The sequence below is a fragment of the Azolla caroliniana genome, unplaced genomic scaffold, assembly GCF_043228905.1.
Source record: "Azolla caroliniana isolate FFs.n. ecotype wild unplaced genomic scaffold, voAzoCaro1.0.p SCAF_20, whole genome shotgun sequence".
NCBI lineage: Eukaryota > Viridiplantae > Streptophyta > Polypodiopsida > Salviniales > Salviniaceae > Azolla > Azolla caroliniana.
In genome coordinates, this window is record NW_028230455.1 from 12,373,549 (window position 1) to 12,445,416 (window position 71,868).

The 71,868-nt window shown below is 39.8% G+C and overlaps 4 protein-coding genes across 6 annotated transcripts; 1 reads left to right on the top strand and 3 right to left on the bottom strand.

Annotated features, from left to right (window-relative positions):
- Nucleotides 1–12,067: 12,067 nt before the first annotated feature.
- Nucleotides 12,068–19,855, top strand: LOC147851073 (homeobox-leucine zipper protein HDG2-like). 2 transcript variants are annotated; one of them, XM_087335889.1, is made up of 10 exons: nucleotides 12,068–12,557; nucleotides 13,475–13,592; nucleotides 13,875–14,060; nucleotides 14,517–14,987; nucleotides 15,151–15,252; nucleotides 15,654–15,860; nucleotides 17,495–17,699; nucleotides 18,140–18,435; nucleotides 18,526–18,621; nucleotides 19,037–19,855. In XM_087335889.1, exons 1-10 carry the CDS (start codon nucleotides 12,394–12,396, stop codon nucleotides 19,442–19,444), a joined length of 2,253 nt encoding a protein of 750 aa, XP_087192015.1. In that variant the 5' UTR covers nucleotides 12,068–12,393; the 3' UTR covers nucleotides 19,445–19,855. The 2 variants fall into 2 exon arrangements, with proteins under 2 accessions (XP_087192015.1, XP_087192016.1); XM_087335890.1 differs by lacking the exon at nucleotides 12,068–12,557 and having other exon boundaries at nucleotides 13,478–13,597.
- A 3,997-nt stretch (nucleotides 19,856–23,852) lies between these two features.
- LOC147851074 (zinc knuckle (CCHC-type) family protein) lies at nucleotides 23,853–30,069 on the bottom strand. Its single transcript, XM_087335894.1, has 8 exons — nucleotides 29,827–30,069; nucleotides 28,026–28,087; nucleotides 27,775–27,931; nucleotides 27,582–27,670; nucleotides 27,327–27,465; nucleotides 27,103–27,195; nucleotides 26,161–26,263; nucleotides 23,853–24,200 (listed from the first exon to the last, which is right to left on the bottom strand). The coding sequence occupies exons 1-8, from the start codon at nucleotides 29,971–29,973 to the stop codon at nucleotides 23,947–23,949; spliced, it is 1,044 nt and encodes a 347-aa protein (XP_087192020.1). The 5' UTR covers nucleotides 29,974–30,069; the 3' UTR covers nucleotides 23,853–23,946.
- Nucleotides 30,070–31,656: 1,587 nt separating this feature from the next.
- On the bottom strand, nucleotides 31,657–37,698 carry LOC147851075 (CBL-interacting protein kinase 8-like). Of its 2 annotated transcripts, XM_087335892.1 has the most exons (14): nucleotides 37,429–37,687; nucleotides 35,728–35,790; nucleotides 35,552–35,623; nucleotides 35,188–35,295; nucleotides 34,998–35,078; nucleotides 34,830–34,883; nucleotides 34,329–34,454; nucleotides 34,142–34,231; nucleotides 33,415–33,537; nucleotides 33,198–33,317; nucleotides 32,998–33,114; nucleotides 32,402–32,458; nucleotides 32,245–32,319; nucleotides 31,657–32,048 (listed from the first exon to the last, which is right to left on the bottom strand). In XM_087335892.1, the coding sequence occupies exons 1-14, from the start codon at nucleotides 37,585–37,587 to the stop codon at nucleotides 31,968–31,970; spliced, it is 1,326 nt and encodes a 441-aa protein (XP_087192018.1). In that variant the 5' UTR covers nucleotides 37,588–37,687; the 3' UTR covers nucleotides 31,657–31,967. The 2 variants fall into 2 exon arrangements, with proteins under 2 accessions (XP_087192018.1, XP_087192017.1); XM_087335891.1 differs by having other exon boundaries at nucleotides 34,830–35,078; nucleotides 37,429–37,698.
- Nucleotides 37,699–45,631: 7,933 nt separating this feature from the next.
- On the bottom strand, nucleotides 45,632–51,351 carry LOC147851076 (uncharacterized). The gene is made up of 7 exons (XM_087335605.1): nucleotides 49,771–51,351; nucleotides 48,303–48,368; nucleotides 48,054–48,198; nucleotides 47,657–47,875; nucleotides 47,080–47,278; nucleotides 46,387–46,585; nucleotides 45,632–46,063 (listed from the first exon to the last, which is right to left on the bottom strand). The coding sequence occupies exons 1-7, from the start codon at nucleotides 50,922–50,924 to the stop codon at nucleotides 45,946–45,948; spliced, it is 2,100 nt and encodes a 699-aa protein (XP_087191731.1). The 5' UTR covers nucleotides 50,925–51,351; the 3' UTR covers nucleotides 45,632–45,945.
- Nucleotides 51,352–71,868: the final 20,517 nt, after the last annotated feature.

Below are 71,868 nucleotides of genomic sequence, written 5' to 3' on the forward strand. Positions count from 1 at the left end.
AACTGCGAAACCGCGGCTTAATGGTTTAATCGGTTTGGTTCAGTTCAAGTTCTGTTTTTTTTAACGGTTCAGTTTGGTTTCAACATCTAGAAACCACAGTTTAAACGGTTTAACAGTCTTTCTTTATTGTTAAAATAAAAATTTTGTTTTTAAACAATCTTTTCATTTTCATGCCTTATTCTCACATTTTAGGAAAATCTTTAAAATTTTGAATATTTAAATAATGAAATATTTAAAATTTTGACCTAAGCTGAAAACCGAAACCGAACCACGAAACCGTGGTTTTGCTGGTTTAATGGCTTGACAGTTTGAAAAAATTTAATGGTTTGGTTTAACAGTTTCGTGGTTCGGTTCAGGTTTCAAACATTTTTAACGGTTCGGTTTTGGCCCTCTCGAACTGAACCGAACCGTTGCCATTTTATGATCACTAGAGTTTTAGTTGAAAGGATTTAGTAACAAATAAAAGGTATTTACATGTATGGCACAAGGTTCAAATGTCATATGGTGATGCATGGTAAAGTAGAAAAAAGAAAATAAATGGATGAATCAAGGTAAAATAAATAAGCATAAGGGGGGTGATTCGTGAAACTATATAAACATAATATTTTTGAGAATTAGGGGGTTAGAATTTTCTTGCGAGCTTTCACTTTTGAATGGGATATGAATGAGCCATGCGCCCAAATCCCCGTTTAAGTTCAACTGTTAATAAAATCATTGATTTTCATCTTATTAATTTCGTGTATCGTGTATTGTGCATTTTGTGCTTTGTGCTTTGTGCTTTGTCTTTCTTTCTCAACTCTAGGATAGAAGCTTGGCACGTATACACTATGATAACATAAGTGATATATAACCTTCATCGTCATTTTCGGGTCATGAAAAGCATTACTCATACTTGATGCAAAGTATTGGTGTCAATTTTTTGTTGCATCTCCTCCCAAAGCCACAAATTGGCCACTTTGCGAGTATTTTTTTAAAACAATAGTTCTTCCATATCATATGTATTTGCGCGAGAACTAAGATGATGTCCTTTATGTTGCCGAAGAAGATGTTGTAGGCTTGCCCAACAATACTCTTGCATGTACATTTGCGTATTATTTTCTTAATTATGTTACTTATAAGAAGATTTAGGAACAAACAACTTTATGTTCAAATTGAAGATGTTTTGCATTGTGTATAGCTTTTTGCGTGAGATATTTCTTATGCCTTGATACTTAAACCAAGATTCAAAATAGAGTCATACCAGTTGTGTTTTGACATGCTCTGCATGTTTTGAGCTTATAGGTTTGGGTTGAGTCACCTATGACTTAACAATAGCTCAAGTCCCAAGCCTGAACAGTTTAGAATGGCTTAGACTAAACCAACGTCCAAATATTCTTGAAATAAGCACCCAAATTCCTATTATTAGAGCCTTCTAGATGCTTCACATTAGACACAAGGTTGTCCCCTATCAATTCTATAATAAGACTAGGCCTAAATATAATCAATCTTACACCTAATTCATACTACTAAATAGATGAAGGTCATATAAAAAACTCAAACGTGTTCACATAAATAGTGAGCTCAAAAAAATATGGCAAATAAGTAGTCCATTTAGTTTGATTCTTAAAGGTCACAATGTAGCTTAATCTTGTTAGTTGTTCCTTTTCTCAAACAATTTGCAATAAGACAATATATGCCTTCTTTGTAATTCCGTGCATCTCATGCTATGCAATTTCAATCTAGCTCCAATTGTAGGATTGAATCCATACATTGACATGAATAGATTATAGTTTGTTCAAATTGTTTACTGCCATACAATTTGTAACTAGCACTAATCATACTACCAATATTTATAATTATTACTAGATAATAATTATCATCATGATTAGTGCATCCCAAGCATTGAATGAATTATGTAGGATTAATCTTGGGAAATGATCACTTAATGTATATTCTATTGGAGTTTGAGTGAGTTGTTCAAAGGCCTTGATCTCACACAAATGATCAACTGGATAGCTCATTAGAGTAATTGAAATGAGCTACCATGTGAAACAATTGGTTGGGCAATATACTTAAGAGTAATTGAAATGGACTAATAATCAGAAACAACTTATGCATTTAACTAAAATGATTTAAATGGAATCATTACTAGGGAAATGTAAATCAAGCATTTGATGGGAGTAATTAAAAGTGATTAATTGCAAGAAACAATCAATGGGATAGATACTATAGTTAAAGATTTACGAGTAATACGCACATGAAACACAAAATCTTATTGTTCAATAAAGCAACCAAGAAGGATTATCACTTGAAAAAGTAATATTGAATTTGATGCTTAATTCTATAATGCATGTACATTTATTCCCTTAATGTGGAGTGATGGACGAACATGGTATTAGAGCATCATTTTCATCATCCCCATGTGCTAAAAATGTCATGTACAATTATATATGTGTGTGTGTTTTATGGTCATTTACCTTCTATGAAGATCTAATGCCAATATTGTTACAACGACAAAACTTGAACATTACCTATTAATAAAATTGTACTATTTATTAGTGAATGCTTGAACATTGAGAATCACTCATAAAATCCATGCCTACCATGTGCAAATGTTTCCATAAGTCATTGTTGACCTCTAATCGCAATTTGATAAAATCTCTCCCACCCCTTTAATATGACAACCATATTAGTATCATACCTATATGGTCACTAACTATCGTTATTTTCGCACACATATTAGAAAAGGAAAAAGGTGATCCCATACTACTTAGGGGAACTTGTAGGTGTTGTCCAACAATCTAGTTCAAACTATCATAACGCAAATAAAATACCAAAGGATTATGAGCAATATAGCATGAAATACTCCAAAAGCATCAAGAGACTATAGTTGAGACATTATATACATTATGACATCAAGAGTGCACGATGTTCTTGTAGAGCAAACTTGGCAAGCAATGAGGTTCGAACTTGGTCATCTTGTTGACAGCACATAGTACATTGTAGATACTGATCGAGAACTTTATTTATTTGTTTTGTTTATTCATCATTTAGTGATGAAACATCAATGAGAGCTTGATCGAGGTTTAGAGAACTTGAAACAAACTTTTGCATTAAAAATGTGTGACAAGTTATGTGTGTTGATCAACAACAATATCATCCGTGAAGATTATCCATATTATGAGTATTGTATCTATTTTTTTCTCTCTTGAGATGGCCTTGGAGAAAGGGATAAAACCAATCCACGATAACCAATGCCAAGATCAACCCCAATGATCAATAGGATATTCGTGATGAAGTTTTAAAATCAAGACCCATGATCAAACAAGAAAATGGGGTTGTGGAGGATTGTAAGGGTGATGGTGGTGAGCTCTTAATGAGCAAGAACATGTATCACAAAATTTTATGAAATAATTGACTATCTTTGTATAGAAGTTGGAGGGTATTTGTGGCATGGGAATGACAATGCCATCATGTTTCAAGATTTGGGTTGAATTTGCCAAACCTTTAATTTCCTTGGCCAATAGCTCAAAACTTCTTGTTTTGGTGATACCTTTGATATTGGGTCTTCCATGTGGAGGATGTATGTTGTAATTTTTTTTATTTCAATGGCTTTAGAAGGGATTGAACTTGTTGGTTGTAGGTTTCATCCCCTTGTCGAAGCATGAACTCGGTCATGAGAAAGGGACTCCACTTTACATTGTTGGGGGCTCAATCAAAACAAGATATTGAAGTCATAGTTCGCTAAGAAGATAGACCAAAAATAGATATATACTAGTGAAATACAAGGGACATTGCGGTTTGTCCAAACCTAAGTGCAAGGTTGAGCCCTTGCCAATCAAAGATGTTATTCCTTGAATCTAGAAATTTATATATTGATTAATCCATCATCTTACACTGAGCAATTGATCTTTGGAGGGTCACTAGAATAGAACAAAGTGCTTGATACCATGATCAACTGCGATGGATAAGATGAGCTATGGGCAAAATTGAATGTATCTACTTCCGCAATGAAGGGTTTGGAAAATTTGGTGTTAAGGGAAACAATGCCATATTCTTATTTTTAACAACCCTCAAAGGCTTAGTATTTCCAAACGAAAATATTGGTCTCAAGCCAAATCCATGTAAGAAACATGTCCCCAAAGAACCATTTTCCTCCATATAACTTTTACACACTACTTAATTAAGATATACACATTTTGTACTTAGTAATTATCTAATTAATTGAGACACTTCATGCATTTTAATGACATAATTATATATTTAATTAATACTAACATATTTCTTAATTAATGTGGTGATTATGTTTGTTTTAATTTTAGATTAACTTAATAAGCCTTTGAGGCTTCCATGCTACTAGAGAGATAAGTGCTTTTATGTGTTGATCATGATGTGGCCTTTGACATTGAGGAGTGATGTTCCATAATCTCTAGACTAGCCCGTTGTGAAGAAGGCAACACTCCAATATGAGTTGTGTAGGCTCCTTCAAGATAACTTGATTCAATATTGTGGGAGGAGAATAATATATGGGTTTGCAATCAAAGTCTTAAAGGAACCATTGATATAAGTTTTGAATATCCAAAAGGATCAAACAGCCTTCACTGACACCAAAGTGGAGGAAAATAGTTGTATTATATGTACTCAAAATGCCCATAATATAGGCAACGGTCGTATTATGGGCCTCTTGATTACACAATCACGTCGTTCATTTCACCAATGCCTCAAATGTCTTCTAGCTCATGATGAATGACATTATTTGGGAATACATAGGTCATTTCATTGCGGTGCAATTAGACAACAATTTGAACTTATTACATAACCAAGAGGATCCTAACAAATATGTTTGCTCCATCCTCTCCAAATTTTGGAACCACAAGTTCTACACCAAACTAAAGTAATGTGAGTTTGATTAAACCATGGTGGAAGTCCTATATTATCCCATGATGGCATGAACATGGACAAGAAGCACGTTATCATTATCCAAGCTTGTGATGGCTTGACATGCATGAAGGATGTCCAATTCTTTCTAGGCTTTGCAAACTTTTTTTTTTCAATTCATTCAAGACTCTGAAGAGGGCCTTCGCTTCAACCCTTATCCTCTTGTATCCTAATTCAATCAAGCCTTTAGGCTTTCATCACTTCAGAAAATGCATCCAACTTTGACCTCGGCATTGTCCTATCTCAACCATATGGTCATGGTAACATGCACCCCGTTCAATTTTTCTCCGATATTCGTGAGTCAAGAGATCAATTATTCAGTGTAAGAAAGGCATTTGACTGTTATAACTATTGCATTCAAGGTATTTCTTCCTTACTTAAAAAAGGCCCAACATTTCGTCCAAGTTATGACAAACCACAAAACCGTAATGTATTTCATTACCACATGTAACTTGAATCGTTCTCAAACTCTTTGTTTTATCTTTAGTAAATTATGACTTTAAATATTATTGTCTCAATTCGGCTCCCAAAACAGTTATTGCAAATGTTTTTTTTATAGTTTGCAAGAGTTCACACTTCGACCAAAGGATAAGGTCTACAACAAAAAAGTTAAGTCGCTTCATAAGCTAGACGAAGTCAAAATCCTCGCAGCATACATCTTCTTGCAAGAATGTTCAATTTTTCAAAATATCATTAGGGTGACAACCTATTCCGTTGGCCAAGGAAATCATAGAAATTTTTGTGTATGTCCTAAAGTCCTCAAAACATGACAACTCGAATAAGTCAATTCAAGATTTTGACGAAATTCCATTACATTGCAATGGTTTTCCTTCCAGACATCATGATTATCCTCGATCTTGTATCATGAAAAATTGTGGATGCTAAATTTCTATCAAGTATTATGATGCATGTGTATGCTCGAAAGTTGCCCACCCTCACCCTCACAATCTTCTACAACCCCTTACAATCCTTGTCCAATCCCTACACCTTTGTTTCATCACAAACCTCTCATGTGTTAATGGACATAGGTGTCATGAAGACCTTGAGGTCGTATCACGAAACTATTGGTGACTTTAAGATTAGAAGCAAGCCAATGAATTTGCCAGATATTGTGACACATGTATCCAATGGAAATATTCCTACCATTACCCTTAAAGTTTTCTACAAACCATTGTGATTATTGTCCATTTCCATAGGCATTGATTTCTTCAAAGAACTCCCATTTGCTAACAGGCTTGATTACATGTCTCTCTCTCTCTCTCTCTCTCTCTCTCTCTCTCTCTCTCTCTAATAAACACCATAGCAAGGGGTTCACATTTTCTATCTTATGGCTTGTTTTGCATGACATGACCTATTTCTTCTTTTATCTACCAACATTGCACATCAATATCTTTATAATATCTTGTATTGGTAGTAACAACCCACAAAAGAATGTTAATTATTAATCGGCAACGGTTCGGTTTGAACCGAACTAATCCACAAAACCGCGGCTTAACGGTTTACATGGTTCGGTTCGGTTTCAACACTTAGAAACCGTGGTTTTAACGGTTTAACGGTTTTTGTTTGTTTATTTATTTAAATAAATAAATAATAAAAAAATGTTTTTAAACAATCTTTTCATTTTCGTGCCTTATTCTCACATTTTATGAAAATTTTAAAAATTTTAAACTTTTAAAAATTGACCTAAGCTGAAAACTGAAACCGAACCACGAAACTACGGTTTTACTGGTTTAATGGCTTAATGATTTGAATTATTTTTTAATGGTTTGGTTTAGGTTTCAAAATTTTAAACGGTTCGGTTTGGACCCTCTCAAACCAAACCAAACCATTGTCGATTGTTAATGTTAATACTAATCAATAATTAAAGGTTTTGTCAAAGTGGTTGCTCAAAAAATGTTCTAAAACATGACATTTTTAAGATTTAGTTGATTAAGGACTATGTGTCTACATGATTGAGCACACAAAAGTCAATGATCATTACATTTATTCCATGTTTCATGACATGTCCATGTATTAATTCTATATTTAAGCCCTCTTTCACAAATGGTATCCCCTTTCTTCACGGAGAGTGGCAATGGAAGTCTCTCCTCACCTTGTTTTACATGCATTAGAGATTGAAGAAGCTTCATCGGTTGACCAACTTTTAACCACATCCTTCATGAATTGTCTTAAACAACTTTCACACCAAGATCTTATCCATAGACCAAGGTTTTAACGTGGCTTATATTGCTTTGCTTTTGCAAGCATTAGTTGTAAATGGACAAAAGAAATAATTGGCATTATATGTTAAAGAACAATGTTGACAAATATCCTTTACGTATCATGAAGAACTTTTCATACAACAAGGAATACTATCATGCTATATTGTACAATTCAAAAAAAATGTAAAAAATACGATGGTGTAGGGACAACCATGTCTATTTTTAGACATTAAGATCGTGGATTTGAGTTTGACGCAATGATTTTGATGTCAATGTAGCGGTAAAACTTGTGCTTCCCAACATTGAAGTCATAGTTTCACTGTAAAATTGTGTGATAGTACATAACTCGTCACAACAATAACATATTGTTGCCCTTTAAAAGACAATGCTTATACATAGGCAACAAGTTTTAACAATAGCATCACCCGTTAAATGACCATTTTTATGAAAGGCGCCGAGTTATAATAACTTACATTGCTTATAAATAGTTCACCCAAATGTAACAAGTTTGAATGGGTTACAATGCTTTTAAATAGGGAACAAATGCAGTTGTGACCATTATAAGGCAATGCTTATACATAGGCAACAACTTTCAATCAATTATAGCTGGCTATATATATCTTATCAGCTTTAATAAACTATAAACATGTAAGTAGTATCAATAAGTTATATTGCTATAATCAGGCAACAAATTTTATGAGCAAAGAATAATGTCATTTTGTGAGGATGTTAAAACTTCATGATGTATACGTTGTGAAACTTTAAAATAAAAACTCTGGATTTTTGCACATGATTTTAACATTCATTGATTTATTTAATGTGATGTAAGTTGTGACTTTGTCTGCATAAAATGTGTTTATAGTTTTGTTGTCTTCCATTGGCACACTTCCCTTTCTTCTCAATGAGTTTTGCTAATAGAGCTTCCCTTTGCCTTGTTTTATAAGAGATAGACGTCCATTGAACATAGATAGAGGGTAGCCTTTGTATGTAGAGTTTTCACACATGCGTCGATCCATCTCCATTAATGTGCTCATAGGCAAACCTTATCAAGCTTATAACAAATGTCTTCGTATGTGCGTTAGCATAAAACACTAGAAAGTGGCGTGCTTCAAGCATACAAGCTTTCCTATGTTAGGGGGAGAAAAAACAATGTTTACAAATCAACAAAAAAGGGCTCTTCGCTAAAATTTTATAGACTTTATCATGTTTAGAACTTTTTGATATGGCCCAGTGGAGAGCTCTAGTGATATAAATATATATAATTATGCACACATGTGTATATCTTAGTATATATAAGTTAACATGCGAGTAAAACAATCATTATATAAATTGGGTTGCAAATCTAAAATGCGACACGAGGAGTTATCTTTTATTTCGAGATTGTTGATGGGGAGAAAATTAGCATTTTCTGTTCTTCGAAAAAACATTCAACATTCATTGTAGTGAATGCAAACTCTCTAACCACACGCCGATTAACTTAGAGTGGCCAATTATGCACGACCGGAACTTATGAAATTATGAGGTTGAACTACCTTTTTATTCACACTTACATAACTAGTGTGAAACCTTGACTTTTGTGGAGAATCGATGAAGGTAACTACAAAGTTCAAACCATGTACAATGTGTGAGGTTGAGGTTATGGTGATTTGAGAGCATACAAATATGTATTACTTGAAAGTCGTCTAGGGGAATATCCTAAAGACCACATTGAGTATTAAAACCTTTAAAAAAGTGAATTTGACAAATTACACGTTTTACATATAGTCCACACTACACGATTCCCAATATATCACCCAATGATTGAGAACTTGTCACTATAGCCAAATAACTCAATGAATAATAAGTAAACCTTCCTTATCTGAAGCCCTATAGATGAAATGCAAATAGGATCATTATGATGCTCAACATAACTCTTTTTTTGTCCGATGTACAATAAACGTATACCTTGATCGTAACGTCTTTCATATATGAAAGGCATGATCTTCATTTGTCGTAGAGGAGGAGGGGTAGAGTAGTGACAATTCGAGGGGGACCCAACAAGAAACACTATAAGAGTATCAACTCTCATGGAAGTAAGTAGAGGTTGGATTATGGAGTTGCAAGGAACCCACACTATTTTTCCAAATTCATAAAAAAAGGAAGAAGGTCATCATGTGTGGCAATTGTGAATATTAATAATTTGCAAGGCGTGTTTTTTAATACCCAATTGTTAATGTACAAATGTATATTGTATATCACACCTAAATAATGTCCATGACATATGAGTTAACGAGGTCATCCGTGCCATAAAATAAATAACAAATCGAAGAGTTATCAAATGTGGCCTTTGATTCATTTGCTCTTCCTCGTTCAAAAAGGGAAGAGTATGTTTTTCAAGTTGGGGATTAGCTGTGTCATTTAAAACTAGAAAGCCTCAAGCAAAATGATATAAGTACGACCATCCTCTTTAGCTCGTGCATGAAGTGGTTGAGCAACAACTCCTTTTTCTAAGGTGGTAAGAGTATTTGGTTTCTTTCACAAAGATCCCAAACACACACAATAAAAGTAATAAAATTTGTGCATAAAACGAGGTTTCATTATCTCGACCAATGAGACCAATAAAGGTATTACATGTCATGGGACCACTCAATAACTACATTGGCATTGCAATAAAGGTTCATAGGACCACATTCCATGAGTAAATTTGATTTCCAATAAAGATATACTACTATAACACCAACTCAATAAACACAATGTTACTTTGTAAGTTTTGCAAATACATAATAGAGAATATGTGCTCCTCTTCTTCGAGGCCATTGCTTTAGACATTGAGGAGGGATGACGACTCTTTCTTGGCTTCTTACAAATCCTTTTGTACATTGATGCAATCTCACTTTCTTTCTTTGTTTCCATTTTTCCCTCCTTTCATTCATTTGCTCATGAACATCTTCTTACTCTTCCTCACACTAACCCATGGGCCATATAAGCAAGCTAAAAACTTTTTGTAGAAGGCTCGTGAAATGTTCTCGTAGGATGTTAAAAATACTGTCCCCAAGTGTGTGATTGTATGTCCTATGGTCTTTGTCATTACATATAAGTGCAAAAGAAGTGAGAAAGATATCGTAATTCGCAAAACACACATATTTACTTACTCATCCCGAGTCACAAGTCATATTTTCTTTACGATCAGTAGAAGACGGAAAAGCGAGCAAGATGTTGGAATTTGCAAATCACTCATATTTTTGTTACTCACCCCCCAATCACGAGTTGCATTTTACTTACGACCAACAGAACGAGGAAGAAGTGAGTAAGATGTTCTAATTTGCAAAGCTCTTGTATTTTCTTACTCACTCCCCGTCACAAGTCACCTTTTACTTATGACCAACAAAACAAGGTACCCATGTACAAATGATGCAATCGTTACGATGGTCACTATGCTCCCCTGTGGCTAACATGCATGTGAGAGAGGAATACGACAGGTTTTCACCTGCCCCAATCATCCAACACATGGAATGTCTTTTTGCATGTGGTCACTTGTACATTAACAACAATACCACTATACTCATGTAAGGCATGGTGGACAACATGCTAGTCCATAGACTACCCCTTCATTCACATGGTCAAATGCTAGCCTAATCCACATTTAGTTTTTGTCGCATTCATGTGATCAACATCAACATCATGTATCGACATGCTAGGTACGTGACCATTGTCAACAATATTTCAGCACATTACTTTCCACCTTCTCTCTCTCTCTCTCTCCCTTCATGGTTGAGATTTCATGACTTTCTCTAACAGCTCTCAAATGCTACAAAAGATGTCCTTTTTAACTTTACAACAAATTTCTCACCCTCCATTTGAATCAAAAGTGAAGGGCGTTCTGCATATTCTAATTGAACCATAGCCCCTCCCCCCATACCTCAAGAACTCAAAAATACCTCAATACACCTCAAGAGTTCTCTCTCTCTCTCTCTCTCTCTCTCTCTCTCTCTCTCTCATTGATAGGACCATTACTTTGGGAATCAAGCCCATGCCCATTTTCGTTGGAGCTTGGTGCCGTGGGCTATGAGGTGGGGGGGGGGAGGGGGATCTCAAGAGAGCCATTGGAACACACCAAGGTAGAAGACACATTGGCATCATGTATAAATAGTCAGTCAGTGTGGCGTATGGCGACAACTGAAGCACAAAGCATTCAGGGGACGAATGGCACGTGGCGGATCGACATTTGGATCGGAGTTTTATCAGGGGAAAAGAATGCAGGGAAGAGGGGGGGGGGGATTGGCGCGGGACGAGGCAAGGAGTCTGTGGAGTAGGGTTTCCGGAAGGATATATGGAAACCCCAGGAGAAGGCCAAGACATGGACAAGAAGAAGAAGAAGAAGAAGAAGAGTTAATGAAGTAGGAACAGGGTGAAGTAAGCTGTTTGTGTGTGTGTGTGTGTGTGACACAGAGAGAGAGAGAGAGAGAGAGAGAGAGAGAGAGAGAGAGAGAGAGAGAGAGAGAGAGAGAGAGAGAGAGAGAGAGAGAGAGAGAGAGAGAGAGAGAGAGAGAGAGAGAGAGTGTGTGTGTGTGTGGGGTGTTCTACCATAACTCTCTTTCTTTCCTCTGTTTTTTTTCCAGTTTTTTGTTGCTCCCTTTTCAACCCACAAAAAGCCTAAATATTTATGCTGGTGATGGTGATGATGATGATGATGATGGTGATAGGGCAAGCATCTCTTGCCTTCCCCATTGCAGAGTAGGTCTTCTTTTTGTATCACTCAGAGAAAGCTTCCCTGTCATTAATGGAGCTCTGAGACAAACACCCCTGTTCCTAGTAAAAGCCATTCACAAGAAGAAGGAGCAGGAGCAGGAGAAGGAGGAGGAGGAGAAGGAGGAGGAGGAGAAGGTGAAGGTGAAGGAGAAGGAGAAGGAGGAGGAGGAGGAGGAGCAGGAGCAGGAGAAGGAGCAGGAGCAGGAGGAGTAGGAGTAGGAGTAGGAGTAGGGAGAGAAGGAGAAGGAGAAGGAGAAGGAGAATAAGCACGCTGTAGCCATAGCCATAGGACTATGGAGTCACACACCCTGCATTTCTTATTCTTACCCTCTGTTGTCTAATTTCACTACCATTCATTCTGTTGCTTTCCATGACCATGGCTTTCACTTCTGGTTTCAGGAACAGAGCATTACTCTGTTTCAGGAACAGAGCGTTCCTTCCATGAGTAAGCAACAGAAAGCAGAAGCAGAAGCAGAAGCAGAAGCAGCAGCAGAAGAGGGAGCAGAAGAAGAAGAGGAGGAGGAAGAAGCAGAAGCAGGAGACGAACATGATGAAATTAGGAAGCAGAGATCAATTAGACGAGATTGAGAGTAAGTCTCTAAGTAGTGATAATCAAGATGGAGGGTCGGCTGATGAACAAGATGGACAGAGAATTAAGGGGAAAAAGAGATATCATAGACATACTCAGCGCCAAATCCATGAAATGGAAAGGTCAGTGTTTTCTTTATCAGATCTCTCTCACATGCATAATCATCTAGTTTTTAAGAAAATTCCATGAAGACCTAATGTGTAGCTTAATACATTATTGATGACATTGTCATCACTCAATTTACAGCGTAATGAGTTAAACTTGTCTGTTAATGACATTAATGGTATAACTTACAACTTAGTGACATTTATTATGGCTTAACCCATAGTCTAATTGCCTATGGACAGGTTTTAGCTTAGCAACAGATTTATAGCCTCATGACATATTTTGTAGCATGAAAGGCTGCGCTTTGTTTCTTCATCACTAGCTTAACAACATAATGTATGGCTTCATTCCTAGCTCAGTGGCATAATTTATGGTGTAATACATAGCTTAACAAAATATTTTCTAGCTTAATGACAGAATTATTGCTCAATCTTTGGCTTAAGATAATTTTCTGCAACCTAATCCATAGCTCAATGATTAATTTATGGCTTAATGCATAATTTAAGGAAATGATTTATAGCTTAATCCATAGCAGAGTGATGTTGGTAATGGCTTAATACAGAGCTTTATGGCATAATTTACAGCATAATGAGACATAATTTGTAGCTTAATGTATAGCTTAGCAAGACATAACTCATAGGTTAATCCACAGCTTAGTTGGGCATAGTTTTTTGCTAAATCCAAAGCTTTATGACATCCATTTTGGCTTGATCTATAGCTTAATGGCATCATTTTGGCATAATCCATATCTTATTATTTCAGCATAATCTATAGCTAATGACATCATTCATGGCATTATCCATATCTTATTATTTTTGACATAATCCATAGTTTGATGACATCACTTATAACTTCAATCTAGAGCCTAATGCATCATTGCGTAGCGTAATGACATAATTTATAGCTTTAATCGATGTTTGTTTTGCTAATGTAGATTGTTCAAAGAGTGTCCTCATCCTGATGAGAAAGCAAGGCTTGAGCTCAGTAGAGATCTTAATCTGGATCCAAGGCAAGTCAAGTTCTGGTTCCAGAACAAGAGAACACAAATGAAGGTTCGGTAAAACCTCATCTCCCTGTCTGTAATATTTAAATTTGTCACCCTAATCTCTTGAATAACAACTGCTAATTATTCTATTATAGTATTAATTTAACATGCGTTTTTACCACTGGATTAGCTCATAAGAAGTTGTAGATATTCCTTGCATTTAGCTAGGTCTGACCTATGTTGCCTCCAGAAGAAGATCATATTGTTGAACATTGTATTGAAACGTGTGGGAAAGTGGTCCTTATGTATGTACCTAGCCCTTTAATCATTCCTTCATGGCTTTTATCAGGCTCAGCAAGAACGGCATGATAATTCTTATCTACGGAACGAGAATGATAAGCTCAAGGTCGAGAATTCAGCGCTCCGAGAGGCTCTCCGAAGTGTGGTTTGCTCGAATTGCGGTGGCCCTGCAAACATGCATGATTCGTCGGAGGATCATCAATTGAGATTAGAGAATGCCAAGCTCAAAGAAGAGGTCAGTCTAGATGTGAAATGGTATTTATTTTAGAGTGCATCTCTACCATAATGTGGCTACCTCAACATCTAGTTGTGTTAATGAGTATACACACAACTATGGATACATGATGTGTTCAGGCGTCAATTTAAGTTTAGAGACAGGACCTAGGGTCTTGGTTTTCTAAAAATTATCTATCATAAGGATTGTGAGTGAGATGGTAGCACGAGAAACGGTGGTTCACCAAGCTAATAGGCATATCTCTGGCTTAATTGACTCCATTAATAATGTATCAGTGTATGTTAGGTTCTACTGCTTTATAAGAATGCATACAAGTTTCTAGTGGAGTGAATGGGCCTCAGGTCCGGGGTGTTCTATTCAAAGTATAGTTACTATCCTAGACTTTTTTCATATTATGTGTTAAACTCATCATTTGGAGAGAATGTCCTTGTTACAAATTGGGATCCATTAATTCAGGTAGCAAGGTTGGCAATCTTAGCGAAAAGACCCTCAGTTTCTCCGGTGCCGACACCTTCATCATTTGTGGCACCGCCACTAAATGCATCATCTCCACCCACATCATCCACTGAGCTTGGGTTGAACAATATACAGGCGCCACCAAATCTTAGTGAGCTTGCAGTATCAGGGCCCTCTGTAGCCGAGATAGCATCAAGGCCTCTCTGTCTAACAGATGCAGAGAAGATTATGGTGGTAGAGCTCGCAGTCTCCGCAATGGAGGAGCTTGCTCAGGTTGCTCAAGCTGGCGAGCCACTCTGGGTGCCTGATCCTTCTTCAAATAACACCGAATTGCTTGATAATGAAGAGTACCTACAACAATTCCCAAGTGTGATTGGTCCCACCCCTTATGGCCTCAAGGTTGAAGCAACCCGAGAAATCGACCTTGTCATCATGGAGGCTCCCTCCCTTGTTGAAACTCTCATGGATGTGGTAAATGTTTTATTTCTTATGATTTCGCAATGGAAGCCTGATCTTTTCTTTTGCTTGATTCATTATTTGTTAACTGAGCTTTTTTGCATCAGCTCGTTTTTTGAAATGTATATCACTGGATGGGATGAAATTATGTATGGAATGAATTTTGCCATTTCCTTAGGTCCGATGGACAGAAATGTTCCCATCTATTATAGCAAAAGCTCAAACTGTGGAAGTATTGTCAACTGGAGCTGGTGATCCCTTTGATGGTGCCATGCAGCTGGTATGTATGAACATATGTTTTCAGTTACTTCGTAAATTATCAAGCAAAACACATAAATACAATGATAAATAGGGCCGAACACCAGAATACCCCTAAGTTTTCAGATATTTACCAGGATAAGTTTTTGAAAATTTACGAGGTAATCCTGGGCTAATATTAAAATTTGCACTACAGAAGGATGTTTTTGGTAATGTTGAAAACTCAAGTGTATCCTACAAGTTATGGGTATTTTGGGCATAATGACATAATCTATCCTATGATTTATTGGAAAGATGGGAGTTCAATTGTTTTCATCTGATTTCTTGCTTCAAAGAAGTTGGGAGGGGTATTTGTCAAAAATATATCACAAACAGAGGCTTAGAGAACTTCTGGTGAAAAATGTTGCTTATTATTATTGCCAGATCTATGCGGAATTACAACTGCCCTCGCCACTCGTCCCAACTCGAGAAGTCTATTTCTTACGATACTCGAAGCGGGTGGATCACCTGTGGGTGGTGGTGGATGTATCTGTGGATAGCTTACGAGGGAACCCACCCCCATCATTGCTAAGATGTCGCAAACGTCCATCAGGTTGTGTTATCGAAGAGACTAGCAATGGTTACTCCAAGGTAAATCATTATACCCTTTGGTGTATGTTATGCTTGGGTACATCTGGATTGAGTTATGTGCATGGTAGTACTGTATTTGTGCTATATAATGTCTGTAGTCTATTCATTGAGGTGTCCATTGCTGGAGTGAGCGTTTTCTTGAGATTGTACTTAATGTTTTATTAACGTCTTAATGTTTTCAAAGTCATTGGAGAGACAGCCTTTCTGCTCTCAATAGAGTATGTACTGAAACTTATTATCTTGGGTGGGAAATGGTAAGCAAATCACACTCATGATCACCATATATTGAAGAAAGAAACACACATGCACATATAATTAAATACATGAATTGGGTTGAAACAGATACAGTAAATATCTTGGAAACGAAACAGGTGTGTAAAACAGACATGCACAAACCAGTCAAATAGCTAAACTTTTCACAAAATCCCACAGATGGAAGAGTGGATTGTTGAGATGAATTAGAAAAAATAAAGCCTTTTATGCAACTGAGAATGTCTACTTAGTACTTTTGAAGCAATGAATGAATAAATATAACAAAAGAAGGAACAATAAAAAATGGAACGGGAAATTTTAGGCTTGATTTTTTTGTGTTCTTAATGTACAACTGGGAAGGAAGCTTCTAGAAAAAGAAGCAAGAAAAAACAACGGATGCATGAAATTCATCGAACCACCCATCATGTTTTCTTGACAATCTCCCACTTGAAGACTGATATCAATCTGTCTTCACACCTCTATCTATGCATCAGATCTCTCTGGTCTTGCAACTGTTGCAAGCCAACTGAAATTGAACACAACTTCAGACCACCCATCATGTTTTCTTGACAATCTCCCACTTGAAGACTGATATCAATCTGTCTTCACACCTCTATCTATGCATCAGATCTCTCTGGTCTTGCAACTGTTGCAAGCCAACTGAAATTGAACACAACTTCAGTTTGTTGATAGCTACTGTCTTTGTCAACATATCTGCTGGATTTTTGCTTCCTTGGATTTTCTCTACTGTTAACATCTCATCCATTGATTTTGTATAAATGAAAAAATAATCAATAGGTAAAATAAATATTGATTTATTTTTCTGAAAAGCAAAGAACTGTCAAGAATCATGTCATATAGATGGGACCGAAAAAAACAGACTATTATTTATTTATTAAATTACTTTATTAATCAGTGAATGGTTCAATCTTGTGACAATTAGAGTGAGGTTGAATTTAATTCAATTAATATATTCTATTTGTTTTTAAATTGTTTTCCCCAAGAAACACATACCACTCCCACACAGTTTCCCAAAATTCCCAAAATTCCCAAGATACCCTCCCTCTGATCTGCGCTAATCCTCAAAAAAGGCTTTGGCTCTGTTGCTGGGAGATAGCTTAGAGAGAGATAGAGAGTAGGGAGGGACAATATTTTATTTTTTGACAATTCTGTAGTAAAAATATGGAAAAGTTATTTTGGGGAATTCTCGCCTTGGGCATTCTCTTAAGTCCTTAGTAAAATGCATGAAGGGTATTTTTGGGGAACTACTATCACTCAGGGGTAAGGTGGGGGTTTGTTTTTAGCAGTGGCATTGTTGGTTTTATTTCCTAATGATTTTTTTAGTTCTTGATGTTATGAAAAATTTGCCCCTCATGCTTTAGGTCACATGGGTGGAGCACGTGGAGGTGGATGAGAGAGGGGTTCACCCCTCGTACCAGGTGCTTGTTAGTCGTGGTCTTGCGTTTGGTGCCCGCCGTTGGGTCGCTGCCTTGCAGCGCCAGTGTGAACGCATTGCCACACTGTTAATGCCCCTGCCCCTGCCTCCCATTGTGGCCCCCATTGCCACTGCCACTGCCATGGATGCAGGTTAGTGAAATTTTAATCTCTTTTTGTTGGGTTAGTGCAATTCTGGCCCCATTAGGTTGGGGGTTAGCAAATATTCAGGCTCATTTTGTTGTTTTAAACAATTGTTAGGGATATTTGATTTTACCAAACATACCCCTAGAATTTCATGGAATTCCCTAAGTACCCCTCATGTTTTCTGCTCAAAAAGTTCTCAATTCTCTCTTCTAAACATTGAGGGGCATGTAAAGTATTGTGAGAAAGAATTCTGAACTTCTGAAGGGGTATGTTCAGAATTTTGAGAACCACAAGGGGTATGATTTTGGAATTTCTTGGAAACAGATGGGTATTTTGGTAATTTCTAAACTGTCTTTGCTAGTTCATTTGTTCATTAGTTAAACTGTGCTTGCTCATGTGAACAATACAATTGAATGATGTATGGTTGCTTGGTTGGTTTCTGACAGTGCTCCCTAGTGCTGAGGGTCGCCGCAGCCTGTTGAAGCTTGCGGAGAGGATGACCAACAACTTCTGTGGGGGTGTGAGTGCCTCAGCCAATCATACGTGGATCACTTTATCAGGAACTGGTGCAGACACCGGGAGCATAGGTCCCACCGATGAATGCCGCGTGGTGATTCGTAAGAGTGTGGATGATCCTGGCCGCCCTCCTGGTATCGTCCTCAGTGCCGCTACCTCCCTTTGGCTACCTGTCTCTCCCTCTCGTGTTCTCCAATTCCTTAGGGATGAGCGGTACCGTACTGAGGTGATGAATGCCATTTGGTTGGTCTGGTGTAAGTGATTTTCCTTTGTCTTCCAAGTTTTTATTTTTAATTTTTCGTTTTTGTCTTCGTAGTGGGATATCCTCTCCAACATGGGTGTGGTGGAAGAGATTGTCCACGTCCCGAAAGGACAAGACTCGGGCAACTGTGTTTCATTGTTGAAAGTCAATGTGAGTACATGCTTTTCCAAATATCTACCCTAATAGTTTAATATGATTGAAATTGAAGTTATGGGGAATCAAGGACGTTTTGGTCCAAGGAATCAATGAATTCCCTAGGTCCGATGTCGAAACTATAGCCCGAAAACAGCTTACATAAGCATAACTAGCCTTTCTATATTTTAACCATGAAACCAAGGACTTGGTCTAGCCGTTTGACTGTCCATGAACTGGATCTTTGGTAGGCCTCAGACTAAGGTTATGCATATGCTCTAAATCAGTTTTTTCTCTAGATAAAAAGGAGCATGTGCAATTCAAGGGTTTTTTCATATGCTATCTCTATTTTCTTTTCTCTTATGCATCATTAGACCGTCTTATACTGACTATTTGCTGCTCAAATGGTGTATGTGCATTTTTCTCATACCAGGCCGTGAACTCAAACCAAAGCAATATGCTAATACTCCAAGATTGTTGCACCGACAAGTCTTGCTCATTGGTAATATATGCACCAGTGGATGTGGGGGCGATGGGAGCAGTGCTAAATGGAGGGGATCCTGATATAGTGTTGTTACTACCATCTGGATTTGCTATACTTCCTGATGGGAATGAGACAGCTTCCGCTCAAGTTTTCCCTATTTTCAACAACAATAAGGTGGCCAACAATGCTTCAATGACCACAGCGTCATCATCGGGTTCTCTACTCACTGTTGCTTTCCAAATATTGGTTGATCATGTTCCCACAGCCAAACTGTCCCTAGAGTCGGTTGCAACTGTCAATAACCTCATCTCTTCCACCGTTTATAGAATCAAAGGTGCTCTCTCCCTTGATAGTTGAAAGAAGAGAAAAGCAATTTATAATTTAGAAAAGGGAAAAAAGGAGTAACAGTTAACCTTGTCTTTGTAGGAAACCTTTAGCCAATCCTTTATGGTAGCACATTTGTCTGAACTACAAAGCTTCTACTAACTAACTTACACTGTAGTTAATCCTCGATTATATTGATTAGGGCACCAACACCCTTATCCTCATTCCATTACATTTTAACTTACAAAAAGACAAACGTTTTCCTCGATACTGACAAGGTGGGTATGTGTTCATTTCTTCCCTACATTTTCATGGAAAACCTGCTTATTTTATGCTACCCAAATCACCATAGCCCCCAAACCCTGGATCATTCTGTTGTAAATTGTTTATCCAAATGTGAGATCGTTTGTTTTTAACCTATACAATCAACTGTTTGTTTTTTCTTGGAAGGAGTCAATAAGGAGCCTTTGTATGTAGCACACAGCTGTGGAGTGGTAAATTGGAGAAGAGACATGTATATGCATCCTTTTGCTTCCTTGTTCTGGTTGTTATTTCAATAATTTTCCTGTGTTTGAGCGAATTATTGAATTCTATGTGGCAGCGGCTGGCTGTATCATATAAAAGATTTTGAGATTTGCAATGCTTTATTGGCGAAACATATGTAGGCCCACTGGAATGAAAACCTATTGTCATCATGGTTTCCCATTAATGAGGAGTTCTATCCCTTAACTATTCTTTATCTACTGGTTGGGATATGTTTCATTCTCAGTAGCATTGGCAAGTCCTATTAAGCTTTGGACCTTGCCCTGATCCTTGTGCTTCGATCAAGGTATGCGCGCAGGATGTATGTGGTAACTAATTTGTTGCGATTATATGGAAGTGTACCTATCCGTGAAACTTAATCTCCTAAAAACATAGAGGATAATACTCTGAAATATGGTCGAATTGCCGTAAATGCTCTTGGTTAACAGCATGCCACGAAATTGAGAGAAGCCCAAGTTTGATCCTTGCAATGGACTTGGCCTTGCCTCATAGATTGTAATTGGTCTCTTGTGGTGGACGACAAAAAGATGTCCCCCTTTCTACACTTGATTGAACAGGAAGGTCAAGGGGTTTGAATCCCGTTAGTGGTGATGGAGGATATATATGCATTTCAAAAGTCAAGGATATCCCAAACCATAGATTACAACATATTGCTCAGAATCGTTGGAGCAAAATTCTCTCATATGTTTGGGTAGTTGACTTTCGAAGATGGTTCAAAAGATGGTGTATGAAGATCTCTTAGAGCTTTCAAGTAATGTTATGCAATTTATAGTTTTTAAGGAAGGTTAATGGAACCATAAGGAAGAAGTGGGAAGATGCTTAAAAGGACGTCTTATATTGCAAACATCAACTCTGAATGTTGGGTTCAATGTAAGGCAGGAATACCTATTGATTGTATGCAACCTACCTCATTATTGACATGACTATTAACTCTCGTGGAGCCCTCACACTCCATTGCACTTGATCACATAAGCTAGGTATTGAAGTTTCATTATGACATCAAATATAAAGGCATGTAAGGTACGTGAGGAAGGGCTAGTAGAGGGTGAATATCACTTGCTTTTTACATTCTCAACAAGTTGCTCTTTGTGAAGGCTGTAATGACAAATTAAGAGGGGGTGATGCTCATTATATCTTGTTTCTTTTGTGAAAGCTTTCAATATTGTTCTAATCATTAGCTTTTACTATCCTCTCTTTTCAACTTCTAGCCTTGATTTGTATATACTAGGCTGAATTCTAGTTTCACTAACTAAATTGTTTTACCCTTGGAAGCACATGGGTGGTTTACTAGCTATATATATTACAAGAACATGCGTGCATCATGTCCCAAATTTGATGCCCATGACAATGTCACACATGAAAGCTTGCATAAATCACAAGTTTCATAATGAGGGGGGAATTAGAGATAAAAATTATACATGGAAAATATAAGTGATAAGGCAAAACTCAGAAAATACCCTCCATTTAAATTTTTTTTCCCCAATGCCCTTCGTAAAATATTGGGTACATAATTACTTGAATAGATCCAAACATAATTTGGAGAAAGTGGACAAATTAACCACATGCTTCGATTGATGGACATTTAGAGAGTTGACAAAGTAGGGGTATATTGAGGAAATAAAGAAAAATTGAAAGGTATTTCCAAGTTCACTATTAAGTGTAATATCAACTTTACCCACAACAATATCTAAAATATCAACCATCTTTCTAATGTGAATAATCTAGTTAAATGCTAATCCATCTTACTCTTTGTGTTACCAATTGTTTCTCTCTATAGGCACCACCATCTCAAGAGTCAATCAGACAACATCTCAATGTTTTAAACCATATTACTTGAAAGTGATGTAGATGAAATTTTGGTTTAAGAAGACGTATATATTAAAGGTTTTATATCATCCATAGATGCCAAATATAAACTACAAGAGCAAAGTGAAATATTATAATGTATTGTGTGTGGAATTCGTTAGTTATTCTTGATGTTTGATAAATTTCGCTAATGAATGTTGGGACTAAGTGTGCACATTGCGACCAAGAGACAAATGTTTTTGTATGGATGGATGAAGGTTGAAAATATGAGAGAAAAAGCAAACTTGATTGTGATTGAAAATGTGGCAAGGTAGAAGGCACCAATTTCATTTAGTGTTTAATGCCTTTTATAGTGTCTAATTGGCACTTTGAATTTCGTTTATGTAACAAGCTTCAAACTGGCCTTTGAAGCCTTCAATGGGTTTCAAATTGAAGCACTAGAAAACACTTGTGTCCATGGAAACATACACACATATACACAATGGGTAGTAAATTTGAAGCCCAAATGAATATCTCCCATGAAAGCTCAGCTCAGCCTTTGATTGCATATTAATTTAGTCAATCCTTATGCATTCCCTTTTTGTTGGGCAAACTTATTTTCCACAGTTGATTTTCTCATTTTGGCATTGTACACCAATCTTGATCACTTCGGATAATAGGTGTTCAACAAACTTTTTTTTTGGATTCTTTATTGCATTCAACATGGCTTGATACAATTGACTCATTGAAACAATTTGGTTGCATTATAATTTGCTAGAATCACCTAAGCTTAGCCTTTGATTGCATATTAATTTCGTCAATCCTTATGATTCCCTTTTTGGTGGGCAAACTTATTTTCCACAGTTGATTTTCTCATTTTGGCATTGTACACCAATCTTGATCACTTCGGATAATAGGTGTTCGACAAACAGGATTCTTTATTGCATTCAACATGGCTTGATACAATTGACTCATTGAAACAATTTGGTTGCATTATAATTTGCCAGAATCACCTAAGCAATGAATGTGATTAATGCAATGCTTAGTGTTCTAGCATAATTAAAACACAAAAGAATGTGCATGACATAAGTAATGCTATTCATGATATTAATTAACACACTAATAAGAATGTGCATGTCATAAGTAATGCTCTCCATGACATTAATTAAGGCTGGTCACAAACAAATCACTATGTAACTAATGTAATTAGCACAACTCACAATGCTAATTAGCCAAAGAAATTGACTAAATTTGGAACGAATGATTTTCGAAAATATGAAAATATGAATTTATGCACATAAAGTATGTCTTTGGCCTACCATTGGACTAAGAGTAAAGGTGATACTTTTGCTAATCCTAAAAAAGCTATCTCAAAATCAGTACAACCCTCACCCTTCGCAACTTGTCTACATTTGAAAAGTGAATTGGTATATACCTAGAAAACACACATGCACATCAAGTGGTAATTTTGATGTCCACACTAAAGTTTAGAAACCATGAATTATCTCCAAGGGGAGGAGCATTATCCTCACTAAACTACTTTATAATATCTCATTGTCATTCGGAATCCAAGCAACCATCTTACATGTTATGGAATGAGTTATAGCATGTTTCTCTACCAACACATACGTCATCAAACTTACCTAAAACAATCAATACAAGCAATTATATACAAGACAAAAAGGTAATGCAATAAAGCAAATTGATAGCAAAGCAAAAAACAACCTGACTTCACATGCTTATTTGAAAGGTCACACGAATCTCATTTTCATATGCAATCCGAGCAACCATCTTACATGTTATATTGATAGCAAAGCAAAAAACAACCTGACTTCACATGCTTATTTGAAAGGTCACACGAATCTCATTTTCATATGCAATCCGAGCAACCATCTTACATGTTATGGAATGAGCTATAGCATATTCATTCCCCTACCAGCAGATACTTCATCAAACTTACCTAAAACAATCAATACAAGCAATTATATACAAGACAATGGGAATTGAATAAAGCAAACTGATGGGAAAGTGAGAAAGCAATAGGAAAAAAGGGGTGTGAAAAGCAAATTGATAATGAAGTTGTAGAAAGGTGAGGGTAGTACACAGCGCAATATTCTCTTGAAAATGGTTTATACCATTAAAGAAAAGGATTTATACACATGTACAAATTATGACATCTTAATCCAAGAGTTCAATCGATCAACCATCTAGGATGATGGCCTAATGTGTGTACATGTTCTAGCATTGTGACCAATTTGTTTGCATATACTACACCGATAATCACGTCTGTTTTTCATGTTCTTCAAAGGCTGCTTTGATGAGCAACTTGTCCTATTATGCCCTGCCTGACCACAAATACCACAACGGTAACACCTCTGAGCCTTCTCTGATTCAGGTAATTTCGGGCAATAGTGCCGGCGATGACCCTTCTCCCCACACTTACTGCAGTAATAGTCAACACCTGCAAGATATTATGCAGTCACAAATATAATTACATACACAAAAAGGAAATTTTACCAATATAACACTAAATGCTTAGAAATTACTCGACATATTTTCAACAACTTCTTTAATGTGTCTCTCTCTTTCAAATTCTGGCTCTACAAACTCTTTCTCTCTTGTTGTGAGTTACTAACAATCGGCAACGGTTCGGTTAGGTTCGAGGGTGTCCAAACCGAACTGTTTAAAAAATTTGAAACCAGAAACGAACCACGAAACCATTTAAACCGAACCATTAAAATCCCAAACCGTTAAACCATTGAACCACGGTTTCGTGGTTTGGTTTCGGTTTTCAATTTAGGTCAAAATTCAATTATAAAATTATAAAATTATAGAATTTTTCATTATTTCAAAATTTAAAGATTTTTCCTAAAATGTGAGCATTAGGCTTAAAAATGAAAAGGTTGTTTATTTATTTTTTAATTTATAAAAAAATTTAAAACCATCAAACCGTTTTAACCGTTAAGCTGTTAAGCCACAGTTTCAAGGTTCGGTTCGGTTTGTTGCTGATTTTTATGAGTCACAACAAGAGAGAGAGTTTGTGACTGTTCTGTCTCTAAGACAAGAAGCGATCCCTAGGTATACATATCATTTAGATACTCTTGGTTTTTCTAATGTTTGTTTTTGAGATTTCTATCAATGCAGAAATTCTTCAGTGCCTCAAAATTGGTTTGTCGTCCCTCATGTGAATCTGAAATGAGTACAATCATCAATGACATCTGCATACAATAAGATTGGTATTTAAACTAGTGCGAGGCTGACACATGTTCTCCTTAATCTGTCGATATCTGCAATCTTGTCAATGTGTGGCCCAAAAAGTGTGGGTGAGGGTGGACAACCTTGTTTCACCCCCTACAATTTTGTTCAATGAATTTGACATTCCCATGAGCCCTTACTCTGCCTGTCATAGAGTCATCATACAATAATAGATCCCTCATTGCTTCCTTCGGCACACCAATGTCTTGTGACCTCTTCATGTGTCTTAACCTGTGGAACTGTGTCAAACACCTTACAGAAGTCCCAAAGCAGCCATAGCATTCTTTCCATGTGCAATTGTGAATATCTTATCCATAATGGTATATATCTTTCCTAAAACCTGCTTGCCATCATGGCTTGTATCCAGGCAATTCCACTGTGGGGAATATCTCGGGTATGCTGGTGCAACATAAGAATTTGTAGTATAGATGTCTTTGGGCTTTGCATATACTTTGATCTACACATATAGTGCCACTTGGTCTTTCTGTACTACCTGAACTACATACAATTCTTGCCTCTGTAGTGTAGATGTCTTTGGGCTTTGCATATACTTTGATCTACACATATAGTGCCACTTGGTCTTTCTGTACTACCTGAACTACATACAATTCTTGCCTCTGTAGTGTAGATGTCTTTGGGCTTTGCATATACTTTGATCTACACATATAGTGCCACTTGGTCTTTCTGTACCACCTGAACTACATACAATTATTGCCTGTGTATTAACTGATACACCACCAGAGCATCTAGTGCCTCCTACGGTGTGTGGTCCATTTACCTTCTTTTAGAACTGCCATATCTTGTAGCATGTATTCCCTCTTATGTGCCCACTTGAACTAGTGTTAAGACTTCTTCCATGTAGATCTTCTCATTCCTCTTGGCAAAAAACATCATTTTTCTTTCTTGTGCTAGAAATTTAAGGACCAAACTTAGTTCTCTTCTGGGTTTTTTTCCATGTATTTATGAATGGATACCCGCCTACTCCCAGTTTGTGGCATAAGCTTTTTGCATCTTCATGTGGGCTAATAAACCATCCTTCTAATCAGCAAGTTGTCCTCAGGCATTGTGTGTGTGTGTGACTCTCTCTCTCTCTCTCTCTTTGAGTTCATATATTAAACATCTGATGCTTTATTTTGACAGTCAGTTATTAACGAAGTCAAACTCACCTTTTAAACTAAGACTACGCTTGAGACGATTTACAGGATCTTGGAAATATTGGCGTAATTTCTCACTTACACTTTTCCTTGAAGCTTCTGTGCTCTTTGCTTTCTGGATATGGCAAAGTATGTGAATGTTAGATCAACACACAAGCATAGAAATAAGTTCCTTTGCAAACCTAACTCATCTTAACGTTCTTTCCAGCCTCAAGAGGCGTTTTGAACTGTTTTAACTGTTTCCAAAATGAAAATCAAGGAAATTTTCCAGGCTAGTAGAAAGAGAATTATAATGATATGAAATCTGATACCAGATTTTAACTAGTGTGATAGGGCATGGCACCATCTAATTCATTCATTTATTCAAAAATCAATACCAACGATAAGCAAATTCTATTATTGCAAATCCTTAATCGATATGATGGCAAAATTGATGACTTGGCATCACAAAAACAACAATCAAGTTCAGAAAATGAATAGTATTTAACAGATTGGTGAAATAAAGATTGGAAAATGAATAGGCAATACTGTCTTCGGTTTTAGCTAGAGGTCCTCATTTCTAGAAGGAAAATGTTCCTCAAATTTTCATTTAAAAACTAGTTTCTCTTTTTATGTCTAATATTTAACTTGAATTCCCATACAAAACGTTTTTATGGTTATATGGTCACCAACCTTCTAGGCAGTTCTTAACCTTGCTTTCATTGCTAATAAGCTTGAAAAACTCTTTATTTCAGATAATTTGATCCTATGGTCATATGACCACTTCAAGGCTTCCACATTACAGGTATCTCCTTATTGGATGTTTTTTACCCTTTGTGAATTTATGTGCTAGTAAGCTTGAAGTCTCATATTCAATACTTATATTAAACATTTAAGTTTACAGTATAGAGTCTTTAAGAATGACATTTTATTTCTAGCATAGAGTGAAAAGTAAGAACCACTAAGAAACTTAACCTTGATTGCAGCTATCCTTTTGGCATTCAGAATTGGGTCGCTATGTATTCTCCTCATTCTTCTCGTAACTGAACCTGTACGGTCATCCAATGCCTAGAAATGAAAGAAAGAAACACCATATAGCTACATTGAATATTCTGCTTGAATATTCTTCGAAGTAAAGCTACCTTGCCAACCTGGCAAATGGAGGTAAGCAATATGTTACACATTCAATGTCGTCAGACCTTGAGAGCTCGCCGTATTTTTTCACGTACGTCCAGAGAAGGTGAGGTATAAATTCGTTTGGATGTTCTCCTTGGTGGAAGTTGGATATCCATGTTATCTATTATATCATCATCTTCAATTGGAAGCATTAATGGACCACTGCAACAAATGCATTATATTCAATGTACACAGAAGGATGGAATATTCCAAATTTGATAACTGCAATCTTATTCATAAATAAAAAAACAGCAAAAAAAAAAATCACAATTAGATACCATGTCTTTTTCTCCTCCCAAAGTGTGTCATACATTGGTTGTGCTGGAGCAGCACGGTTTCCCATACATCTCAAGCACATCTTCAAACCCTGGTTCATTAGAAGTTTAAAGAAGTGACTTTTTTTTACTCTTCCAAATGGCAATCTCTTCTGAAATAACAGAAACATAATTAAAATCACAAAAAGTCGCCTACCTTTCCAGCACATTGTGCGCAAGAGAAATCGATAGTAATTTCACATTGTGGACACACTATATATCCACGACCTCGACAATCAGGGCAAGGGAGGGTCCTCAATAATTCTCCATCTTCCCCATACCAATCCCTTATGTGAGATCTTGCTATTTTTGAGCTATAAACATCCATTCCCAGTTGCCAATAGTTATCAAGCATGAAAACATTGTAAAATTCATCACACACAAAAGAACATCCGAAATAGAACTAACTTAGAAGACTCTTTGGAAGGACCTAAGATATCATCAAACAGATCTGAATCCATCAACAAATTCTGCATGTAGCAATAAATAAACATATGTAAGTATCATAATAGAGCTATATGTTTAGACTTACATTCAGATGCACATAGATCAAGTGTATTGCAAGAACAATAAATATTGCCTGGTAGAACATTATGCACTTTGCTTTAAACCAAGTTATCAATCATAGTTGGTATAACGAAATTAGGGAAAATCTTCAAAATACCCCGATTATTTCTTTATTTCCCTACATATTGCTGACATTTTGTTGATTCCTCAAGCACCATTGGTCAGCCCCAGAAAGACAGCGTATTTGAGCAATTATAGGTAGATCCTTAGTTTCGTCATCATCTGCATATTGCTTTCTAGATGTATCTGGTTGAGTAGAAAAGCATCCTATATATAAAATGGTTTTTTATATTCCATTTTTTAAGCTTGAAAAAAATGATCTCATCACAAACAAGTATTGTATATCTCATCCTTTACAGGAAACAACTTTGAGAAAAACAAGTGTGCCTGCAAAATAAAGTCTATCCTCAAAAAATCGTTCACATTTCCTATGATATTAGCCTATATTCAGAGTATTTAGCATGCCATATTATTTACCACGTCTATACTTCCATGGGGTTTGAGAATTACTGTATGGTTGGTGCACAGAAAAAACATGGTTAAGTGAGGACATCACTTCTCTCAAAATTGGCAAGCATGACCAAGATAGACCAAGTCAAAATTTCAGCCAAATGTTGTGTGTACGGCAAGAAAGTCAATTGTGGAACTAAGTACCGTAAGAGACAACCAGGTAAGGAGGAATAACTTATATGAACCTTGTCGTAATCCAATTCCCCTTCTTTATCCATGAACCGATCAGTGCTTTATTGACTTGCTGAATATCCAAGGAGGCATGTGTTTATGATCTGCTTTCTACTAAGAAGGCCTTTAGATCAACCTAATCAATCTGCTAGCGCTGTAATACTTTCTGGATAAGTTCACCGTAGCTACCCTGTTTTCATATCCACAACTTCATCCCATGTGGTTGCCATTCCCAGCTACGATATATAATTATTATCTTTGTGACATGGATCCTCAATACATTTGTGTTGATTCTATTCTCATGATATGATATTTCAGATTCGTTTACATGGGGTTGTATTCCAAATATCTGTGGCATAAAAAAATACCATTATATGTATTTCATCTCTTCGCACCTCCAAACGCTTCTCCATGCTGATGTCCACTGAATTATTATTGCCTTCTTAAAACATACTCTCACCCATATTAGTTTACATTCCCTGATGCATGTTTTATTATCAGCAACATTGTTCAAATAGAGGCAAAATTGTTCACTTGTTTTGACTACGATCTAGCTCATATACGTGCTTCATCTGCTATGCACTTAGCACTTATTTAGCTTTAACGCATGGTATTGGGAAAAAGAGAAAGAAAAATCATCTATGAAAGGTGAGCTGTGATCAGCTTTTTTGTTAGATCCATTACAGCTCATATATGGATGCTAAACAATGCAAAAAATAATCATCAGGGATGGAAAAATTCAGATGTTCAGATGCACATTCCCATTGAGATGAATAGATCGCTAAACCCATTAAGTCTTGACAGTTCAAAACCAAAAGTCTAGCACATGCTATTCTTTCATAAATTGTCACTGTTAAATTCCTCTACATTAACGGACTTCCCATTAGCAATTGAGGACACTTTTGAAAGATTAGGATTTTTGAATGCATACATACAAGCACACATATGCCTACATACATACCCATGAGTGGAATTGAGCTCGATGAGACGAAGCAGGGCCTAGAAGATGAGACAATAAACACATGGGTCTCCTCATGTTGATGAAATGGAGCCCTAATCCACAGAAAGGAGGCATGAGGGAGGGTCTCCTGAGGAGGAGAGGCTCCATGGATGTCTCTTCTCTTCTTCTTCTTCTTCTTCTTCTTCTTCTTCTTCTTCTCTCTCTCTCCTCTGTGTGGGTCTCGGTGACTCTGCCTATCTGTGGCTTCCGTCTCTCCCTGTTCCAGAGACGTGGCTCTCTCTAATTTGTTTGCTGCTGCTAATAATCCTTTTCATTGCCTCTATTATTTATGGCAGAAAAGAGATTTTTGGAGACCTCCCAGGAATCGGCAACAGCTCGGTTCAAGCCCGAACCGAACCGTTTAAAACGGTTGGTAGGTCTGGGGGTTTGGTTTATGCTTGAGCTTCTCTTAACAGGTTTGAGCTCGGTTTGGGATTGCTCAAGCTGAACCGTACCAATTTGGGCCAAAACCACTTAAGGTTTAATCGGCTTGGCTACACTGGTTTAGCAACCAGTTCAATTCAAGTCTAGAAACTCCCCAACCGTTTTAAACGGTTTGGTTCGGACAAGGCCAAACTAGTTAAGCCGAAACTGAACCATTGTCGATCCCTATGTTCATCTACATCTTTTTTTTTGGGGGGGGGGGGGGGGGTGTACAATCCGATCAATACAAATAACTTGGATACATCTACTTTTGGACATCCCGATATCCTGGTAGTTCTCCGTTGTCCGATCATGCATTCTCTCGGTAGTCATTTCCCTGATGCATAGCTCAATGGATGCAGCTTGTCTTCGCCTACAATTCTGTCGACTCTCTCTATTTTGAGATCATTACTTGTCAATAGCAACCCGATAGCACAAACCCAATCAAATGTAAACAGGACATGCATGATCCTATGTGTTTCAAGGTTTAGTTGCAAGGACACAACACAATGGTTATTTCATAGTTTAACGTGCTTTTTGTTCCATGTGTATATACTATAGATGAAGCTTGGGATGAATGCATCAATTTGTCAATCAAGGAGCCATGGAAATTGCAGAAGCTTGAGATTGAAAGGCAGCATGATATTCAAGTTAACGAACATCTAGACAATAACATTAGTTTTCCATGGTAGTGCCCCCATTATGCAAACATAGGTGAATGCATGCTTTTGGTCACAATGGCATATGTTCAAAATGTTAGAGAGCACATCCAATTTGGGGTGCATGTCTACTTGTCAAGCAATATAGTATCATCAAAATTAACCCTTGATCCTTGCAAAGTATGTGTCCAATTTAGGTTATCTCAAAGGTCTTATGGGGTCATTTTGCTACATATCTAATTTAGTATGAACTTTGGTTACTTATAGATACTAGACACAAGGCTGCTGAATGACTCTTGTTTCCAAAATGGTTTTAACCAGAGCATCCTGCACTCCCAAGTTTATAAGAAATACATCATGTGAACAAGCATCAATTACCCTCATAAGTGTTCTTAACAAAGACTAGTTCAGTCAATGCGATAGATTGATTCGCCATTAGGATAAACAATCTAATGTATTGTACAAAATTTGGAGAAAACATCTTCAAAAGTTACATGAAACTATTGTCATCGTGACCAACTCCAAGAAACAACTCAGCCAACAAGCACCATTCCATAACAAAGTTTAACCATGCACAAGTTAACATTTTTTGGGATACCCAAAGTTTTCATCAATCTTGAGAAACAAATCAACATGAATACCAACATTTTATACAGGGTTAGGGTGTACAAAAACTTAAAACACTAGGAATGTGTCTTGTATGAACATCTTGAAGAACAATTGTTTGTGAATAAATTTAAGGTGAACCCAATAGTGCTAGTCCTAGTGAAACGTTTACAACTAAATAAGACATCTAAAGCATACAAAGAATACCAATTGATCTTAGAGTTAAAGACGCTATATTTATCATACACTCTCACACTTACACCATGTGGTGTTTCTGGGAAAAGACATTTATATATAATATACAACTGAGGAACTATGGATTCCAAACCAATTTTTAATGGTATATTTCTTGGATCAACCTTGAGCTACAATAAAATTGCACGAGGAGATATAAATGATGACACCATGTTTATTCTAGCAATCATCTGAATGTTGTGCCTCTTCAGCGGACTTCCATACAATATCTCCCAAATCTCGACAGAAAGCTTTATAGAACTACATGATAAAACAAGAAGCATACCGCATAAACCACAAGTCACGAGGTCGAATCCTAGTCCCAGCATTCTCTTTCCAATTAAGGGAATAAAAGATAAATAAAAGAGCACATTTTTCTACATCAAATTCTAGTCAGAAGTACGTTCCTTTGAAACGATGTAAAAAGAAACATCAGAAGCAAATCTAGTATACATACCTTATGGTAATCTAGAGTGTCGCCAGCAGCTTTACGCACTTCAACCAAGTATAGGGATGGTGCAACTTCAAAAACCTACAGAAATATATATGCTTACAATGTGTAAGGCCCAACAGGAAAAACTAGAAAGACAAAAAACAAGTCATATGCAATATACCTCCACAGCAACTGCAAGTTCAGTGGCCCTTTCACACCATGTACCCTCCAGTCTCATCTAAATGCATAAAAAAGGTAAATATTGAAGTTATTTAACTCACATCAAAGTTCTCTTGACAATTTCCAAAATCCAATATAAAAAAGGACACGTTCTTCAATATACCAAGCCAGTCTCAAAGGTTACTTTTCAATTAGAACACTGAATTCTCTGTAGCATGTGAGTAAAGGTGTCCTACATTATATAATTTACAAAAAGGGTAAACAAAGGTTAAATAGGAAAAGGCTGTATTTTATTGATGCAACATTGATAGGTAAGGGGTTTTCTTTAATATGTCTTGAAAGTACATATTAAACTGAAGACACTGGGCTGTACGCATTGTGCAATTTCTACTATTTTGAAGGATGTATGGCTATTTCATTCACCCCTATCATTTGTATGATCACTGGAAAATAGATGAGATTTACCAGCTAATTCCCCTGACAGAAACAGTGTAAACCTGGCTCTTCTAGTAAACTGACGCATCAAGGCAGTTCTCAAAACCACAAGTTCTTGATAAGACATCAAATGCCTTATCGTTGGGAATTAACACAAAGTACCTTGTAACCTCGTGTTTGGACATGGAAATTCATAGTTTTTGCCACTCCCTCCATTTTTGTCATTATTTCCTTCGCTGGGCATCTAGATATGTATCTAGTCTGGCGTTTCACATGATCCTAAGAAAAGAAAAGAATTGACATCTTGTAAAAATAAATAACGATTTAACCAAAATCAACGAACAAAATAAAACGAGACTTACCTGCCGTCTATCAAAGAGAGCTGATAGATTGAATCCTTGTGAAAGTGTAATAAGCTCAAAAGCATTCATTGTATATGGGCGTGATTCATCATACTCCCTCTGATCGTTTACATATTGATCCTGAGGGTGGAATAATGGCAATACAAGTTTAGTATCTTTTAATTTTTTCAAAACACAATGATATATTTGTTGAGTTTTTTGAGATACAGATATATACCTCGGAATCTTCGAAAACAGCATGAATGTCATCTAAAGTGATGTCTTCATCTTCATATAATCTTACAGGTGTATAGTTTTTCTTAAACCACTCATCATTTCTAATTCCTGTTATTGTAATTCGCTGCAAATATAAATTAATCATTGACCCATTAAATCAACTGGAGGATCCCAGCACAAAAAGAGAAAGGGCAAATTTTTACAACAATAAGAATTACCATCATATGCCTAGCAATGCAAAAGAGTTTTTCCTCATCCTTAAAATGGCTGAAGGGTCATATGGGAGTGAGATGATGCAGATGCTTATATCAGAACAGTAATGTACTCGAGGTCACCAAACTACTAGGATTGTGCACAATGAGGAAATGATTCTAACCATAAGGTGCTGTTCATAAAGAGAGCCTATTTATGGTCTTCAAATACAAAGCTGTAAATCTCAGTTATCATAGAAACTTTGGATTCATCCCAAATTAAATTGTGTGAAGCACCAATTGCAACATGGTTGATGTCAGGAAGATTGCACCAATTATTGTATCTTGTGTAATTTCTCCATCCTTATTATTTAAAATAAACCTAGTTAACATTATAATAGAAGCATTATGAATCAGATCAGTCCATCTTTTATGTTTAGGTTACAGGGTATATCATTTATCTATCATCGCAATGATTATACTCCTAATGCTTGGCTAAACAAGAGAAAGTACCAAGCTTAAGTCACACAAACTTACTTTATGAGGATCTGGTTCTAATATTCTACATATGAGAGATTTTGCACCCAGAGAGAACCATGTTGGACAGGTAAATTCGGCTGCATTCACCTGTCAATTTAAAACGTAACCAGGGTCATCAAAGCATAATAAAAGTAACCGGTCATGTACGCACCAAAGATTATTCATTCCGTGTGCATCATTATACCTTTCGATATAGGGTTGCTAAATCTGGTTCATCAAAAGGCAAAAAACCAGCCATTAGCACATAACAGATAACACCACAAGACCAAACATCTGCTATAGCTCCGGTATACCCCTTGTTACCCAATACCTATCCATGTCAAGAGAGTTTTATGTAAGTCAGCAATACAGAGATAATGGAAAAGAGGAGATGATATGTAAATCTCTTAAGATTTTGCTTTTTGTTTTCTGGGATCAATGTTAATGCACATCAATCATCCTAAGCACAATACCTGCATGCACCATACTCTATATTGGTGAAGCAAAATGAGTATCAACATTCTCTAATAGAAACTTGAGATGATAAAGTTTGGTGTTTCTGACATACAGTACGAGTATAGCTTTGCGAGAGCATATGTATGCATGTAGTATAAATAACTCTATAAATTCCTATCCTATAATAATATGCATTCTTCTAAATATATCGATACATTAAAACATTAACTTTATGAGTTTCGAATCATACTTCAGGAGCAACATAATTGGGAGTACCACATGTTGTATGTAAAAGGCCATCAGACTGAAAAAACAGAAATGATAACAATAAATCCATATTTTCAGTTAATAACCATGAACTATTGCTCCATAAAATCATGTTACATTCCTTGCAACAATTACAAACTGTTCGACTTACTCTTGTTTGTTGAGGTAATGCACTTAAACCAAAGTCAGAGATCTTCAAATTGCCTTGTGAGTCCAATAGGAGATTCTCTGGCTGAAACCAACTAACCAATAGTTCAGAAGTGTGATAGAAAATCTTTACCTAGCTTCCCCATAGCATAGCTCGCATCATAGTAAACTAAACAATGTGACAAATCCACTACCTTCAAGTCCCTGTGACAAACACCCTTACTATGACAATAATCTACTGCATCAATTAGCTGTTGGAAGTATCTGCGAGCTTCATTTTCATTCAACCTTCCTTGATGTACCTGGCATCAACAATTAATGCATAATCAGTTCAATAAAAATAATATTTAACCCTATTTCAACAGAGGCAGTGTAGTGTATATGCGCTTTTGTTATAACAGCAAGATGACCAAAGAAATAAACAGCATAACAAACAACCTACTCATTCTTTTACCAATTAGCTCCCATCCAGTTACAAACTCAATATTTTTATATAAACTTTGTTAAAACATAGAGATAAGCAAGAGACAAATAGGAAATATGAAATACAATACTTACAATTTTATCGAATAACTCCCCTCCGGTTACAAATTCAAGGATGATGTAAATCTTTGTACGACTTGCAAGCACCTACGAAGCCACCTTCCAATTTTTGAGATATCAAACCCTTGAACCAAAATCAGCTTGAAATTTTGATATGTAATAATGGGAAAAGAGAGACTAAATAGTTCTACCTCATGTAATCTGACAACGTATGGATGTCTCACAAGCTTCATAATAGATATTTCTCTTTTCATCTGTCAGCAGCCATCCCATCATTATTGTAAACTATCTAAATACATATGATATAGAAAAACTCTAGAGTTGCAGAAGAATAAAATGTGAAAATGGGGGTATGCTAAATGTTTGAAGCAGCATGTCAAAAAGGACACAAACAATGCTCCTTTAATTTTCGATAATTGTTCACACATTACATTTACATCAGGTGGAAAACCTTGTATAAGAAACAATGAACATTGCATTTACAATCAATCAATAAGAAACAACTCTTGAAAGAATGCATAAGATAAAGAGACTAGATTTGCTAAATGGCTTGATTCTGATGGCTGATTATGCTTAATACTAATTGCTTGATTATGCTTAATAGGAGTTAGGAAATGTTCTAAAAGGAATATATATGTTTAATAATTTTGAAAATACCATAGTTCCTTTTGTACCATAGTACATCTTGTACCATACTAGTTCACACAGTGAATGAATCATACATAATCTACATGACAGCTATTGACCAAAATTTTATTTTTGGAGTAAAATTACGTTAGGTAAGCAACAATTTTGGGCCAGCAATGAAAGAGAAAAACTCAGTTTTCTTCATCATTTGAAAAAATAATGAGATAAAAATTCACATGGTTACAATAGCACATATCATCATAAAAAGAAATGAAAAAACACACACTATAGAAGCAACTATATCAAGAAAACAAGTGGATATATCTTATCATGAAAGATTTTACGGACAACGCACAAGTTCTTTCTTTTGCATTTTCTTTGAGGCAAGGTAACAGAATGCATAGTTATAATGATAAAACAGAAATCGCATCTTTTACAAATGGACGAATGACTACAATCTTCCAGTCATTGAGTTTTTTTTCCATCCACCGAAACAAGTTCAGACACAATGCATGTACGCAGTTGCAATAAGTTCATCAAGACTTAAAACCATACAGGAAAGGACATGTCTCTGTTCAATCAACATAAGACCATGCTCAGAGGATTAAAGCAAGTTTAGTGTAATTTATCGAGAAATCAATTTCAAATTTTGAGATTAAGAGCAAAGATTTTGAGATGGTTTACATAGAAACCTCAGATATTTGTGACAATAAATAATTTCAATCAACATAAGACCATGCTCAGAAGATTAAAGCAAGTTTAGTCTAATTTATCGAGAATCCAATTTTAGATTTTGAGATTAAGAGTAACGATTTTGAGATGGTTTACATGGAAACCTCAGACATTCATGATAATAAATAACTTCAACAAACTCAGATGAAGTATTAGAGTAAAAAATCTTCCGATATTCAAGTTAACCTTTATATGAGGTTTGAGGATTTTCAGATATTCAAGTCAGTAAACCAATCAAATTCAGATATTCAAGTTAATAATTTTAATTTTGACAAATTTAGAAAGATTTTTGGGTAAACTAAGCCACGATTGATCTAGATCTAGAAAAATGCAGTGTTCTCTCTCTCTCTCTCTCTCTCTCTCTCTCTCTCTCTCTCTCTCTCTCACACACACACACACAGAATATATACACATACTTGTATATTTCTATACACCTATAGGTACATACAGAATAATAAGAAATTTGAGGAGAAAAAATTTCGAAATTTGAAAATAAAAATAAAATGAAAGAAGGAACAGATGGAGAAGCCAACCTGGTCCACCATCTTATGCTTCAGGATGGCTTCTTTGTCGAGGATTTTCATGGCCACACTCTCCCCTGTCTCAGAGTTCTGGGCAAACTTCACCTTTGCAAACGTCCCTTCTCCAATGGTCCTCCCGACTTCATATTTTCCTACCTTCCTCATCACCATGCCGTCCCTCTTCTCCGTTCCTTTTATTTCTTTCTTCCTTTCTTAAACTTCCGTTTTCCCTTCTTCTTCTTCTTCTTCTTCTTCTTCTTCTTATTCTTCTTCTTATTCTTCTTCTTATTCTTCTTATTCTTCCTCCTCCTCCTTCTGTTATCCCCCTTTCTTCTTCTTTTCTCCTCCTTTCTCTCTGCTAATTCCTCTTCGTGACTGAAATGGGTATCATCACTCTGTTTTAATGGGTATATGATGATGATGATGATGATGATGATGATGATGATGGGAAGGAAAAAGCACCAAAAGTCTGCATTAAGAGATGCAAATATAGATCATGGGATTCAAACACAACCCCTCCTCCCCTGTCCATGTCTCCATGTATGTATCTATGTATGTATGTATGTATACATGCATGCATACATACATATACATACATATACATGCATGCATGCATGTTGTTCCTGCTCTGTTTCTCTTTCCTCTCATTTTTCTCCCAAAAGTTACATTATACATAGTACATACATACATACATATGCATATGTATACATACATATACATACATGCATGCATGTTGTTCCTGCTCTGTTTCTCTTTCCTCTCATTTTTCTCCCAAAAGTTACATTATACATAGTACATACGTACATACATATATACATGCATGCATGCATGCATGCATATATATATGCATACATACCTTGATATGGGTGTGTGTGTGAAATGCCCATTTGGGTATATGCATACATACCTTGATATGGGTGTGTGTGAAATGCCCATTTGGGTATATGCATACATACATATATACATGCATGCATACATACCTTGATATGTGTGTGTGTGAAATGCCCATTTGGATATATGCATACATACATACATACATATACATACATACCTTGATATGCGTGTGCGTGTGTGTGTGTGTGTGTGAAATCCCCATTTGGATATATTGACTACAAACACCTAAGTCAAATGCATGGTTGTATAATAATACCTAAGATCATGGGTAAATGGGCTTCCCCCTTGAGGATCCCGATATATATTGAGCATAACACCAGACTACCAGTTATAGGAACCCCTGTCACTCTTCGAGAAAAGCCGTTTCAAACGTAACGGACTATGGTGGGTGTTTGCTTTCCAGACTTTGAGAAGAATAACTGAGATGATGGGTAAATGGGCTTCCGAGGATCCCGATAAATATAGCATAGCACCATTCATAGGCATCCTTGTCGTTCTTCGAGAAAAGTAGTTTCAAACGTAACGGAATATGGTGTTTGATTTCCAGACTTTGAGAGATGTCTTTTCTTTTTTATGTTTCGTGCTTGCCCCCTGTGAGGGCGTTACTGGAGACATGTAGCAGAACTTCCGAGTAGTAACAGGCAATTATACACTTTCTATACTCATGCCCTCTGAGAAGGTGAAATGTTGCACATGTGGAAGATGAAATCCTATCAATTTTCACTATTGTTTATTGGTGCGAAGCAATTTTCACTCTCATTGATGCTTCTTTGGGTTGTGTATTTCATGAATTTGAATTAACGGTTGACACGTTTGAACGATAAGAATGTATTGAAGAGAGCGTCATTTGACAATGCAATCATCATGATTGCGTTACACCCAAGTTGTATAGTGTTTTTACCAAATACATAGAGGAAGATGCACAATATTATATTAATATCATGGAAAAGGTTTGCATGGATACTAATTTGACTTGTCAATCGCTCCAATACAAAGGATGTACTTGTAAAGGCTCGAAATAAGGATAAACCTTGCATTGCATACAATAACAAAGAGTCCACTTCAAACAATAAAAAGCTTTGACTACCTGATCCTTGACTCTTGAGGTTCCCTCCAATCCTAGATAGGATTAATGGTGCTAATAAGTGCTTATTGGGCATTTAAGAAGATAGCTCCAATGCGAAGAATTTATTTGTGAAGTGTCAAAATAAGGATAAACTATACGTTGTGTACAGTAGTGAGATCCACTTAAAAGCTTCAAACATCACATCCTTGAGGTCTTGAGGTTCCCTCAAATCATAGATGGAATCGATGTGTTATTTGTTGCCTTGAAGCAAGAAAGGGGGTTTACTTTACATTTAGGAATATATGTATTTGCGGAGAATTGAGATGTTGAGTTCTTTAAAAAAATAAATCATGTTCCACATTTTGGTGACATTAGCCCTTCCTAATAGGGTGATAGCACCCACAAGTTCACATGGAAAGAGTTTGAAGATGATTGAAAGCATTTTCTTATGAAGTTTCTTCAAATTCAAGATACAAATGGCATACTTTTAGGGACTACATGACGCCTTCTTCTTTTTTCCTGAAAAATATCCTTTCATTAGTTATGAACAATTATTACAATAAAAACTGACCTACCATCAAGCTACCATTGATCTGGTGCATTCTTCCTTAGGTCCCATCCCTCAAGGACTACATGACGCCTTTGTTGAGATCATGGACAAGTAAAGGGATGTTGAATATGTGCTTAACAAATTATTACTTTTACTTGACATTAGGCTCATAGACTTGCATGGGTAGCTAGTAAAAAAACAATTCAAATGTGCACAAAAGCAAAATATCAAGTTCTTGATTGATTTGCAAGTTAGGTAGGTATATGTGATTTTGAAGAGGGGGCAGCGGGATTACACTTAGAGGGTTTTTTTACAACCCAATGCATAGTGGGGACTCGGGAGGCCGAAATGGAGGCTCATACTTGACTCATTTCTTTGTGTATGTTGTGCATCAAACTACAAAACCATATTCTTCTCCAAATGTGCAAAAACACTCTCCTATGCATGCGAGAGCCCATCCTCTTGTTTGGAATCGACAATGACACTTCCATTAAGCTAAGCTCATGTTCTTTTCAATGTGAGAGGTGCATTTGGTGCATTGGTGAGGAGTCTTGTTGATTACACATGACCTATTGCACACTTTTTCTCTCTAAGACATGACATTCATTCTCAATTGCAAAAATCATCTATAAAATCTTGAACACTAAGAGTCGTTTACAAAGTCAGGACTCCATAGGCACTCTATGGAAAATATTCACTTTGGTTCCATAAGTCATCTTTGACTTTTGAGGATTCTCAACCACTCTTCGAGGCATTCTAGCTTTTTTGTGGTATGAATGTAAACTCTCTCTCTCTCTCTAGCTTTTTTGTGGTATGAATGTAAACTCTCTCTCTCTCTCTAGCTTTTTTGTGGTATGAATGTAAACTCTCTCTCTCACTCTAGCCTTTTTGTGGTATGAATGTAAAATCTCTCTCTCACTCTAGCCTTTTTGTGGTATGAATGTAAACTCTATCTCTCTCTCTCTCTCTCTCTCTCTCTCTCAGTTTTCATATATTCTTTTTACGTGGCGGGATCCACTCATGCCACCTCAATTTGTGCCCAAAAAACAATAGTTATGTCTTTCCTTCTTATTTTATTTAGGTGGTTACTTGGTACCTTATGGGGATATTATGAAAATATACTCCTGTTACTAATATATACTATGACAACTAAGTATGCTTGATCTTTCTCAACATTGTGTGTGTGTGTGTTGGTTGATCAAAAAATGATTCCTTGATCTCCTGAAAAAAATTGTAACGTTCGGAAATTCTCTCTCTATCAGTTCAATATCATGAAAACGTGTTTATGCTTCTTATACATGGATCATTTAGGCAGGATCCTGCTCAAAAATATATGCATGCAATGCATTAATTTAGAGAATGATTTGTGATTTCTTTCTGTCTTTCTCTTATTGTCTTTTGTTTAAAAAGTAAGGATTGCATGTGTGTGTGTGTGCGTGTTTGCACAAAAGCATTGTATTATAACAGAATATTGCTATACATAGCAATGTAGCATGACAATAGTAGATACTAGAGTGTCATTGCTAGACCAACAAACCTAGAAAACTATGAATATATTTGACCAATCCACCAAACAATGAGGCATTCTTGATTCTCTCTCCCCCCTCCTCTTTCTATAGAGATAGCAGATAGTTTGCTTAAGCCGTAATTTTCATCTGAATGCCATTTGTTTTACAACATGAAGACAATTGTTACTTCTTGCACGTCCTTCTCAAGCTTTTGAAGACGTTGATATGGCATTTCATTTCAACCATTTTCCCGTAAAGATTATTGTATTATGCACATTAAAAAGTTACAAAGGTGCAGAGTACTAGCTCACATGACTGTTATTGACCATATAATAGAAAAAGAAAATCCTAAATATTGTTGATGATCAAAATAAACCTAAAAAACATGTTTTTTGAAGTTGGAAAGAGTGAGACTACGCAAAAACAACTTCCTCAAGAGTTCAGTTGAGAACGTATAAATGGTCATAGAAAGGTGGTCACATGACTTCATTGACAATCTTAATTCAAGAATTTTCAAAACCTCTCCACTTGTTTGAAGGTGAATGGAGCTTTAGCATAGAGATATGACACATCCAACTTCTGGAACACACCAATGATGACATGTTCTTGTGAAGAAGATCCATTGTAAAGAAGACTTCAGGTTGTATTTCATTCCATGTATCTCTCATCTCAATGCCGCAAAAACTTAACATCATATTGTTTAGTCAATTCCATCATCTCATTTAGAATCGTGGGAGTGTGCTCCAAGGTACAAAAATGGAGATATGATTGTTATACTTTAATGGATCACTCAATGCACACATGAATACACTTGATCAATACATGTTTTGCTCATTGTTACCTTAGAGGGACAAAATAGAAAGAGGAGGGGAGATAATATGTAATGCAATTTTTACTTGTTAAGAATCACTTTTTGGCCTAGCACGTGGATAAAACATACATACTTTCTTGGACTTTTAAACCATAGATGTCGTTATAGTGGGTATTAGCTATTCACCCTTCTTATATTTGTTAATGATTTATACATTTTTTTATTTTTGCCTCTGCATGTTCCTATCATTATTTGATTGATTTCTTTCAACTCAAGGCTTACTTATAGTTATCTCATCCCACAACATTGGGCTACAACGCATTGGTGCTAGTGGGTCAAGTTATCACATTTAGTGGTAGTAACTTGCCAAAGAAGTTGGAAATTTTTTTGGTTGGTTAGTCATCTCATAGTTTCTATATGGTTTCCATTTAGTACAATTTTTTCTTTCTCGAGTGCTACATGATTGCTTGCATTACCCCTTGTTGGTGGACTTGGTATGGCCAAAATTTTAAGGTTGTTATTTGATCATGTGGAAAAAATCTAAAATGTCGAGCATGAGGACTAGAAAGAAACAAAGCAAAAAGTGAAATTTATTGGTAGTTTGCTTAAGTTTCTTGTTACTCATTGTTTCTCTCTCACATTCATTAAATTATCATTGTTTATCATTACTTCAGTAATGTCATATCATTAATGTTATTTGATACTTGTTGATATTATTTTTTTAGTTACTTGGGTCTAGAATTATTCTAAGTGATGCTTATGATTCAATTACTTCAGGTAACATTGGCTTATTCCATTGTATTGGACCAACTATGGGCATGAATATTTACTACAATAATTGTATATTAGTTACCATTATTCGGTGCTTACTTGATTACTTAAGATTGCTTGTCATGGATAGAGCCAAGGATTTGATAACCCACATTGTTGTCAATGAGGCATATCCTAGATTATTATTGTGGGTAACCCACATTATTGTCTATCATGCATATGTTGTATCACACTTACTTTCTTAAAAAAACTTATGTTTACAATGTCTATTGTTGTATTATGTATATGTTATCATATGGTTGTGTATGGGTATGATTGGGTTGTGTATGTCCCTTTTATGTGGGTTGATGTGTACAATTGGACAATATTACTTGTGTAGTTTAATGTTCGTTAATATCTATGCTTGAGTTATTTTGTGGTTATTGATGCATATGGTGAGAACATGTTGACATTTTCATTGTTCTTTGAATGCATATGTTTGAATTTATGAGTGGTCATGGAGGTTGTCTTTACGTTGTTGATGTTTTGTTGAACATTTCCTTTCGATTGTTTTATGCAATATGGAATGCTTCTCAATTAAGAAGGTAGTTATTTTATCGTAATTTGTCGATATGATGCTAGTCCCTTCACGATTATTTTAAATTGAATATATGCAATGGTAGGTTGCTCCAAGTTGACTAATATGTGGCTGGTCATCGCCTCATGACTATCTCTAGTTCTTTATAGCCATTCAATATAGAAGTGGTTAGATCATGATTTGTCTTTCTCAAGATTCACATGGTGGTGGTTGCATCACAAATATTGCTAGTATAGCCATTGTAAATGTGAAGACAATGTTGAAGCTCCCAACAATTGGTTGTGATGATAGAACTTGTAGAATTTACATTTCGAGAAAATGTCAATATATGTCACTCCGATGATGGGTAAAATTGGTTTTTGTTTTAAATTGTCACCATATTCTGTGGTTAAAAAGTGGATATTTTAGTGCACCATATGTTGGAAAATCTATCGCAACCATTCATTAAAGCAAATGCACGATTCATGTACTAATCACAAATATTGCTAGTATAGTCATTGTAAATGCGAAGACAATGTTGAAGCTCCCAACAATTGGTTGTGATTATATAACTTGTAAAATTTACGTTTCAAGAAAATGTCAATAGTCACTCCTATTGGGTTACCCACAATAATAATGTGGATTGATGGACAAACCCACAATATTGTCAACATAAGAGATAAAAATCGATTCATACTTGCTTCATTCTTATTAGTACATGTGGGCCCATCCAAATTTCTTCGTGCACTTAGCACAATGCTGTCGAGAAAATCAATCCAATCAAAAGGTTCGACTCCTATTTTGTGTCGCAAAGATCAAGTCTCTGCATTGAGTATCCTGGTTTTTCTTCAAACTGTTGTATTGCCTCACACTTGTAAATATCCTTTCCATTGTAAGGCAAACAGGCCATCATAGTTGATGGATGTGGACATGTGACCATGTCCAAGACAATGTGAGACCATACTTAGTCTAAGGCACACAACCACCTAACTGCCAAACTCACCCATGTAGATCAAGCAATGCATCAAAGATTTGATGACATTATTAACAAGATAACAAGACATTCCATGATGATATAAACATGACAATATTTGAGGTTGCCAAAAGCCTTGTATGGGCTGAGGCAAGCTCTACGGACAAACCTCTTTTGTTCATGTGGATTGATGGACTCCACTTGGAGAGCTTGAGACACTGCCCTTCATGTTCATCTCTTTGAATTGCACCAAGGCGATACACCCTTTTATGTATATGCATCTACAGCATGTGGGAAATGTGAATCATGGATGTCAAGATCCATAATTAACAGCAATGGTGAATAAATCATATGTCTGAATAAGTTTTACAAGGCACTAACCTGAAACAAGTGCTACATTAGAGAATTAGTCCACTATAATAACATAAATAGAGGCTCCAATTATTGAATTCTGTGCTGAGCTATAAACCACAATTATAAAACAGTAAATATTCCCATTAATCAATTACATTGTCTCACATATCTTCCATGGTCCAATCAATCAAGCACTATAGTTTATCAAAATAATTAACTGATATGATGAGATAATGATATCCATACAATTCAATGACTTTGGGTAAAGCATCTTGAATATTAGAGGCTGAAGAAGAATACCAAGAAGAAATAAAAAAATGGAGGACATTTTGAAGAGCAAGTTGGAAATCTTGTTGAACTTCACAGATGATTTGAGTTTAACTAATCAAAAAGTATAGTTGACCATCTACTCCATACTTAAAGATCATTTTGGGGAATTAGTTAAATAAAAATTCGTAACTTGATGACCTGAAAAACTTTACAAGTCTCACAGCACTTTCTTTCACTTGAAAATGAAGCACAATAAATACCAAAAACCTCAAACACTACCAGATTTGGAGAAGTCACATTTCAACAGCGAGCTTAGAATGATTAAGATATCCTTTTCATCACTTTAACATCAAACAAGGTTCAAAACCGCAATTAGGGTATACCCTACATCCAATAACAGAACCACATGGGATAGAAACATGCCAATAGAGAAATGATATCAGAATACATAAGACATACTGCGCCAAAAGGGAAAATTTGGCACTCCTTCATTCATAACAATGTACTTGCACATCCAACAACACCTACAAAGAAGAGATGTGACATGCATGTGTTACTCCCAATGTCTGTATGTATACAACATGATCTTCAAATGATCAATAACACTTGTTTCCACCCACTGTCTCCTGTCAACGTCTTCCCGACAAGTCGAGAGAAATCATATGTTACCCAAATGACAGAGAGATCCAAGTTTGTACCTTGCTTTCCAACATTTTGATGAAAGGATATGAATTTGTGGCTTTAAAAATCATACATACATATATATGATTGGTGGATTACTCATCTTCTTGTTCAGACCTTTGTTTCTTCCATCGATACGCAGCTTCAAGGATCTTCAGATTTGGTTGCATTCCCGTCTCCTCTGGGAAAATGTAATCTGTGTACTCCTCAAACCTACAAATATCAAACCAAGCAATCAAAAAGTGTGACCATCAATCAGTCCATAAATGTATTTTCAAAAAAACAAATGAGCATCGAAGCGCGCAAATAGACATATGCATAAATATATGAAAGGGGTAGTATCAACTTCCCCCTTCATAATTCTGAAAATATAAGTACATATCCCTCGTACAGGGTAATATCCATAGTTCAACTATTGATTTTCCCTATTCAGCATAGATACATACATATGCATGTGTTTATATAATAAATCATATGTGTGCATTCACACCATCCTCTAAAACAGTCTTAACATTATTTATACAAAATTTACGTACCCTGCCGATGTGCCATCATCATTGAATAGAGGACGCTTCCGCTTGACTCGCCTCGGCATCTTCTTTTGTACAATGGAAACGTCGCCTAGGTCCCCAAAGCTCTTCTCCATGTCCCTCCACTCCTCCAATAACATTGCTCTCTCCTCTTTCTGGTCTGGGGCAGAGGTCCTCAAAGACTCGAAGGCCCTTTCAAATACATCTAACACATTGAAACAAAAACATTTAAGAATAAATCATCAACGTTTACTTGGCTAAATCAATGCCAACCAAGCCAAATAGCCATGATTTTGTAGACATATCTCATATATGAATATAACAATACAAAGAAACCAAGAAACCACACACATGCATCTATACCTATATTTTGATATGTATAGCATATACGATGTCAAATAGCCATGATTTCATATAAATATCTTATATATGAATCTGACAATACAAAGATACCACGTACATGCATGTACCTATATTTTTTATTTATATGTATAGCATACATGATGTCAAAGTAAAGGATGTTTTCCGCATGCACACACTCATGGAACACTACCAAATCCATTTAGAGATACAACCACTATATATCATATACCAAATAGCACAATATAAATTTTCCTACTTTCTTCATAGTGAAACAAGAACAACCTGAAGTTTCTGAATACGTACGAAAAAGCAAGATTGATTTATCAGCTAACATACCTCGAGATCTGAGAAGGTGCTGCTTTTTATGAGCAATCACATCATCTTCTTCAACAACACCATCGTCCAAAGGAATAGTTGCCTCAAATTTCGCATAGCTCACCCAAACTTTCAAATGCTTTGTCCGGTCCAGGAGACGATCATATAGTTCTCGGGTTCGATCGTGTTCTCCCTCTGAAATTTCAAATTCAATATATGCCTGCCACATACATGCAAAAAACTTCAGTAGGCATAGTGAGGAACACAAAATAATATTATTTTGATCTCATATATTAGATATTAAGAGAAATGTACAAAAATATCTGTAAATGCTCAACGACTGCCCAAATTTCCTTTTGAATTTCTGATATTCCCAAAACAGCCCTCATTTTTCAAAATTCTCAAAAACTACTTCTCTTTACGATTTGGGGTATTTTGCAAGTTTTCAAAACAATAGAAGCATTTAGGAATTTGAGAAAGAGAAAATTGTAGAGACATATGTTGTTTGTTTCAGGAATTTCAAAAAATGGATGGTTGGGTAATTTCACAAAAATTAGGGGTATTTTAATAAAATGCCCCTAAAAATTAATTATAATACCTTCCAAAGCAATTCTGGCATGTCAAGAACAGGTTGTGCTATGGCCAACTCAAAGATAGCACGACCTCTCTCTGTTTCTCCTAGGGATCTCTCAAGCTCTGCGAATTTGCTCCATGCATAACAATTTGAAGGTGCCCATTCAAGATATTTCTCATAAAGAGTTCTACATCTGTCTATGTTGCCAAGTTGCAGCTCGATTTCAATGTATGTCTTGAATATCTACCAAATAATACAATTTAGTTAATAATTCCTCATTAGAATTGTGCCATAAACAACTTACAAAAAGAAATTTCTAATGGTTATGGAATTCATATGAGAACTAATGAAAGAGCTCATTGTATTGTGTCAAAATCAATGTACTTTATTGAGTTCATATGACATTTAATGAAGAGCTTACTTTATCCTTTGGTGCCATACCAATGGCATTACCAAGAATCCTTCGAGCTCCCTTCAGGTCCTTTTGCCTAATTTCAAATTGAGCTGCTAGAATCCAGATCTTTGCAAAGGAAAATTTCTTGTGAGGAATAAGCTTTAGACATTCCCTGGATCAAATGACCAAAGTTGGAATATTTTGTCATAAACTTAACATTATAAATACAAGTACCATTGTATTAGTAAAGATAATTGGTTTATCTATAGATCATACTTATAGATATCTCGAGTTCTATTCATATCTTGGGCCTCCAATTCTTCAAATAATGCGTAGTTAATCCTGTGTAAAATGTAGAAACATAGCTAAAACTTCAGTGGGGATTTGGGTATACAAAAGTCTGACTAGGAAAAAAAGACATTGACAATTATCTGAATAATGCGAAAACACTACGAATCCCTGTAGATGCATCACAAATCCAGTAAGCAAACAAATCTATGATCATTGTTACAAATGTAAGCTGCAGGGACATATGGCTGATTAGATTTACCACAGTTGAAAATACGAACAATTAGCTAAGCTACATTCATCTATCATTCCATGTAACATCTTTGTGTGTGTATGCATATGTTCATATATAAAATGTGCACACACACATGAGTGCATGTAGGTGTATGTGAGTGTATATGATGTTTGCATGCGTATAAACTCATGTATTCATAAAGCAAACTAATGGAAGTGTCAACTCCAAATATTTGCAAGAAAAATTATGAATATATGTAAGAAAATATGAACTTTCATGATCTGTTCATGATTGTTCCAATAAAATACTAGTTATCATATCTAAATATAGAGATCGTATATAGCACAAGTCACAAAACATGCATTGTCCATGATCATGGCCTAAGTCATCAAATAAACAATAAGACAACAATAAAAAGGGGAAAAGTTAAAAGACAGGAGAACAAGATGATGGCTTTAGATTACCATCTCATTGACAATTGTCCCATAGATAATAAGCAATTGAAAAACCAAGAAAACAAGAGAGAAGGGCCACAATCAATGTTCTCAGGCTATGTGATACAATATGAATAAGATATGAGATAGCACAGATTATTTACTGCTTATGGTATCAGATATTCCAGCTATCAAAGAACTGAACATTGTACACTTAGAAGGATAGAAAGATAAGGAGAAAGAATTTGAGAGGAAAGAGGAAAAATAGGAGTAGAGTGGTGAACTTCAAAGTGAGAATGAGCATAAAGAATGAAAAAGAACTGCAGAAGAAAACATGAAAGAAAATGGATTAAATAAAGTCAAAAGTTTTCAGATAAAAAATATGACTGCACCTATGCAGAATACGACTGTAATGAAAATTTCATTCTTGATCATGGTTTCTCTTAAGAGTTTCAAGTAAATTATGTTTTGTTACTAACTATAGAGATAGTCACCACAAGGGGGTGATCATCATCATGTAGTTGGATTATAAATACTGAAATAAAATTCAAATATCAGCAAGCACTGAGAGTATTGACCAAAATAAGTCCTAAAAGAATATACTCCATTGGGTCATAAAGATTTTGAAAAACAACATGAACTGTTCATAAGAGCTTTTTCCTAAATGCATATAGTAATACATGTTCCGAACATGGAATATCATGTATTTATTGGTTTTGCCAGCCACTCAATCTTCATGCAAAAACTGAAAAACTGAAAATCAGAAAAAGAACTCAAAATTCTGTACCAGAGATAAATATAACGTTGCCAATACCGCTTTTCCTCTGCAGGAGGTATATTAGCAATAGCCCTCTCATACACTTCACGAACCCTTTCCTTGTTCCCAGCAGTCTCTTCCAATTTCGCATAATCAAACCACACATCATAATTGCGCCCATTTTTCTTCACTTCCTCCTCATATTGAAACCTCTTCCTTCCAAGCACAACATCCTCTATTCCTTCTGTATCACCAAATTGCTTCTCAAACACAACAAATTTCCTATAGAGCTCTTCAGCCTGACCTTTTGGAATATGATCTAAAGCATACTTATAAATGCAACGAGCTCGATCAATTTCTTTACACCTCTCTTCAAATTGAGCAAAAGCAACAAAGAGCTCTTCAGTTTGCCCATCTTCACCGAGTTGTTCGATAGCTCTCTCATAGCAAGCTCGGCCACGAGCAATATCACCATTCTTCACCTCAAACTTTGCAAATCTAATCCACGCTTTCACAGTAGGGAGAGATTCGACATATCTTTCATAGATGTTACGAGCACGGTCGATCTCATTATACCGAATCTCGAACTTGATATAAGCTGCCCATCCATGATGGTCAGGTTGCCAATCCATCCATCTCTCAAACACTTGTCGAGCACCCGAATGGTTACCAAGCATCTCTTCCATGTGAATATACTTATACCACAATTGATCGACTCTAGGCAAAAGGCTAACAGCACGATCCCATACATTCCGAGCATGATTAACAAACCGATTCTTCATCTCCATCTCAGCATACTTGAGCCATAAGGTGGTGTTTCTATGGTCTACCTCTAAGGCTCGTTCCCATACAGACCTCGCCCTAGCAAAATCCTTTTGTGATTCTTCCCATTGGGCATATTTCACCCAAACGCTGATGTTCCATCGAACACGACGGATTTGGTCTTCAAATTCTTTTCTTCTACGGAGGCGATATTCTCCAAGTTCTTGACCATCGGTTATCTTCTGTTTCGGAGGTCTTATCTCAGCTTCTTGTCTCTCTCTAGCTTCTCGGAGGATTTGTTCAGCAGTGATTTGGATTTGGGCAGGAGTCTTGTTCTTCACTCGAGTAGGCCGGGGTAGCTTCACCTCCGTTTCTTTCCGGGTTAGAAACCCTAATGAAGGGTCTGCGTCTTTGAATGACATTGTGTTTCTTCTTGATTCAAAATGAACCTTTAATAAGTACCCTAACCCTAATATCAATACCAACACTAACACTGCCACTGATCCTTTGCTATCAGAAACACGTGTCAGCGAGAATCCTAATCTTAAACTTCAACCTAATCCTAGGAGTGCAGAGCAGAGATACATATTCGTGGGTACCTTAATCCCAACACAAACGCTAACTCTGAGACAAACCCTAAAATTAAGACCCCGCGGGGTGGGGCGAAGATATTGAAAAACCTGGAGCTCGTTGGAAGGAGAGGAAGGAGAGATGGAAATCCCAAACCTTGAAATTCCAAGAAGAGAAGGGATACTTATCTGCAGCTCGACGGACGGCAAGAAAACCCCGAAACCCTAACCCTAACCCTAACAGGGCTTTCAGTCTCAGACTCTGTTCTGTATGTGTCTCGAGGGGAGCTCTGTTTTACTTTTGTTCTTTTGGGGGGAAGGGGGGGCTAAATTCTAATGAAGGCTTCTTCAGTTTCTATAATATTTCAAAAATGCCCCTACACTATTTTCTGTATCTCCTAAGATATAGAAATTGAAGAAGTGTAGGGGCATCATAGGCGCACTTTTGGGTTTGCAATAGAGTCCATTGTTAGAGGCATCAGAGGCCTAGTTTAGGGTTTGTGGGTGAGTCCGTACTTAGAGGCATCAGATGCGCAGTTTAGGGTTTGTGGGTGAGTCCGTACTTAAGAGTTCAAGGCAGGAAGCAAGGCGTGTAAGCATGCATCACCTAGCCTCCTCCCTCCATGGGTTGTATCCAATATGTCATAATGAACCCTTGCTCTAACTGACACGATCATTGCCTTGCCTTAAGAGTCAGCGTAATGAAATAAAAATGATCTTACTTGAAGTTTTAGAGTCCACGGCGGGAAGCAAGGTGCCTAGGGACACGTCACTGGGCCTCCTCCCTCCATGGTTTGGCCAATATTTCATAACGAACCCTTGCTTTGACCAACTGTGACTACCCCCAAGAGTCGGCGTATCAAATAAACAATATCTTGCAATGTTTAGGTTTCAAGAAAGATGTACAATATCGGGTGCAAGGGTTGGAGGGGGGTGGATGATGGGGGAAGAGGTTGGAAGTGAGGAGGGTGGTGTAGGAAGGACGAACAACAAGTCAATGATCTAATCACAAAGTGTGTTGGAAGCATTGGAAAGTCAAGGGAGGGGAGCTTGGACATCCTTTCATGAGTGGTAAGGGTTAAGAACTCCTTCTCATTCCTTGCGAGCTAGTGATGGGTCGCATGCCGAGTGAACATGGAGTGAGAGGTCTATCAATAACTAGTGTTATATGGTGGAAAAACAAACCACATATTGACCAATGTTTCAAAGTCTCATTGGTAGGACAAGAGTATAATGGTGGCATGCTTCCAAAGATTGACTAATTGGCGCCTTATATGGCCTTTATTGAGATAAGAGGTGAGACCCTAGCTAGGGTTGTTATACTTTCGGAAGGGTGGAAGGTTGCAGGTTGGATCAAAGATAAGAAGTCAAAACAACCTCACAAAGAGAAGGACTATTTTGATGCATGGGTTAGGGATAACAAGATGGGGATCGATGAAGTTTGCCTAATCTTGGAGCATCTTAGGTTCAATATGATTATGGCGGCGAGGATGTGAGAACATTGACAAACCTCACATGGCAAGGTAATCAAGCCTATGTCAACATGTGGGGAGAAGATAACAATCATAATTCCTACCAACGTTCATGAGTTGCTTGCAAACCTTGATAGATTGGGTGATAATTATGTTGATTGTCCAAAAAATGAGGTGCAAAGGGAGTTGAGCACTTAGATGTTCAACAACCATATATACCGCGAGCTATGAGAGTTATCATGATGGATGAGAGGGCATCCAGGATGAGTTATGTGGTCATGATAAGGTGAAAAGATGAGTGTGAAGAGGTGCTGTTTGATGGACATGAGTGTCGTGACGTTGTTGGTGATGGTGTGGGTGAGAAGTGATGGAAGAGGGGTTAGTTGTTAGTAATGACTTTTGACTATAAGGGTTGGAAGCTTGATTAACGTGATTAGTAGTATTAGCTAAAGCAAATGATTAGTATTACTATATTGGTAGTTGTTAGTTGAAGGTGTTTATTATGGTTAGGATGATCCTCGATGGTGTCATCTCATCGTTGTCATCATCATATTAGTATTGTTATTATTGTTATTGTTTATTGACTTAGGTTGGTGGGGGGATGTTCATGGAGTTCTTTCGGGATAGGTCGTTAGGTAAGTAAAGCTATTGGGAGGTGCAACAATAGCACGCACATATGTAAACTTGGCTTTTCATTCCTTTTCTTTTTGGTTTGTTACTTCTTCTTTCTCGGACTTTCCATGTGGGATGGGTTTTACTTGTTTTTACAGGGAGTGAGTGTGACTTGTAGTTTTATGAGTTTTTATTTTAATATTTATGTTGTGGGGTGGGTTATTACAATGTACTATTATTGTTTAGTACTATGGCTACTTCAAATATGGGGCTCGGGGTGGTTCGGATGTGGTGTGTTTTTTGTGTTATTTTTCTATGTGAGTTGTTTCGGTAGTTGATGCAGGTAACCCGCTTTTGTGCACCTTTCAGGGAGTTTGTTCCATGATTTTTGTGTGCACTTTAGTCAGACAAGGAATTTTGGTGATGTGACTAGTTATAAGTCTTCATTTTTTTTAGGTTAGTTGTGGTCATCCGCCTTTGACCGGTCTTCGGGGTTGGCAATAATTTGGCTCGTTGGACTCAAATTTGCATGATGACATTATGGTTCATGTTAGTGTGTGTTGTATGTCTCGTCATCATCTCATGTCAAAGTTGTCCCGTGAGGTAAACTTTGCTCATTTCGACTAAATTTTGTGTTGTTGGGATGTGTTTCTAATTTGTGACTACATGTAGTGGAGATAGAGATATTATTGTTCAGTTGGTTAGTGGAGGTCGTTGGTTTTCCCACTCAGTTCCGTGTGGGTAGCTAAATTTGAGTGGTGCCTTTGTGCAAACCTTGTGCTTTTGTTAAAGTTTTATGGACATGCCACAAGTCAGCTTGATATTTTTTTCTCCCATGGCATATCTCGTGGATATTGACCCATACTTGTGTTTTTCCTGGTCATTGTTATTGTCGATGGTTTTGATATTTCCTTTTTCCGCTCTTTTTTTTGTATCCACCGTTTTGTTTTGTGTTGACGTGGTTTGGACCGTGACTGTTCGGGTGGTGGTCTTAAAACCTTGGTGCCATTGTTTTATCATGTAGTGTCGATTGTGTCTTTGTTGTGTACGTCCTTGGTGTTGATGACGGTTATGATGTGGCCATTTAGTGTAATGCTCATTCTTTCGTCTATTAAGCCTTTGTTTATGTTGAGAATCCAGTCCCTCTGAGTGGGATGGAGAACCAATTGGATTGGATGTGAAGCCGATCAACTGAAGGCCGAATCAGTCACTAGTAAACTTGGTCGAGGCCGAAAATCAACTAATAACCGATTCAGTTGATAGCTGAATCGATCGAAGCCAACTCGAGGCTATATTTGTAAATAGTCATGTATGAATACGAGTATAAATATATTTAGGGCAAGTAGTTAGGCATGATTATTGTTGTTGGAAGAAGATATAGTGTGTAGTTGCCTCTATAACTAGAGTGAGAGAGTTGTAACTCTGCAGTCATCTGTTAGACAAAGAAGAACTCAAGGTCGTTGCCTTGAGATTCTTATTTGTGTATTTCCTCTTGATATAGTGATTCTGTCCGGAGTCAATGGGCTCCTGTGGTTTTCCCATATCAGGGTTTCCACGTTAATATCTTGTGTCTCTGTGTCAGTGCATCATTTTCTGTCTTTCTCGTTTGTACTTGGTAATCGATTGTGGCTGATCCCATATTCAACAGTTTATTGGGAAATGGATTCAGCTTTTGCTTAGTGTTAGTGCAATCATACATTGGCTAGCTTGGCACCAATCTTGCCCCAATAGGCAATTGTATATAGGACATTAAGCGGAAGACACAATCATTAATTGGGTGTGTACTAGAGATTGATTGGATTTGGCATGTGAGTGTGCATAGACAACATGATGTTGACCCTTCAAATTTGTGGTTGGTCATGGTGTTCATTTAGGATGGGGAATCCTAGGTCTTCCCAGATGTCGAACAAGAGGAGTGTAAATGATGTGCTTATATTGACTATAGTGGCCACACGAACTTTTGGTGTTGGCAATGTAGATAAAACATTTGATTGTCGAAGAAGGAATTTATGAATTGGGTTGAAACCCCCCAGGGACAGAATACGTTGGCGATGCTTCAGGAGTTCGAAAGGCGGTTCACACGACTCTCGACGCTAGACCGAACCGTGCTTGACACGATTAAGGTCTTGCTGTTTGTGAAGTCGGTTCACTTGCTCGATCGTGAAAAGGTGGGTCTCCTCTTGGAGACAGACGAGGGCCTCACGACTGACTGGGCAATGGTTAAAAGAGTTTATGGCCGTTTCAACAAACAACACGATTGGAATGACGTAGGGTTGTCGACAATCGGCCCGGGTGCGGGGAGGAAGCCGGAGGAACCGGTTCCGACAAGAACGAACGAAACAAGATGATGGCTCCAGTCGGGCACGACATCGGCCAACGTGGTAACAGGACCATCGGGGGGCGCAACTCTTGAGGACCTGACCAAGATGGTGCACGATCTCCAGATTGCGTAGGCTCGGAGGGACGGCGGGGGTCGCCGTTCGACTAGAGGTGTTGTGGTGTGACGCCATCGTGCACGTCCGGAGGGATTGTGCCGATTTCGCTGAGGCACTTAAAAGTGACGTAGTGTACCTTTGGAACGATCGGGTGCACGCCAACGATACGCAGAGGGCCTTGAGGTAAATACCGGCCGGGGTGGGATGAAAAGTATAATGGAGGAAGCTGCAACCAAGAACGCCGAGGCCATTCACTACTCGGTGTCGGCGGGGATGGAGAGAAGGCCATCGGATCCAAAAGCAAAATTGAACTCTGGCCACTTGTGCTAGAGGGGCATGTCTAGTGTAAGGCTAAGGAAGGAAGAAGAGGACCGCGCGGAGAAGCGAGTCCAAGAGGGCACCGGATGGGACGATTCGGTAGAAGAGAAAACCGGCTTCGTGGAAGTTGCCTGCCAAAACTACGAGGTTCTGGTGGAAGATAAGTGGGCCGGAAAGGCTGGAGAGGCCGGAGGGGCTGGTCCCTCGAACCGGTATGAGACCCAGAGTGGGCCGAAGAAGAATGACGGAGGCCCAATTGGCTCACAGGAGAAGACGAAGTTGCCAGGCTTTCAGTTGAGCTCGGAGATAGAGAGGAAGACAGACCTGTCGAGGTTCTTGGAGGAACAGATCCTCGACAGCTGGGTGGAGCTCACCCTGAGGGAGGTGCTAGGGATATCGAAGGAGTTCCATGACGACATTGTTGATCTCGTAAAAAGGAAGAGACTGTCAACGGAGCCGGAGTCCGAGAAGTCGGTTGAAGTGAGGTTGGCCTTGATCGATGAGATGGCAGTAGAAGACGAATACGCCGAAAGCCATTACATGAGGCCGCACTCGGCAAGAGCTACCACGGAGACGCTGGTTCGGATCGGGGACGTGCAGGAGCCGGTGCTAGTGCTAATCGACCATGGATCAGAGATTAATTTAATGTCGATGGACTTCTACAAGAAGGGTAAATGGCCGATCAACACGAAGCATGGTTGGAAGATACGCGCTGCGACCCGCGCTACCGAAGAGCTTCATGGTGCGCGACCGAACATCCGAGTGAAAGTCAGGGATGTAGAGATCGACCAACAATTCTTCGTGTAGGAGACGTCTTCCCATCCGGTGATTTTCAGAGAACCTTACATTACGGTAGCATGGATGGAAATGAAGGTGCTGGACAATGGTTCGGCCTATGCGAGGGTAAAGAGCCAAGACAGTAAGCACTCCGTCCAGTTTTTGACAGTGCGGCCGAACCACAAAAGAAACCAGGATTCTCTTGGTGGCGAGAGTCGAGAGGATTTTTAACGAGGACTATCAAGGCATGGGGCCGCGATAGTCTGGACAACTGGAAGAAACAACACACATGTACCATTGGTAGGAAATTTTTGCCCTCTGTTAATGGAGGTTGTACCCTAACTAGCATCGGTGGCTGGGAGAAGAAACGAATCGAAGGATGCTTTAAGGCATGTGGTGCCTTAGGCTTTGACAACGAGATTAGAGGCGCCATGGAGGCGGTCTCATTCAATGACACCCTCAAGGAGATCGAGAAGATAGTTGAGGAGGATCTTAGGGAAGGCGGATGTACGAAGTCATCGCGGACTTCGGGAAGATGATCGGGTTAGATCGGACCGACCGAATAGACACCAAGTACAAGACTATGGATTGGAAGGTGAGGCCAATCGCAACTCCCTTGGTGGAGGACAGTTGGGAACAGATAAAAGGGGTCGCGACGGACCCAGGTTTAGGAGATGCGGCCAACATAGGACACCAATTCACTGACGAAACGCTACGGAAGCTCAAGACCGATGGGGGTGGCTTCCTATTGCCCGCGGAGAAGGACCGGTTTCGGAGGATGCTTGAAAGGCACACGAAAGCCTTTGTATTCTCGTCGTGTGAGATCGGGGCCGAGGTAGTAATCGACACAGATTGCCTGCCGATTCTCGGCATGGTTTCCGGATGCGTGACTCCGGACTTGGCGATTCTCAAGTGGGTTGCGTACATTAAGTCCCTGAATCCGTAGATAGGACACATCTCCGGAAATGAGAACACCGTGGCTATTATGCTTTCGAGAAAGCGGTTTGACAACGAGGACGACATGGTGTCTGAAGACGAAGAAGTCGGCGAGAACTTCTTCGAGTCGGCCCAATTGAGGGCAAGCAAACGGGGCACTCCGGCCTTGAGCGAGTTTGACGAAATTGACTATGACGGGTTTCAGACTCAGTGCAGTACGAGAGAATAGCAACGCCAGAATGACACAAGAAAAAAAGTAACGTAAAGCAACAGAATAGATTGTCAACAGTAGTTAGGACGCGCGCGTGAAGCGTAGGGAATACAACTGGTCAGAGCCGGGAACAGAGCTTCGAGCTCTAGAGCAAACACACGGAAAAAGGGGGCCTCTGACCAGGAGCGCGTGGGCGTCTGGCACGAGCCGAGGGTTCCTCCCAGGGTTTGGTCGTAGAGGTTCAAAAGAGAACGAGTGAGCAAGCTACTTCTTCCTCTGCTTCTCAAGAAAAAAAAACGATCCCTAAAATAGTCTAAGGCCTCCACTTTTATAGCACAAGGAGTAGTCGTTACATCAGGTTTAATGACTCCTCGATATTCTCTCCTAGATTCTCTTCTTGATGTGCTCTCGCTATCTCACCTTTGTTTCCGCGCTCCTACCCACGCGATATTAAATCCTCTAATAGTGCCTAACTTCCTAGTAATCGACAAATTTAGTACACCTAGTACTTACATAAATTAGTACAAAAAAAGGGGTGCACTTGTGCACACACACGTTCCCATGCATTTGGTGACGTTTCCCCCGATGGCTTGGAATCTTCACAACATCCACCCCCACCAAACCGCACATCCTCCGGTATGTGCCAGGTAGCGAGTTTAGTGGAGGATTCTAGGGCCAACCGTTACTCGTCCTCCCCGTCCGAGTCATCGTTTTCGATTCCCATCGTCGGGTCCGGTTCTGCTTCGTTCCACCTTTTGAAGGCCTTTATCCGCTTCCCTACTATCAGTGTCATCATCTGGGTCCCATCGAGCTTCGCGAGATGGTATGTCCTGTTGTCGTTTGCGCAAGTCACCACGTACAGCCCAAACCACTGTTTTGCGAACTTACGCGTAGATCGATGTTGGTTGTCGAGACTGTTGTCATAGACCAGCACCCAGTCGCCTTCCTCGATCTTCTTTGGCCAGAGTTAGTGCGTTTGGTCAAACCTGGCCTTGTTTCTGGTCCGTGCCTCTTTTACCCTCGTTGTTGCCCATTCCACGTCTTCCGGCCTTCGCTCGAGTTGTCGAATGCGTGCCGCCAACAACTCTTCTCGGCTCATTTCATCGGTCCAATTGACCGCCATCCAGGAGGTAATTGTTCGTTCCACTGGCATGATGGGTTTCTGCCCGAACATGAGCTCTGCAAGCATGTACCCGGTCACCAAATTGTGAGTAGTCCGGTTCGCCCATAGCGCGTAAGGGAGTAGTCTTGGCCAGTTGCCGACTCGTCCTTCGCATGCACGTACTATGGCCTTTACGATCGATCCATGGCCCCGCTTGACCTTCATGTTTGCTTCTGGGTTGTATGCCGTTGTGAGGGTCAACTTCACCCCTACTCAATCAAATAGTTCCTTGGCATCCTTTGCATCCAGCTCTCCTCGATCGGCCACAATATTTCCTACGCACCCGTACCGGTAGACGACATCTTCAATCAGAAACTTGCACACGGCCGCGATGGTCTTGTTTGTCAACGCTCCGCCCTCCACCTGGTTTGTTAGATCTTCCCTTGCTAGCACCAGGTATCGCATCTGTCCTATTGCCATCGACATCGTCACCAAGTCGACCATCCATTTGAAATGTATGGCCGACGGGTAAGTCGGGTGCAACTCTTCGCAATGTCAAACCACTGAGTGCATCTGGCAGCTCTCGCATGTCGACATGAAGTGGTGTACACCTTTATACATTCCCGACCACCAATACTTATCCTTTAGCTTCTCGAATGTGGCCCATGTACCCCAATACCCGAACCAAGGGCTTTTGTGGAACTCTGATATCAGCTTCACTTGATCCTCGGTTTGCGTTACTACCCGAAGTGGCGCGTCGTTCTGCTTCTTCGGATGCCTCCAAATTTTCCCGTTTCATAGGAAGTACTCGCACGCCCTCTTCTGGAGTAGACTTGCTTCCTGCCTTGTCCATGATGCGTCCGCCATCATCGTTCTTAGGAACCTTCCAATTAGAAGCCACTCCCCGTCGTAGTCGTCCTCGTTGAACTCGTTTAGGGGCGGAGTGCTTCGCCTATTTACCTTCATCCGTGTTGATTTGAAGAAGTCCACGCCGACCTCTTCATCTTCCGACACCATGCCGTCCTCATTCTTGAACCTCGCTCTGGAAAGCATATCGGCCATGGCGTTGTCTTTTCCGGAAATGTGTTGTATTTCCGGGTTCAAGGACTTGATGTACGCAATCCATCTGAGCATGCTCATGTCAGGAGTTGCGCATCCGGAAACCATATCGAGGATTGGTAGGCAATTTGTTTCTACAATCACTTATGTCCCGATTAAGTAGTCCTTGTCGACCTTAACCACCGAAACGATACCCCATAGCTCACGCTTGACCTGGGCGTATCCTCACTGCCGCTCGCTCAATACCTTCACGCCGAACCGGATGGGGAAACGTGTGCCGTTCTCAACTTTCATGATTTACGACCCATCCGATTCCGGTCAGGCTGGTGTCTACCACGATTGTAAATTGGAGTGTCTGGTTTGTATACAGTTCTCCGTAAAGCCGGTGCAGTTGTAAGCATTTGTTTTAGTCTCTGGCCCATTTGAAATTCCTGCCTTTCTTTAGCAAGCCGTAGAGTGGCTCGATGACATGCGCGTAGTGCAGTATCCAAATGTGGTAGAAGGCGCATGCTCCCAAGAAACGTCAGACGTCGGTGATGGATCCACACTCCTCTTTCATTACTGAGATGGCCTCTACCTTTGTCGGGGACGGCCTTCAACCATACGGTCCGCACAGGTGGCCGACCACTAAGATCTCTAGTTGTCCGAAAGCCAACTTCTCCCCAGAGAAGGTAGGTTGAGCGCCCTCAAGCCTCTGTAGTATCTTTTCGCAATCGGAGATGTGGTCCGTGACAAACCTTCGGCATCCGTTTGCTCTCGTTGACTCATCCTTCGTGTCCTTTGGACACCCCTTTATAGGAATCATCTAGGAATGGCATGGTGATGTCCGGGATGCAGTCCCTCAATACCTTGTTCATCGCATTCACCATGTGTGCCACCGAGTTTGTCCCTCCTTGCGGTAGGGTACACATCAGAACTAAGTCGAGAGGGGTTCGCATCGTTGTGATGTCCATGCTTTCGACGAAGGCTTCCCGACGAACTCGTCAATTGACGGACCGATTCCTGTATTGTGAATGGTCACCTTATTGACCAACTGCAAGTCTTGAATGAAGCGTAGCGTGCCATTCTTTTTTGGTACTGTAAACCACCGGTTGGAGTAAGTGGTAGTCGATGGTTCGAGGATGCCTAGCTCCACTTTCTGCTTAAGAAGCTTCATCAACATCGGAATGTGAACTCTTGGTACCTGAATTGGCTTGAGACTCCACGGCACGTGCGACACCGTAACGATTACCATTGGTTCAACAACGGTCGGGTCGGCGCACTTGATCTCCCCCGACGAGAATGCGAAGGCTTTACCGTGCCTCTCGAGCATCCTCCTGAATCGGTCCTCTTCTGCCGGCATAGGAAGCCACCCCCACCTATCTTCAGCTCTCGCAACATCTTGTCGGTGAACCAGTGTCCTATGCTGGCCGGATCTCGCAAGCTTGGGTCGGTAGCGACCCTCTTTATTCGTTCCCAGCTGCCCTCCGGCAAGGGAGTCACGATTGGCTTCACCTTCCAGTCCACAGTCTTGTACTTGGTGTCCACGCGGGCGGTCTAATGCGCCCCGATTTTCCCTTTGAAGTCCACAATGACTTCATACATCTCGACTGAGTTAACCGGTATGAGCCGGTCTTCACTTAGACCTCCTTCGACTACCCTCTCGATTTCTCCAAGGGTATCATCAAATGAGACCGCCTCCACAACGTTGCTGATCCCCTCTTCATGGCCCAAGGCTCCGCACACCTTTAAGTGCGCCTCGGCTCGTTTCCTTTCTCGGCCACTAATGCTGGTTATGGTACAACCTCCGTTATTGGAGAACAAAATTGTCCTTCCTATTGTATAGGTGTGGGGTTTGTTCCGGTCATCCAGACTACCCAACCCCACGCCTTCATAGTCCTTTCTAAAAATCCTCTTGACCGTTATTGCCAAGGGTGTCCCGATTACGCTCATGATTCTGCCGCACTGTCAAAACTGGATGGAGTGACGGTCGTCCTGACTCTTTACCCTTATGTAGGCCGAACCATTGTCTAGTACTTTGGTCTCCAGTCGAGCTGTCGTGATGTATGGATGGGAAAATGTCTCTTGCACGAAAAAGTGTCGGTCTATCTCGACGTCCCCGATACTCGGTCTGACATTCAAACATGCCCCGAGCAACTCTTCCGTGGCACTAGTAGCCGTGCGTGTCATGATATGGGAAAACTCGAACCCATGACCTTATGTTGCATGTGTCGAGCTCTTGACCATTAGACTATTTGTTGTAATACGAAATCCATATTATTTTCATTTAAGTTTTACTATAGAAAATTGATGTATATTCCAGATTTCTCTGGAACATTCTAGAAACTTTAGGAGTACTCCTGAGAACACTATAAAAGGAGGCACAAGGCATTATGTCAAACCAAATTGGTTCAACACCAGTCTTAAGCCTCCTAACATAATATATAGCTTTTGTTATCATCATTCTCTCTCTCTCTCTCTCTCTCTCTCTCTCTCTCTCTCTCTCTCTCTCTCTCTCTCACTCTTTCCTTCTCTCGAGAGTTTTACACCTCCCTTAGTACTAATCCTCATCTTTTAGTACTAATTCATTCTCTGTCTTAGTACTGCTCCTGACAGTTTGAACCTATTTGGGTCTCCTTCCTTCTCTTCCTTTATCTTCTTACTTCTCTCTCCCTTCATACTAATCTCTTTTTCCTCTTTTCTCTCATACTATGGCCACTGTTAGCGCTCAAGAATATCAATCCATTTTTTCGGAGTTAAAATGCTTGAAAGAGAAGTTTCTCGCATTGGAACAAGAAAATCAACGACTGTTGGGGGAGCTTCAACAAATCTCCTTAGAGAAGCAGCAGACGCAACAACACGGGGAACTAACGTTACGCGTGCAATAGCTCGAAGCAACCATAGTAGCAATGCAACAACAAGGACCCTGTACGCAAGGGGTTCATAAAGAACCAAAGATCGGCCTTCCCATGAAATTCGCTGGAACGTGATCACAGTTTAGAGGATTCCTTAATCAGGTATGATTAGTCATTCAAATGCATCCTTCCCGATATCCCACCAATGCATCACGAGTGGGTTTAGTACGCACGTTGTTAAGTGGCTCAGCTTTGGCATGGTTCGCTCCGTTGTTAGAAAAGGAATCTCCTTTACTAAACAATTTTGAAGAGTTTTTAAGTGAGTTTAAAGCCTGTTTTGGAGATACTAACAACATAAGGACAACAATCAACAAAATCCGGCGATTAAGTCAAAGTGATCATCCAGCCCCCGCATACGCTGCAGATTTCCGCCTACTCGCCTCTAATATCCCCTGTGATGACCAAGCACTTATGGAGCAATTTCGTTATGGTCTACGTAACGATGTCAAGGATTTACTCTTGACCTTCCCCGAAGAACCAAAGTCATTGACAGAAGCAATCAATCGCGCGGTGAGATGTGACAACCGTCTTTTCGAACAACGTTCGGAATGTCAGTTCCAGATGCCAAGGGCAAGATCTGAGCCCACCTACGCCTTATTGGTAGAAAAACCTTTTCCAAGGGAGTCATATAACACGTCATTGTGAACCATTATCAGAAGAAGAAAAGCAGCGACGCCAAGCATATCGACTATGTCTTTATTGCGGTGGACCAGGGCATATTGCAGTGAAATGTCCCCATAGGCCAAGAAGACAAGTGAACCAAATAGTTGCTAGTTCTAATTGTACTAAACCCGAGTGTATTTTAGTAGGAATATCTGATAGTCCTAATAGTACTAATAGCCCAAATCTATCGAACAAATTTGATGTCTTTAGTTAGTTAGAAGAAGAGTCAAACGACTAAGTCCAGCCAAAATAGGAGTCGTTTGGTTGGACAACCCTAGATCTATGCAACCTATTAGTAGTTCCATTCCCTCTAAGCAAGCGACCCTATAAGAGCTCACTAAGATGGTATGGGACCTCCAGATTGCGCAGGCCTGGAGAGACAGTGGGGGACAATTGCATGACCGAAGGCCTCGGTCGACCAACGATGTATGTGGTGTGACGCGGTTGGCCACACCCGAAGAGATTGCGCGGATTTTACCGAGGCACGCAGAAGCAATGTGGTGTACCTACGGAATGGGCAGGTTCATGCGAGTGAGACTTGGGAAGCCTTGGGTTGGAATACCGGTTGGGATGGAATGGAAGAAGCCACCGCGCGACATGCTGAGGCCATCCATTATGGCATTAGTCGGTATCCGGGTCGGAGGCGACAACGACCTGAAATCGAGACACTTCGGGTTCTGGACACTAGTGTTGGAAGGCCTTTTTGGAATACGGTTGAGGAAGGAAGAAGCGGACCGCACGGAGAAGCGGGTTTAGGAGGTTACGGGGTGGAACGATCCGGTCGAGGAGAAGACCGATTTCATGGAAGCGGTGTCGTGAAGTTTCCCGCGCGTGTGTTACTTGGGCGGGACCACGGGGGTCTCGGACTAGGGAGTACTCAAGGGATAGAGAAGACCCGAGGTTTGCTTTATGACAATACTACTTCCCCACCCCTTCCCGAGCAAGGTCTCGTTCCCCTTTTGTTTTGTGAGGCCGGTGGCTCTTGTTGACCACGACTCGTCGACCTTCCGAGATCACCGTACGAGCCAAGTGACCAAACGAGTACAAGCAAGATGAGCACGCAACATGAACGCACAAGGGGACGATAACACAAACACGAATGTCCGTACGGCTTTATGAGGAGGAGAGGTGCATGGGCGCGCATGAACGCTCCCTTGTGACAAGACGTCGAACGTATGAGGAAGACACAAAACACACGCACAAAATGCTCGTATGCCTTTATGAGGAGGAGAGGTGCATGGGCAAGCCCGAACGGTCCCCTCGTCACAAGACGACCGAACGTACAAGGAAGACACAAACACACGCACAAATGCTCGTACGCCTTTATGAGGAGGAGAGGTGCATGGGCAAGCCCGAACGGTCCCCTCGTCACAAGACGACCGAATGTACAAGGAAGACACAAACACACGCACAAATGCTCGTACGCCTTTATGAGGAGGAGAGGTGCATAGGCAAGCCCGAACGGTCCCCTCGTCACAAGACGGTCGAACGTACAAGGAAGACACAAACACACGCACAAAATGCTCGTATGCCTTTATGAGGAGGAGAGGTGCATGGGCAAGCCCGAACGGTCCCCTCGTCACAAGACGGCCGAATGTACAAGGAAGACACAAACACACGCACAATCAAAACATAAATATTAAATACCCTTAGAGACAAGGCAAAACCGAACACGGCGAAGACGAACCACGACCACCCGAACGGCAAGCACACGGGCTCGCAACGACGAACGGGGCGGAGCAACGTTGAGTCAACGAAGCTTGGGCTCACGAGCCCGTGGCGATGGGGGGATGAAGGGGTATGAGATGAAGAAAAGTGGTGAATAAGGAGATGAAGAGCTTCGAAAGAAAATTGGCGATAGTCTCATCCTCCCAAAACGTCCTCCCAAATGAGCCCCCCTCGACCTCCTTTTATAGGAAAAAAAGAAGGGGGGGGGACGCCAAATTTGTCTTCAATGAAAAAGGAATAAAATTCCTTAAATCATGCTACACTGTAAGACTAGACTCAAACCGTGCACCTCTAGCTAGTAGTCAATGTGACTATCCACTAACCCAATAACTCTTTCTTATATAATATGTAAGTCTATCTCTATAAATTTATAGCCTGTCTCCCCTCTACCCTTTATCTCACCTCTCTCTTACTTTTTGCACGAGCTTCTATACCTCCCTTTTACCCTTTCTTTTCCTTTTTATTTTGCATATGCACAATTAATCGCTTTTGTGTGCACACACATTGCACATGCACATTTTTGACCCCCTTTTCGCCGGTTTTTGCCACCCTCGAGCACGCCACATCACGACATCCACCCCCACCAAACCGCACATCCTCCGGTATGTGCCAAGAATGGCGGGCTGAGGGTGGTTAGTAGTTCATTTCCTCCTCCTCATTGACCCCATGGCTTGTTGTTTGCTCGCCTTTGTTTTCATCAAGGTCATCGAGGTTTGGCTCCTTGTCGTGTCGCTTTTTGAAGATTTTGACCCGCTTCCCGGCTATTGGTACTGCCAGCTTAGTCCCATCGAGTTTAGCGAGGTGGTAGGTAGCATTATCGTTTGCACTCGTTACCATATACGGCCCGAACCATCGCTTTGCGAATTTCCGCATCGACCTATGTTGATTGTCGAGACTACTATCATATACAATCACCCAGTCTCCTTCTTCGATCTTCCGAGGGCGTAGTCGGTGTGTCTTGTCGAATCGGGCTTTGTTACTTAGCCTAGCCGCTTCTAACCTCTCCTTTGCTAACTCCAAGTCTTCGGGTCTTCTCTCAAGTTGCCTTATCCTTGTGGCTAGAAGCTCTTCTCGACTCATCTCGTTTTCCCACGACATCGCTACCCATGAAGCGATCGTGTCTTCAATGGGCATCACCGGCTTTTGTCCGTACATGAGTTCAGCTGACATGAAACCTGTAACTAAGCTATGAGTTGTTTTGTCGGCCCACAAGGCATAAGGTAGTAACCGAGGCCAATTCCCGACTCGCCCATCACAAGCTCGTACAATGGCTTTTACGATAGGCCCGTGTCCGTGTTCTATCTTTCCATTAGCCTCTGGGTTATAAGCGGTCGTGAGAGAGAGCTTCACTCCAAGTCGGTCAAAGAGCTCTGTAGCTTCGTGAGCGTTCAACTCTCCTCTATCGGCCACTATCTTTCCCACACATCCGTACCGGCAAATGACATCCTCGAGTAAGAATTTACACACCCCCGCCGTCGTTTTGTTTGCTAAGGTCCGCCCTTCTACTTGGTTTGTTAGGTCTTCTCTTGTTAGCACCAAATATTTCATTTGGCCCACTCTCATCGGCATCGAAACCAAATCCACCATCCATTTGAAGTGTATGGTGAGTGGGTAGGTCGGGTGCAACTCGTCCCTATGGCGTATGTTGGAGTGTATCTGACAGCTTTCACACGTCCCCACGAAATGGGCGACATCCTTGTACATTCCTGGCCACCAATACTTCTCCTTTAACTTCTCGAATGTTGCCCACGTTCCTCTATGGAATTCAGACACCAATGTTGTCTGGTCCTCTTCCTTTATGACCACTCGTTGTGGCGTCCCCGTCCTTCTCTTCGGGTGCCTCCAAAGGAATCCCCCTCGTAGGAAGTACTTGTACGCTTTCTTTCAGACTCTTTGTGCTTCCTGCTTCGACCATGAACTATCCATTGTCATTGAGCTTAAGAACTTGCCAATGTGTAGCCACTCCCCTTCGTATTCACTTTCGTTGAAGGCGTGGAGTACTCGCACATCTTGATCATCTATAGATGCTTGGGCTGTCTTAAAGAAGTCAAGAGCGACATCCTCATCTTCAGACACCATGTCGCTTTCGCCTTCGAACCTTGCCCTCGATAGCATATCTGCCATGACATTGTTCTTCCCTGAAATGTGGTGAATCTCCGGGTTCATTGATTTGATGTAAGCGATCCATCTTAGCATAGCTAGGTCAGGTGTTGCACACCCCGAAACCATCCCTAGGATTGGAAGGCAATCCGTCTCTATTACCACCTCTGACCCGATTAGGTAATCTTTATCCGCCTTCACTGCGGACACAATACCCCAAAGCTCACGTTTTACTTGGGCGTATCCTCGTTGTCGCTCGCTTAAGACCTTGGCTCCGAACCGGATGGCATAGCGTGTACCATGCTCTCCTTCTTGGTTGATGACCCATCCAATCCCTGTTGGACTCGTATCTACCGTCACGTAGATGGGCACCCCTTCCTTGTATACGGCTTTTCGTAAAGCTGGTGCCGCTACCAACATTCCTTTGAGCCTCTTCATTGCCTCTGTGTGCTCTTCCTCCCACTTGAACTTCCGCCCCTTCTGAAGTAGCCCATACAAGGGCTCGGCTAGGTGAGCATAGTGCGGGATCCAGATGTGGTAGAATGCACAAGCACCAAGAAATCGCCTCACCTCTGTTTGCGATTTACATTCTTCCCTCATGTTTGTGATGGCGTCCACCTTTGCCGGGGACGGCTTCCGTCCGTACGCCCCGCACAAGTGTCCCACCACAAGGATCTCTGGTTGGCCGAATGCCGATTTCTCACCCGAGAAGGTCAAGCGTGCATCTCCGAGTCTTTGTAGAACCTTCTCGCAATCGGAGATGTGATATGCCACAAAACGTCTGCACCCATACTCGTCCAAGGTTTCATCTTTCTCCGCTTCATAGCACCCTCTTATGGGGATGTCATCGAGGAATGGCATGGTGATGTCGGGGATGCAATCTCTCAGTACCTTGTTCATTGCATTTACCATGTGGGCTACAGAGTTAGTGCCTCCTTGTGGCAAGGTACACATTCGCACTAGGCCGATAGGAGTTCGCATCGTCGTGATGTCCCTGCTCTCCACAGCTAGTTGGAATTGATCATACCCCAAGTATAGATCACCGATCGAATAAATAGACCTTCCAGCGAAGGCCTCGACGAATTCGTCAACACTCGGTCCGACCCCGGCATTTCGAATTGTCACTTGATTAACAAGTTGTAGGTCCTGGATGAAGCGTAATGTGCCGTTCTTCTTTGGCACAGTGAACCACCGATTCGAGTATGGGGAGCTTGATGGCTCGAGGATACCCATCTCGATCTTTTCCTTGAGTAGCTCAATCAACTTTGGGATGTGAGCTCTCGGAACGGGGATTGGCTTGATGTTCCACGGTACATGCGGCACCGTAAAGATCACCATTGGCTCCACGATCTTAGGGTTTACACACCCTATCTCACCCGACGAGAAGGCGAAAGCCCTTCCGTGGCTTTCGATCATCCTTCTAAATCTTTCCTCCTCCCTAGGCAATAGGAAGCCACCCCCACCAATCCGGAGCTTCTGTCGCGTCTCGTCGGTGAACCGATGCCCTATGCCTCGTGGGTCCCGCAAGCTAGGATCAGCCGCTACCCCCTTTATCCGATCCCAACTATCGTTAGGCAATGGGGCAGCCACATGCTTCACCTTCTTGTCCACGGTCTTGTACTTTATTTGCACCTTGACCGTCCTCGCTTCCTCAATCGACCGCCCAAGCTCTTCGATGGCGGTGTACATGTCAACTGAGTTGACTGGAATTACCTTGTCTTCATTGAGGCCCGAAACGACTACCCTCTCCATCTCTCTGAGAGTGTCGTCGAACGAGACTGCCTCCATGGCGCCGCTTATGGTGTCATCTTCCCCCAATAAATTACATTGTTTGAGATACCTTTCGTATCTCTTGGCCCTAGACTTATCTCTATCACTTAAACTAGTAATTTTACAAGCGCCATTTTCGGAGAACCAAAATTGTTTCCTATTACATTTAATAGTTTTACAAGGGTTTAGGGTCTTAGTTTGCCTCGGGCTATTGCGGCCCCACTCTCTAATAGCCCGAATCAAAAATCCTCTCGGCTATCCCCTTTGAGGGAGGCTTGATTGCGCTCATGGTTGGGCCTCACTGTAAGGAACTGGACCAAATGCTTCCCATCTTGGCTCTTGACCCTCACATATGCCGACCCGTTGTCTAGCACCTTCGTCTCCATACGAGCCGCCGTGATGTATGGTTCACCCAAGATGACCGGGTGCGAGGACATCTCTTGAACAAAGAAATTTTGATCTATTTCTATGTCCCCCACCTTCACACGTACATTCGGGCAAGCCCCGTATAACTCCTCGGTTGCTCGGGTCGCCGCTCTAATCTTCCACCCGTGCTTCATGTTGATCGGCCACTTTCCCTTTTTATAAAAGTCCATGGACATAAGGTTGATCTTAGAGCCATGGTCGATCAATGCTACCACCGGCTCTTTTACATCTCCAACCCGTACCGGTGTCTCCGTTGTCGCTCTCGCCCAATGCGGCCTCGTGTAGTGACTATCCGCACAGTCTTCGTCTTCCTCGGGGACCTCAGTTGACAATGCATTTACAATCGCGGGTTTTGCCACTTCTTGCTCCGTTGAGAGCCGCTTCCTCTTCATTAGGTCGATGATGACCTCGTGAAATTCTTTCTTGGCAATTCCGAGGACCTCTCGCAAGGTAAACTCTACGCGACTATCGAGGATCCTCTCCTCCACTACCTTCTTCAAGTCCGTTGCTTGTTCGATCTCCGAGCAAAGCTTGAAGTTGGGGGGGTTCCCCTTCTCTTTCCATCTTTCGTCGCGTGCTTGAGACTGGTTCGGCTCTTCCCTTCTTCGTGCACCTCGAGCGTCGTACTTCCTTGATGGACCGGCTCCCTCGTCATTTCCTACCTTCTTCTCTTCTACCATTACTTCGTAGTTTTGGCAAGCGGCTTCCACTAAGCCTGTCTTTTCTTCCACCGGATCCTTCCACCTGGTTGCTTCTTGGACCCTTCTTTCCGCCTCGTCTGCTTCTTCTCTTTTGAACTTCCCCTTAGAGAGGCTTCCAAGGATTGATGGCCAAAAGTCAAACTCTTTCTCCTCTTGCCTCCTCCCCTCTTTCCCCACTCGGATCCCAGCCGATGCCGAGTAGTGGACGGCTTCAACATTTCGTGCTTCGGCCTCCTCCATTAGCCTTCTCATGCCCCCTCGGCCTTGATTCAATCCCAACGGGCGCCTTGTCTCCGTCGAATAGACCCTATTGTTCCAAAGATAGACAATATCCTTTCTTAGGGCCTCTTGAAAGTCTCCACACTCCCTTCGTAGGTGGTCGGGGTTGTCACACCACATACATCTTTGCGCGAACGGGGGACGTCGATCTTGAGGGCCGCCACTCTCTCTCCTAGCTTGCGCTATTTGGAGATCTCGCACCATCTTTGTGAGCTCGTCTATTGCCGACCCTCCCGACGGTGCTTCAACCACGTTTCTCTCGGGGATGAACCTTGCATTTGCTTGCTCTCTTTCTTGAGGTATTCTACCAGCCCTGGGTTCGTGTGTCTCACTAATGGAGCCTGTGGATGTTTGGCCGCTCAACGGAGACCCGTCATTCCATTCCCTTCTCTTATCGAAGCGGCTACAAACCCGTTTTACCATAGCCCAATCCGTTGTGAGCCCATCATCAGTTTCGAGGAGGGACCCCACCTTCTCTCAGTCTCGTGCATCAACAATCTTTATGAATAGTAGGACCTTGCTTGTGTCAAGCACCATCCTATCGAGCGTCGAGAGTCGCGCGAAGCGCTTCTCAAATTCTTGTAAAAGTACCATAGTATTTCTCCCCTTGCCGGGAAGCTCAACCCACTCCATTAGATCCCTTTTCGAAATTCTGAGTGAGTCATCAAGGCCGTACTTCTCGAGGAGTCTTTCTTCGAACTCCACCCAATTGCAACAGTTCGCTTGGATCTCGAGTACCTCCGCGTGGATACTCGGCGTTACCACTCTAGCGAATCCGGTTAGCCGCCTATCTTCGGGGACGTTTCGCATAAGCATTTCGGCCTTATAGGCATCCAAGTAGCTCGTGATATCTCTTCCATTGAACCGCCCCGTTGTGCTAACCATCGTCTCTATGGCCCGGTCTAGACCGGTGATGCCTTCTCGGGCATTTACCAAGCCGTCCACCGCCGCCGCCATCGCTTCAGCGAGTTCTCCTCCTCGCATCTTGGTTCTCCCTTGCCGCCCTTTCACGTCGGGATCACCAATTTATGTCGCGAAGTTTCGCGCGCGTGTGTTACTTGGGCGGGACAATACTACTTCCCCACCCCTTCCCGAGCAAGGTCTCGTTCCCCTTTTGTTTTGTGAGGCCGGTGGCTCTTGTTGACCACGACTCGTCGACCTTCCGAGATCACCGTACGAGCTAAGTGACCAAACGAGTACAAGCAAGATGAGCACGCAACATGAACGCACAAGGGGACGATAACATAAACACGAATGTCCGTACGGCTTTATGAGGAGGAGAAGTGCATGGGCGCGCATGAACGCTCCCTTGTG

Bases quoted from the DNA above. Each gene is read 5' to 3' on its own strand.
- LOC147851073 (XM_087335889.1), top strand. From the start codon at position 12,394: ATGATGAAATTAGGAAGCAGAGATCAATTAGACGAGATTGAGAGTAAG. The intron at 12,558-13,474 runs GTCAGTGTTTTC...TTGCTAATGTAG, and splicing joins CAAATCCATGAAATGGAAAG to ATTGTTCAAAGAGTGTCCTC. The intron at 18,436-18,525 runs GTGATGAATGCC...TTGTCTTCGTAG, and splicing joins ATGAGCGGTACCGTACTGAG to TGGGATATCCTCTCCAACAT.
- LOC147851074 (XM_087335894.1), bottom strand. From the start codon at position 29,973: ATGGAGCCTCTCCTCCTCAGGAGACCCTCCCTCATGCCTCCTTTCTGT. The intron at 27,932-28,025 runs GTTAGTTCTATT...GGATGTTTATAG, and splicing joins CCTTCCAAAGAGTCTTCTAA to CTCAAAAATAGCAAGATCTC. The intron at 27,671-27,774 runs GTAGGCGACTTT...CTAATGAACCAG, and splicing joins GCGCACAATGTGCTGGAAAG to GGTTTGAAGATGTGCTTGAG.
- LOC147851075 (XM_087335891.1), bottom strand. From the start codon at position 37,587: ATGGTGATGAGGAAGGTAGGAAAATATGAAGTCGGGAGGACCATTGGA. The intron at 35,296-35,551 runs GTAAGTATTGTA...TGTTGATGCCAG, and splicing joins GGGAGTTATTCGATAAAATT to GTACATCAAGGAAGGTTGAA. The intron at 32,459-32,997 runs GTACTTTGTGTT...TTATGCATTTAG, and splicing joins TCCAAACACGAGGTTACAAG to ATGAGACTGGAGGGTACATG.
- LOC147851076 (XM_087335605.1), bottom strand. From the start codon at position 50,924: ATGTCATTCAAAGACGCAGACCCTTCATTAGGGTTTCTAACCCGGAAA. The intron at 48,199-48,302 runs GTATGATCTATA...CATTTGATCCAG, and splicing joins AGAACTCGAGATATCTATAA to GGAATGTCTAAAGCTTATTC. The intron at 46,586-47,079 runs GTATGTTAGCTG...TCAATGTGTTAG, and splicing joins GCACCTTCTCAGATCTCGAG to ATGTATTTGAAAGGGCCTTC.